At 32.3% G+C, this 69938-nt stretch overlaps 7 protein-coding genes, 2 long non-coding RNA genes and 5 pseudogenes across 12 annotated transcripts in view; 6 read left to right on the top strand and 8 right to left on the bottom strand.

Annotated features, from left to right (window-relative positions):
* Positions 1–9209: 9209 nt before the first annotated feature.
* On the top strand, positions 9210–11654 carry LOC126716910 (60S ribosomal protein L18-3). The gene is made up of 5 exons (XM_050417954.1): positions 9210–9391; positions 9492–9581; positions 10710–10838; positions 10934–11116; positions 11267–11654. The coding sequence occupies exons 1-5, from the start codon at positions 9389–9391 to the stop codon at positions 11423–11425; spliced, it is 564 nt and encodes a 187-aa protein (XP_050273911.1). The 5' UTR covers positions 9210–9388; the 3' UTR covers positions 11426–11654.
* Positions 11655–18023: 6369 nt separating this feature from the next.
* On the bottom strand, positions 18024–20170 carry LOC126716909 (uncharacterized; annotated as a pseudogene).
* A 1729-nt stretch (positions 20171–21899) lies between these two features.
* LOC126719178 (pectinesterase inhibitor 4-like) lies at positions 21900–22412 on the top strand. The gene has a single exon (XM_050421759.1). It carries the CDS (start codon positions 21900–21902, stop codon positions 22410–22412), a length of 513 nt encoding a protein of 170 aa, XP_050277716.1.
* Positions 22413–24229: 1817 nt separating this feature from the next.
* On the bottom strand, positions 24230–25942 carry LOC126719177 (uncharacterized; annotated as a pseudogene).
* Positions 25943–28163: 2221 nt separating this feature from the next.
* LOC126719176 (uncharacterized) lies at positions 28164–30311 on the bottom strand (annotated as a pseudogene).
* A 468-nt stretch (positions 30312–30779) lies between these two features.
* Positions 30780–31295, top strand: LOC126719175 (uncharacterized). Its single transcript, XM_050421758.1, has one exon. It carries the CDS (start codon positions 30780–30782, stop codon positions 31293–31295), a length of 516 nt encoding a protein of 171 aa, XP_050277715.1.
* Positions 31296–31707: 412 nt separating this feature from the next.
* On the top strand, positions 31708–33924 carry LOC126716908 (uncharacterized). 3 transcript variants are annotated; one of them, XR_007652337.1, is made up of 3 exons: positions 31734–33256; positions 33434–33535; positions 33659–33924. It is a non-coding gene; the product is annotated as an uncharacterized LOC126716908 (long non-coding RNA). The 3 variants fall into 3 exon arrangements; XR_007652335.1 differs by having other exon boundaries at positions 31708–33535; XR_007652336.1 differs by having other exon boundaries at positions 31708–33535; positions 33614–33924.
* Positions 33925–34562: 638 nt separating this feature from the next.
* LOC126716907 (DEAD-box ATP-dependent RNA helicase 15-like) lies at positions 34563–37261 on the bottom strand. Its single transcript, XM_050417953.1, has 5 exons — positions 36703–37261; positions 36087–36178; positions 35528–35646; positions 35002–35058; positions 34563–34883 (listed from the first exon to the last, which is right to left on the bottom strand). The coding sequence occupies exons 1-5, from the start codon at positions 36753–36755 to the stop codon at positions 34731–34733; spliced, it is 474 nt and encodes a 157-aa protein (XP_050273910.1). The 5' UTR covers positions 36756–37261; the 3' UTR covers positions 34563–34730.
* A 1555-nt stretch (positions 37262–38816) lies between these two features.
* Positions 38817–40553, bottom strand: LOC126719174 (uncharacterized; annotated as a pseudogene).
* Positions 40554–43098: 2545 nt separating this feature from the next.
* Positions 43099–43620, top strand: LOC126719173 (uncharacterized). Its single transcript, XM_050421757.1, has one exon. The coding sequence runs from the start codon at positions 43099–43101 to the stop codon at positions 43618–43620; it is 522 nt and encodes a 173-aa protein (XP_050277714.1).
* A 1673-nt stretch (positions 43621–45293) lies between these two features.
* LOC126716906 (uncharacterized) lies at positions 45294–47173 on the bottom strand (annotated as a pseudogene).
* Positions 47174–50309: 3136 nt separating this feature from the next.
* On the top strand, positions 50310–50822 carry LOC126719172 (pectinesterase inhibitor-like). Its single transcript, XM_050421756.1, has one exon. It carries the CDS (start codon positions 50310–50312, stop codon positions 50820–50822), a length of 513 nt encoding a protein of 170 aa, XP_050277713.1.
* Positions 50823–65421: 14599 nt separating this feature from the next.
* On the bottom strand, positions 65422–67272 carry LOC126720032 (uncharacterized). The gene is made up of 3 exons (XR_007653209.1): positions 67244–67272; positions 66087–66186; positions 65422–66000 (listed from the first exon to the last, which is right to left on the bottom strand). It is a non-coding gene; the product is annotated as an uncharacterized LOC126720032 (long non-coding RNA).
* A 2166-nt stretch (positions 67273–69438) lies between these two features.
* The window catches only part of LOC126716905 (uncharacterized), a 4164-nt gene continuing 3664 nt past the window's right edge, over positions 69439–69938 (bottom strand). For both annotated transcript variants that reach the window (XM_050417952.1, XM_050417951.1), the window contains exon 6: positions 69439–69931. In XM_050417952.1, the coding sequence (XP_050273909.1) occupies positions 69839–69931 (93 nt within the window). In that variant the 3' untranslated portion in view covers positions 69439–69838. The remainder of the gene's footprint in view (positions 69932–69938) is intronic.

Raw genomic sequence — 69938 nt, 5'->3', positions numbered from 1 at the left:
ATCATATTGTCCGGGCCCTTTACACACGAGCCCAACGTCATCCTTGGGTCGTTAAAAATCGTGTCCCTACAGTTACTATTTATCTTATACCTCATTACTCATATCTCTAACAATTATATTTATTTTCAAAACCCATGGTGATTATTCGTCCTACAAGCCCATTATGATTATCTATATAAAAACCCATGGGAATATCACATTATTTCATCATAGTGGTTGTTTACCGTTTCTTATTTGAAACCTATGGATATTGCCCCTATTAATAGTTTAAACCCATGGTAAATATTATTCACAAAAAACCATGGAAGTCATTATTTAAAAGCCCTGTAGAAAACATTATTTACAAAATAATCTATTGCAAATGTTATTTAAGCTTATTAAATATTATGAGAAACTATACAAAATTATTTAAAGCCCATGGAAATTAATATCCAAAACCTATTCATTGAAGCCCAAAAACATATTCAATTTTTACTAACAACTAAAGCACATGTGGAATAAAAACTCATGGCAATATATAGTAAATTTGTCCATTTTGTAGGGCTCAAAAGGTGAAAGCAAAGGGGTAGGCTCAAGTGGAGAGAACCACCAAGTCAGAATCCCACCGAAATGCTCAATCCTCATGGCCAAGCCCAACCTAAAATCTCAGCCAAAACAACCTAAAGTAAGCAACCAACCTAGCTGGACAACCCCTTCTTCAGTTTAAACCTAACCAAGCTCCAACAAAACAATCCCTCAAGAAGCAACCAAGCCCCAAGCTAAGTTGAGGAGCTAGCCACTTGTCCCATTAACCCATCAACCACTGTCATTTTTTATGTGAATAGTACCCAGTGGGTTGGCACCTAAAAGCTGATGGGCAGTAAATGTACATCTTCCTCCCCAAGTTTCGGTTACAACTGAAGGAAGCCATAACAAAATCATCCAAGCTTCAACAAATTGGCTTGTAAAGTGCTAAAAATGCCTAAAACTAATTCATGAACCAAGCCCTTGAATTCCAAAAGGGGAAATTTAAGGTTCATTTGGTTTGGTGGATTTTAGGGAAGATGGTTAAAAAGATAGAGAGAGAGAGAGAGAGAGGAAATGGGGAGGGAAAGAAATTTATTGGGGTGTTTGGTTAGGTGGGTTTGTAGAATGAAAACTAGTAGGGTCTAGATATTTTCTCCTAGAGTCCACTAAAATGTTTTCTCTCCAAATTGAGGAGAAAACTAAAGACAAAACATGGATGATAGTCAAAGACCAAATTTGCCCCATCACTGTGCCAGTGTGTTGAGTTAAGTTTTCCTTGATTATTTTTTTTAAAAACATCTTTGAGTTACATTTACATTTCTTTTCTTTTCTTTTTTCCAATGTTTCAGCTGCTTTTGCTTTTTCTTTTTTTCTTTTTTAATCAATGATGTTCTTGGTGTCTTTCACTTTTTTTTAGAAGGCGCCTCTAATTGTTATACATATATATATATATATATATGTATATATAAAGTAATATTATAATATTAATGATGTGTTAAGTTTTATAAGATGTTATTCTTCTAATTTTAATTGATAATAAGTGTTTTTTTTTAATGATTGTAAGGAAATTATTTCTTAATTATGCAATAGGGGCATGTGAATAATTTTATACAAACTATACTTTCTATCCCCTCACTTTTCTTCTAAACCAAAGAAATGAGTTTTCCACCCCTCCAACAAAACACAAATGAGGAAAACTAAAAATTTTTCTATCTTTTCCTAATTTTCTATCCTCCCATTTTTCCATCTCTCCAACCAAATGTACCCTTAGGGAAATGTGGTTTGGAGGGCATAAAGAGATTTTCAACAAAGCTCCCTAAAGTAGGCTCAAAGCTTGACACCTAACTTGGGATGACAACCCCTACTCTTTGAAGCTCAAATCTTAGTTGCAGTAGCCAATGATCTAGGCCTAACACTTGCCTTAATCTCAGTAGTTGTAATCGAACCCCAAATCCTAGGATTTAATGCTAAGATTAGCCAAATCTCAACTCCATCTGACATTACCCAAAAGAGCAAAGCATCCCAAAAGGAATTCACACCATTTTGGCCAAATCCTAGGTTGAATACTCTAACACTCTTCTTGCTGGTCAAACCTAATGTTTTTGGCCTTTGCTAATTGCTCCCTAAACTTCACTAGAAAAAGAAACCACCATCAACTCATCCAACACACACCACCTCCTCTTAAATTTTCAATCAATCTTGCTATTTTCAACCTTTAGTTTAGAAAAAAAATTCATTTTTAGTTCATAGATCAACTCTTTTGGTCCATAAATAGCTTCTTTTAGTCCATAAATGCCCATATTCATTTACCCACAAACATTCATTATATTTTCTAACAAATCCTAGCACCATTAATGTTCTCTAGTTAGCCATATGCAGCCTTCTCTCCACCATGGCCAAAAATAGCCAAGTTTTTGTACCATTTTCTTCCCATATTATTCCATATGTACTCACCTACTCACACAAAAGTAGTTTCCATCACTTATTGTGCATCTTTCCACATATTCCATCATGGGTATAAAACCCTTGGTTAAATATTTGTTGCATTAAGCTACTCTCTCTCTCTCCCCCCCCATTCCATACTAAAATTTTCCTTTCTTGGCAAGTATGCAACCTCTAATTGTTGTTTACTGTTTTATTAATGAAGGATATAATGTATTTCTCAATTTACTTAATAATTGACCACTAGAGATCTATCATATTTTATTTCACTGCTACAAGTCTTATTTTGTCTTATTTCATTGTTGGATCACTTTCCCTTTGTGTACTTATTAAAATGCGCCTACTTTTATATTTTGGGTTTTGTTTTTGTTCTTACTCAAATGCAACCTATATCTCAAGCTAAGGATGAAACCATGCCATCACATGATACCGAAAGCCTTTTGGGCCATGTCTTAAAGCCCAAAGTTGAGTCTTAGTTTTGGCCTCTCTAAATAGTTTATTAAGTGGATAATAATAATGGAGGAAATACATGATTTTTAAAATGTGAATTCATTTATTAATTTGTCAATGGTCTAATCATTGGACGTTTCTCTTATATACTATTGGAGTCCTGTACTATTATTTAAACACTTATTGTGGTGGGTCATCTTTTATGCTAACTTATCTTTGCCAAAGATATTTTTGGAGCCTTGTTATAATCTTTATTGGATGTAATCAGGACATTGAGCAAAAATGAGGTTTTTCACATTTTACTGATAGCTTTTGGGCCATATCATAAGCCCAAAATGGAGTCTCAGTTTTGGCTTCCCAAATATTATGTTCACAATGAAAAAATGCCACTCAATGCCTTGAATAAACTTAAAACTTAAAAACTGAAATGAACGAAAGTAAAGTTAAAGGACTGAAATGAACTTTAGAGAAACTTAAAGGGTGGATTTTGCATTTTAGCCTAAAAATAAATAATAATGTGTTATTACATTACATTGATTCTGGTAATGCCATTAAAAATATCCTGGTAATGTTATCAAGGATATATTAATTATTGAAGAATTACAATCTGTGGTATTTATAATTTGTTATAGGGACCAAGTTACCAATGTCAAGATTTGAGGAAGTTATGGATTTTGAGCATAACAAATATATAAGAAGTAGTGGAAAACTCAACAACAAAAATATAATCCCAATTGACAAAGACTGTAAAATGGGTATTCAATTTAATCAAACAAAAGCGTTGGAGAAAACAAATTAATACTTCATACTCCTTATAAAAAAAAATGACGACACTGGCCACAATTATGTCCCTTGCTGATTTGAATATATTCATCTCTCTCTCTCTCTCTCTCTCTCTCGCCACATTTAAATCCTATATCCATTTTATCTAGTTTTTTTTTTTTTTTTTTTTTTTTTTTTTTTTTTTTTTTGAGAAAACATTTTATCTAGTTGATAATTGACACCATACTTCATCAGTTTTTTTGGTTTGTCAAAGATTCGTTGTACAAGTTCTTTTAAAAAAAAAAAAAAAAAAAACTATTATAAAGTATAAAAGATAATATAAAAAAAAATGTCTGAAAATCCAACCCAATGTTTTACACCCATAAAAATTTAAAAAGTTGGGCAGAAAATCAGCACTCAATATTCTTCTCCAACAACATCAAACGGGCTCCTTCTCAAAAAGAAATAAAAATAAAGAAAATAAGCTAGTGTACTATTTTAATCATAGTTGTTTTAGAATACGGAGAAAGGAACTTTCCAGAGAGGGGTTTCTTGGATTTGATTAGCAAATCAAAGATATTAACAAAACAATAGATATCTGAAACACTCTCAGATTAAAATTCAACTACCTAAAATTTTAAGAAATTTAAAAACAATTTTATTATTCAATATTCATTATTTTAGTCATATATAATGAATTAATTATAACATTGGTTTTTATATAATCTCTCTCTTGCATTTGCATTATATAGCCCAAATTTTTTTCCTAAACATAAACTTATACTTAAATGTAAACATTTTTTTTTAATAACAATTGTTACAACCATGGGTTGGGAGGATTTGAACCCTAGTCATTTTTGCAGAAAACAAAAGGAGTTGTCAATCGAGGTACAAGGTTGTTGACAATTCTAAACATAAATTTTAAACATGTTAAAAAGATAATTAATTTTTACATTCACTTCACATTTATAATAAATATTTTTTGTTTTTCAAATTTGTATTGACGAATGATAGAGTATTTTATATTAAATATTTGATAGGAATACAATTGAGGAATCTAGTGTATAAAAGCTCTTTATACTTATTGAGTTTAAAAGTGTTTTATATCTTTTTTTCTTATTTTAATCCTTATTTGTGGATAATATTTATTAAAAAAATGTTAGGTAAAAAACAAGGCACTAAATAATACGTCAAGTTTTAAAGAATATTTTTCACTTGAAAGTAAGAGATATGCAACACTTATCGTGCAATTGCCTTGATAATATAATTTGAAACCATTTAAATTTATTATAATTCAATTTATTTCAAAGGTTCCCTAAGGAGAAATAACTAAACATTCTCTTTCTAGGGCTGCTGTGTAAGAAAGAAGAACAATAAAGGTAACATGAATTACATATTTTGTATTTTTAAGTGGTGCTGGAATGTAAATGGTAGAGACAACCTGCATAGGCAAAAAAGTATTACTTTGACAAGAGTTAAATGTTATGATGTTATTAATACAAATAAATAAAAATGACAAATACATATGTAGTGAAACTTAATATATATATTAAATAGAGGTCGCAGATATGCATCATTACTACAGCACAATGAATTTTTGTACTCTAGTCATGTTGGCATGATTGTTGGATATTCTAGAATTTTTTTTTTTTTTTTTTTTCAAGAATAAGGAAATGGAAAGTGTCATTAGTTGGATAGAGTTCACCATAGTTAAGAAAAAACTAAATTTGAGTAGAATTTTTCTTTAAAAATAATATTCCATTAAAGAAGCCACCTTGTGCAAATCTAAAACTTTTTTAGCAATATTTATTACACGCTTGTTATTTACACATGATTTCAAGTGTATAACCTAAACCCTTTTTTTAAAACCTTTTATATGGTTCAATATGGTGAAAATGAAAGATATACATAGCATATTAAAAATAAATACACATGTGGAATTAATCTAAAAATTATTAATTTCTTTCACATGTTTAAAACCAATTATATGTTTACGTATATAAGTATGTTTAAAAAGGCCTGTTATTGACAAATATCAAGTTCAAGTTAATAGTTTAAGATCTATGTTGCGCAAAAAAGTTTAAATGCTTTACAGTATAAGATTAAATTTAGAGGGGATATATTGGTGATAGTTTGTGTGTATTCTGTATGAGATGCATTAAAAGTATACACTTATTATTACTCTTTGAGTGTTCTCTTGTCAAAAGAATTGGGGATATTGTTATAGGACTATCTTGTGAGGTGTAAGAGTAACTAGCAAGATACTATTATGAAAGGGAAATAACCAAAAACCTCCATTTGCAAAAGCTTGCTTTGTGGGCTACTATAAACTATATTTAATTACAAGAAATGCTATAGTTCATGAATTAGTGTAATCTGGTCAGAGGGGCAAATCCTAAGAAGTATTAAGAAGAATATTAGAGGTCGTTTAGGAGTCAAAACCAAATTTCACAACTAAGTTTTTAATTAGATTCTTTATCATAATTAATTGGGGGATGAATTCTACAATCCTGACTCTCTTAAGAAAATATCTTTTTCTTGTTTCTTTAAAATGTTTTTGGTACATTTATTGTGTTTGATAAAAATGGGAAGGAGGAAACATCATTACATGGAAGGTCAATGGCTAATATTTGAAATATATGAAAGAGAGCATCCTTTCCCTTGTGTTAGAACATTAGGGAATTATACTACTGCACACCCTTGATGCGATAGTCACTTCATAAGTATAAGTGTTTGTGGGGTATAGAGGGGTTCAAGTCTCCAAGAGGGAGTTTCACACACATATATACTTATATTAAGTTAGAGTAGAATTTTTATTTTGTATTAAAAAAAAGAAAAAAAGAAAAAAGAAAAAAAGAGAACACTGGGGAACTATGGCTAAAAAAGTGATCATCAAATTGTTTTTCATGGTCGGCCTAGCAAAGGTTTGCTCAAACTTCACCTGGGTAGAGAGTAGACATATTGCTTATAGTCAACATAGCAGGACTTCTAGCATTAAAGCAAGAGATTGTACAAGTCTATGAGGCAGTTTTCCAATAAATTTGATTATTGTTATTGTGAACACACCCTTACTGGTTATTCACTACATCTTTTGGTTTATTTGGTTAAATTTATGAGATGTTACAGTTAATTTAGGGGTTTAAGGCAAAAATTTTAAATGAGACTTTTTATTTTATTTTTTATATTTAAATATTAAATAATATTTATTTAATTAAGACTATTTACATTATTATCAATGAGTTTCTAGTTTTTTTGAAAGCAAATCGAATTATCATTTATAAAGGCAAATGAGCCAAATTAGAATATAGAACCTCCATAGCAGGCGGAGGAGAGTCCTCTAACCAAAATACATTAGAAGGGATACGTCTAGCATAACGGGCCAAAACATGAGTCACGAAATTAGCATCTTGGTGAACACTACAAACTGAGAACCACCATAGACGAGTTAGGAGAGCTTGGATATCAGGCAACACATGACCAGGCCAAGACCACTGAAGTCCAATAGACAAAATAGAACCCATAACATTTGTATTGTCACATTCGATTTCTTGTTCATTTGTTATATTTTCCCCTAAATTTTTTTGTTTTGTTTTGTTTAATATTAATAACAAATTTATCTATAAATATATTTTGAGATTCAATTTATTTTTCTAGTTTTCTCTTCTTCTTTTTTTATTTATTTATTTCATGTCTAGATGGATATTTTCTAGTAGACATTTATAATTTTTTTTAATTATAAATAAATGAAGCATGATTTATAATAGAAAATAATAATTTAACTAAAATTAAATTTTGAATATAGAATACTAGACCTAATTTATCAAAATTAAGATCGCAACTTTACTAAATGATGTAGTCACTTTACACTCTAAACTTGTACAAATAAAAATTTATTCATCATATAATTGAATAAATTGGTACTAGTCCAAAAAGTAGATTATTCTTAAAAAATAACTAATGAAAATATACTTAAAAGATACAAATTAAATGAATTACTTCAATTTTTTTTTTAAATAGGTACAATAGAAATGGGAAAAATCACACTAATTAAAAACAAAATTAAATAAAGTAACAAATGAGTTGATGTAGCAATTTTTAGCTGAATGTGGGTTGATGTGTAGTTGATGTGATGCATCAATCCATGTGATAATGACTAGAATTTATAGACTCTTTTTTTATTGTTTAAAAAAAAAAAAATTACAAACTAGTTGTCAATGACTTGAATTATAGTAGGGCATTTTTAATATACAATGCATTCTATTAGCTAATAAAAGGACCTTAAATATTTTTTTATTTAATATAGGTAAAAGGATAAATAAGTCTTAATTGAAATATAATATAAATATATTATATTATATGAATTAAAAGAGTGGCCTTTTTTTAGGGGGGCCTTAGACGACTACCTTGGTCGCCTATATGCTAGAGTTGGCCCTAAACAAGACAACAAAAGTCATGAATTGGATTCTTTAGTATATGGGACGTTAAAACATTTGATTCTTTTGTATGTGTCCACACTCATGTAATCAATTTGAGAGAGAGAGAGAGAGAGAGAGAGAATTGTGTCATGTATTTTTTTTCCCTTACAAAATTGTGAAGGGTATATGAACTCAAGTTTAGGTTTTTCTTGTGGAAGAGTTCAAGGTATCAAACAATATCGTCAAGCTACAACACCATTAGCAATTGTGTTACATGTATTTTGTGAACCGTGTCATCTCATTAGCAATTGTGTTACATGTATTTTGTGTACCATGTCATCTTTTAAGGACATGTGTATTGTCTTAAAAATATCAAAATAAATCAAATTAACCCAACCTAATGTCATGAGTATTGGGTTACATGAGTTGAAATTTAACCAACCTAACCCAATCCTAATGTCATGTTTCTTTTGTACATCATGTCATCTTTTAGAGACAAATGATTCTCTCTAAGTCATGTAGACAATGAACACAAGCTAAACCACACAAAATTGAGAAAACAATGCTAAGTAGAAACAAAATAAATAATTGAACATATCAATGAATGGTGTCATGTACTACATTCATATCTAAATTACTCTTAACAAATATATTTTAATTATAATGAATATTTTCATACCCGTTAAAGAAATAGTTGATTTAAAACTAATAAAATTCTTAGTTAAGTGAGGTTCTAGTTGACAACTATTGAAGTGCACCCATAAAAGTGAAATAACAATGCAGTCGAGCCACTTTATAAAAGGAATTGAGTTACTTTTAGCCTAAAATCCATATATTTATTTATTTATTTATTAACTTTAGATGAGGTCGTTTCAAAAGCCTCCTTAATGAATGCACTTGGACACCTATTAACAAAAGTCACTAATTAATTAATTTTTTTTTTTTTTTTTTGAGTAACAACAAAAAGCCATTAATTAATATTACAAAGTAGTCCTATCAAAACATTATTAAAAAAAGAAAAAGAAAAAGTTATTATTGAGGTGACTAAGACATTCCCATTCCCATGTAGTATTATTGGGCGAAGTGGCCCAACAACCAACATGAACAGCCTTTTTTTTTTTTCAGTTTAGCCCATAGACAACTAGAGCCCAAGAAACGAAGCCCAAGAAAACCAGTACACCCTAATGCCACGCCACATAAAAAGGCTGAAACTCTCACAAAAGCAAAACCCTAGCTAGTTTGTTCCTCACAGCAGTCGGCGTATCCACCTCAACAACGCAGAGAGAGCTCTTCTAGCAAACCCTTTAGCTCCAATGGTATCTCTCTCTCTTTCTCTCTATCTTTGTCTGTATGTCCGTTTATTATGTTTGTGATTGTAAATCTGAATCAGTGTTAATGTTTCGTGTGTTTCATCAGGGGATTGATTTAGTGGCAGGAGGCAAGGTCAAGAAGAGCAAGCGTACGGCTCCAAAGTCCAATGATATATACCTTAAACTACTCGTCAAGGTTTCTCCCCAAAAACCCACTTTTTATTTTTGTATATTTACGCATGTTTGTATCTATGTATGTGTGATTTTATATTTATGATTTGGTTTTTAATCTTTGGGTAACATTGGAAAAGACCCATTTTTTAGCTTCTCCTTTTGTTGGTGGGTAGGATTTGGACTTGACAATCTTTCTCGGTTGTTGTTGAAATGTAAAAAATTTGGAGGAAATGTTGTATTTTGAGTGCTTGTGTAATGTGTTTGTGATTTGGTTTTGGGGTCTTGGGGGGAAATATTGAAGATGACCCACTTTTGTTTATGGGCAGGATTTGGATTTAGACGTAGAAAATTTTGAAACCTAGCCACTTTATAAGTTTGTGAACTCTAAAAAAAAAATGATAAAAAGAGTGAAAGATATTGATTTGAGGAAATGTTGTTAATTTAGTGTTTATGTGTTTTTAATGTTTCTGACATATGCCTGATGTTCAAGATGTGGTTTTGGTGTCTTACGTTCTGAGGAAAACCTTGGAGACTCACTATTGTTTTTGTGTTTACTATAAAAACCCAACCATAGTTTAATACCTAAGGTTTTTTTAGTGTCCTTGAAAGGTAAGAAGTGAAATTAGAGACCAAAAAAAAAAAGATTTGTGTATCCTAGTTTGAGCCCAGGACACACACCACCGGTGTGGGGGTGTTCTTTGCTTAACATATTACTTATAATGTAATTTTAAAAATATTATATAAACTTACATAATAAATAAAGTGAGTTATCACAGTTGTCGTGAATTTATAGATCTCTGCTGACCCTATAAGCCCCATCACATTTTCAAAAAAAATGCTATTCTGCTCTTGCTCTGTATATTTTTTTTTTCCTTAGTTTGTACTATGCTAAAGCTTATCCCTGTTTGATTTTTCATTCATATCAAGTAATTTGAGGTAAAAGCACTCTGTTATGTGATTATGTTTTCTTCTTAAAATCGTTATTTATAAGTTTGGTTGTATTTCAATAATGTTCATTGTGTTCTTTATCTTCAAAGCGAAAAATAATGTTTGTAGTTAATGGATTGATAATGGTTCTTGTTTCCATATGTTTGTGTACATGTGTATGTTTGTCAATTGTATCGAACCTGACTTGATGCTACTTGATTAGCTTTACCGGTTCCTTGTTCGGAGAACTGGCAGCAATTTCAATGCGGTGATTCTCAAGCGCTTGTTCATGAGCAAAGTAAACAAGCCTCCACTTTCATTGTCTAAGTTGATCCGATATATGGAAGGAAAGGTTTGTATTTTTCTTTGTCTACTTAATTCCTGGAAACTAAGCTGTAAATCTTATTGGTCTTTTTAATCTTATTGCATTTGTGGTTGGCCTTGTAGGATGGTAAGATTGCTGTGGTTGTGGGGACTGTGACTGATGATATTCGGGTTTATGAAGTTCCTGCTTTGAAGGTTACAGCACTTAGGTTTACTGAGACTGCAAGGGCCAGGATTGAGAAGGCAGGCGGTGAGTGCTTGACGTTTGATCAGCTGGCGCTAAGGGCTCCATTGGGACAGAACACGGTATTGACTTTGATGCCACTATGAATGTTTCATGTTTTTGTATAGTTCTCTGTTAGTAATTGTTCTATAGTGGTGATTGTCGTAATTGCTGACTATTGAATCACTTGAGAGGTCCAAAATTTAAATTAGTAAACATTATCTTGGATGCAGATTCTTCTTAGAGGTCCAAAGAAGGGTCGTGAAGCAGTGAAACATTTTGGTCCCGCTCCGGGTGTGCCACACAGCCACACCAAGCCCTATGTGCGAGCAAAGGGAAGGAAGTTTGAGAGGGCTAGAGGAAAGAGGAACAGCAGGGGATTTAGAGTTTAAGTTGATTTTAGTAATTGTTGTGCAAGAAGTGTCATTTCTGACTTTGTCAATCCAAAGTTTTGCTAGACTATTAGGTACTTGAGGTTATTTGTCATTCTTATTTTGATATGCACTCTGGGCAATGATCATTTAATGTTTGTTACTTAAGAGACTTGTTTTTACTTTTGTTACAAACCGGTTTGTTTAAAAGTGTATCTGGGTTCATCTATGATATTCAAGTTTTGTTAAACGGATCTAGTGAATGATTATTGTTTATAGCTCCAGTCCTCAGGAGCAGAAGTCTCAGACTCGTGCACTGATGATATTCTAGATGCTGCTTATCATGCCCACTGCATATATGGGTGTAAATAGCAGGTCTCAAATTTGGTTTACAAACTTGTTGGATCAAATGGCTTTGAAATGTTGGCTAATGTTTCTTGCTAGGTTTACCAAAGGATAGAATGATCAGGAAGCTTTACAATCAAATGCCTCCGTAAATGGCTTACCCCTACATTCTAGTTCTCACTTCTCACAACCGTTGCATGCATTCCTTGTTGATCCCTAAGGGGCGTAAACAAATCAACTATTTTTTGGTAGAGGAACCCTAATTGAAGTGTGGAGTAGCTTGAGTTTGACCTTGACTAATTTTTTCTTCTTATGGGAAGGGATTAATGATAAATCTTAAAAATGGTGGGACGTAGCCAGTTTAGGTGAAGGTGTCAAGCTGATGTCTGTGAAGTGTGTGCTAAACGACTAAACTTGTGCTTGTGAAGTGTGCTAAACGACTAGACCTGTTGCCTGTGTTGCCCCATAGAGCATTCATATCAAGCATTCACATAAGAAAAAGTTGTCAAATTTACACAGTTTTCTTCAAAAACACCCTACTATATATGCAAGGTTAGTGTAGCATTGTATTATAATTTTTTTTTTTTTTTTAATTTATCATTATTTCAACTCTCTTTCTCTGTTCTTCTTTTCACCCCCTCTCTCATATAAACCCAGCCATCACCACCACCACCACCACAAGTCACAAACTAGATCATTCTATCATACCTGATTGACCCACCAATTGGAATCCCAAACCAAATCCAATGGCTTAAACCCATTAACCCAAACCCAAAATAAAATCCATTACAGTACAAATGAAGCAGCAGCAGCAGCAGCGGCGGCAAAGAACCCAAATCAAACACAATGGAGATCCAAAATCAAAAACACCTACCACCATAATCCAGCACTACAAGTGGAGAGAGAGAGAGAGAGAGAGAGAGAGAGAGCAGCTTTGAGAAGGAAGAGAGTTTTGATGAGGGTAGGAGAAGAAGATGCAGCGAAGAGAGGATACACTTTTTGTTTGTGAGATAGTATTTTGATTAGGGTAGGACTTAGGAGATATAATTAAAAAATATATATATATAAGTATTTTATGAAAATAGAATGTATAATAGATAATCTGATGTGAGTATTTTTTTAAAGTAGTTGTGTAAAAAAAAAAAAAAAAAAAAAAAAAGAGTAAGTTCTTATGCTAAAATAGATAGAAAATTTAGGCAAATTAATGTGAATGCTCTTACGTTGGTAGATAGTTGAAAGTAGCTAAAGGTAAAAATAACATAATTGTGAGTTCATATTCCATCTCAGCTAAGTATTACACTCACATACTAACACTCAATAATGATGGGTAATATTATTTAAAAAAAAAAAAAAAAAAAAAAAAAGAAAAAACAATGGTGGGTAATAAATTATGAGAAAAGTTAACGAGTGGATAACTAAAAGTCCATTTGGTGGAGCATTTTAAACATATGTTTTCAGTTTTTAAACAATATTATACGTATTTTTACACACTTTTTTACCTACACGTATTTTAAAAAAATACAAACAACATTACTCAAACTATTCTACCAAACGAGTCTCAAATTTTTAGAAATATTTTTATAAAATTTTTATAATTTCTTTTTTTATAAAAAAAAGAAAGGTAACTAAAATTTTTGATAACTTTTTATACTTTACATGAAAGGGGTATTAAAACCATAGTCAAAATGGATCAAATAGACCAAATTAGGACAAATGGACCAAAGTGGTTCAAAATAGATTAAAATGAACTGATACTGATATGACTTAATAGACATAACAATAGTAAACGTAAATATGATAATAAATATTAACAATAATGTGAAAAACCCTAAAGCACCCCAAGTACAACCTTAAAATACCATGATACTTGAATGAATCACATCCAACATTGACATCAACAGGTTAGACTTTAGCACACACTCCCAGTAGAAATGACTCCTTTCACATCCATAACATCATCTTTATTGAGCATTGCAGCGTTGACAACTTCAGCCTTGGGAGTGACATTTGATTAGGTGGAATTAGTGGTATTCGTATTGCACCTGGTGGAATCCCATTGCACCGGATTCAAATCCTTGAAACACAACTCTTTCCTGAGCTACTGATCTTTCTCTCCATTTTTGCCTCTTATTAAATTCGTTCCAAGAAATATTGCAATGTGAGAACGGCGCAGTGTGGCATAAGATGAAGAACTTGAAGTATTTTAGAAGATTAATGAGGCTAATGGCATTCTAATTCATTTATGTTATATAATCTTGTCCTAAATAAGTGTCATATACAAAATGAGTGCAATGCATCTTGTGAGTGTAGAATTTTCACAATTTTTTTTTTTTTGAGAAAGTTTTAACTTATGGCGTCCGTTTCTGATGATAGCTCTTTATCATCAGACTAAGACACCAATCAGTTTTTAGTGTAGGCGAGAATTGAATCTCAGATCTCTTATACAACCATCATAAATTTTACCAATTGAGTTAACTGGAATCCATAAATTTCTGATTTTATGGGGGTATGGCTTACTTCTAATATTTTTTGAGAGAGTTTTAACCTATGGCGTCCGCTCCTGATAATAGCTCTTTATTATCAGACCAAGACACCAATCAGTTTTTGGTGTAGGCGGGGATTGAACCCCAGATCTCTTATACAACCATCAGAGACTGTACCAGTTGAGTTAACTGGAACCCACGGCTTACTTCTAATATTATTTTAACTGGATATGTCCTTTTTTTTTTTTTAATATATAATAACAAGTGGTAATGGGTTTTAATCCCTATTTTTAATTTAATTAGTGGGTGATGTGGCAGTCTTTCATTTATATATATATATATATATATCTAAAAGCTGAAGCGTAGTAATTATTGTTGCTATAATTCTGTTGAGCCACCTCATCCACCAAATCATTAGTCTTTTTTATATTTATTTTTTAAATTTAATTTTTTTTACAATATTAACTATATAAATATATTGACTTTACAAATTCATTTTAGACGGTTTTAGTTTTACAAATTCATTTAGGTGGTTTTAACTTTAGATATTCATTTACTTTAATTTTGATGTTATAACTAAATAATAAATTAATGGAAAATCAAAACAAAAGTGTTATCTACATATATTCCTCTTAGGTGGTTTTAAAATTAAATATTATTTTACCCTTTTATCTTCTTTATTTTGGCTCTTCTTATTCTCATTATCTTATTATAAATTTGCCACTTGATCTCTTATTATAAATTTGGCTCTCTCTCTCTCTCTCTCTCTCTCTCTCTCAATTTTTTTTTTTCATTTTTTGTTGGATTATTATTATTATTTTTCTTGCCTTTCTACCTTAGATTGATGAATGTTTGTGTTTTTTAGAATTCTACTTTTGATTGCTTATAACTGAAAAATAAAATCAATGAAGAATAAAAAATATTTTTAAAAAATTGTCTATAAAAATGTATTCACAGGTCTTGCTTAATCATTGATGGTAGAAAAGATAGAATTTGATAGTTGCCCATAGGAGGATCTCCAACTAGAGGTTTGTACCCTCATTGTCCTGTTTTGACTAATTCATATGTGTTTCTTAATGCAAATATTTTTTTATCATTTTATTTACAACACTAAATACTTTTAATGAATGGTGTTTGTTGTTGATCTAATTTGGAAAAAAATTCATATTATAATATATTATATTTTGTGTTGTTGTCAGGTTTTAACTTATTTGGAAAACTACAAGATAGTTTGAACAAGCTGATGAGGAACAGTTAGTTCAATTGAAGACAATGGTCTTTGTGCAATTTCCTTTCACTATTTAAAAATATTTTGTTTAACAAATTATTAGTAAATTGTTATGTATTTTTATATGATGTTCTTAGATGCTTGGATAATTGTTTTAAGTGTTTACAAATATTTTTTGTTATTCTTCATCTTCCCTATCTTATTAGTGTATTCTTTGAGATTTTTAAGAAAACAAATTCAATTTTATGTTTAAAATTATTTATTTATCTATTTATTTTTCACATATTGGATTAGAAGTTAGATTAGATTATGACAACATTAATACTGTAAGGACGCTTTTTGGATCCCAAGTCCAAATGATAAAAGAAGTTAGGCTCAAAGAGCCCAATACAATGAATTTGTAGAGAGTTGGTTGGAAAACTAGATTTTAATGAGTTGTATAACAGTTAGAATGGATCTAGAAGACAACAAAGTAAAAGTAGACTGGATTTATCTAAAAAAAATTCGTCCTTGGCACAGTCTGAGAAGATCAGTTCTTGTATATATTACTTGAAATTGGTTACAAATATAGTTTTGATTGCTACAGTATTTCTCTCTCAATTTTCCAATCCCTTTCTCTTAGGGTATCTCTCCTATTTTATACTATCTCCCCCTTCCATCTCTACCCTCCATGTGCAGATTAGATTGCTGGTGTTGGTTCTTGTCCCATCAGCACTTTCCTGAAGTTTTTGGGTAGTAGCTGGAAGGTTGAAAACTACTATTCGTGTATCACTTCCTTATTAATGCAACCAAAGAGACAGCTGCAGATCAGTCAATGCGGTGGTAGCAGCTTTTCCTTAGATATTTCATAGCTTTCTTCTGTCCTGTTCCTTCCTGATACTTATCCTTATCCATGGAATGGTCTAGAATGTTGCTCTTGATGGTAGACCACATCTTTCGACCTCGGCTTTGCTCAATCGAGGTGACATTCCTCCTCAGACCACTTCTTGGGCGATCATGACTAGACCTTATCCTTGTACCTAGTAACACAGATCCTTATGATAGTGCTTGTTTGTCCTTAGACTAATTAATGTCCTCAGATTTAGCCCCTAGCCCAATGCATACGTAGATACGTACTCCTGGGCCTTTCACCCCTACAAATACAATACTTCTTCTTTTTTCAAAAAAATTTCTCTACTTTTTTCCCCTTTGGAAATGTATTCTTTGTTTTTTTTTTTTTTAAAGGAAAAATAGTTACAATATTTTATTTTTCCCTTTATTTTTTATTTTAAATTGTAGTTTTAATGAGTTTTATTATTTTTTTTAGTTACATTTCTTCGCATTTTTGATTGTATGGTAGAAAAAATTGGGTTTGAGAAAGTTTATTTAAAACTAAAATAATAATTTCCAAATTTTATATACTTTTTGATGATACACAAATAATATAAAGAAATTTTATTAAAAAATTAATATATTCACTAGCTTACTTTTTGAATTCTTGAGAAAAATTGTATTGTTTTGATTTTGGTACGACAGAAATTATATATATTACATTTGTGATTGTCACTATAATAAATGAAATTATGATTGTGAATTACATTATTATTTATTAAATTAGTTCAAATTGAAATATATATATATATATATTTATATATATGTATAAGACCACTCAAAAAATATTATCATGCGCAATGCGCAGGGTCCGTGACTAGTTAAAATAAAAGGATATTCATTTTAAAAAAGTACTGGAGATAAGCCAAACACATTCCATAGAGTCTAAAAAATTAATATGGCTTAATCTATACTACTATGTAAGAGGCTTCCCCTATTTGGATTTAAAAAAAAAAAATTAAATTAAAAATGCCTCTACACCTCTATATTTAAGTAGAGACAAAATTAAAGAATAATTCAGAAAAAACACAAATCTAACTCTCACTAAAAAATTGCTTAAAAATAGGGTCACTCTCCTGTTGATTTTCAAATTGCCTTATGTACTTATAAATTTGATTTTCAAAATAAAAATTATATATATAAAAATAAAAATACGTTTTTTTTTTTTTTTGGCTACAAAATAGGACCATTAAGATTCATGATATTTCTAGTTGTATTAGTAGTTCTAAATGCATAGTATTAATGAGAAAACGTGTAAACCTCAAATTGAAATGAAAGAAAAATTATAACCAAAAAAAAAATAAAAAGCCTCATTACACGCATGTGTGATGAGTCTAGTTGGTGTTTAATGCATTTAGACATCCATCATATTTACTTAGGCTTTTGCACTTAAATCCAACAATAAGTGGGACATGACAAGCAAGAAATCTCTATTTTGCCATTCTTTGATTCTTGCATAGTCTTTTGGTTATGTTATTTTATTTTTTTATTTTAGGAAAGTCTTTTGGCTTCTTTCAAAAGCTGCTATCTACTTCCATTCAACTTCCACTTCTACAAAAAAAAACTATATAATTCTTTTCACTAGTAATTTACACACACACTCAGTGAGTCTTAAAACAACAATTTAAATTTAAATTTTAACCATCCATGAATAACTGGGATTTGGGGAATCCATGTACCAATATGTGCTTCTCATTCATAATGAAATAACTGTAAAGAAATAGATATTCAAGCCGAAATTCATACTTCATAAAGCAGTCTTGTAGATCATATGACAAGGTCTATTCAACTACTAAGCTCAGTGCCACTAGAGATGACAGTTTGAAATCCTAATGAACCCATAGAAACAGTGCACAAATTACTAACAGAATTTATTTGAACTTCTTAATGAAGTCATAGATGTGAGAGCAGATTTCCTCAGCTTTTTCTTGGTTGATGAAGTGACCCACCCCTTCCATCACAACAACTTCCTCCAAAAACGGCACATCTTTCTTGAAACCACCATTGTGTATGTATTCCTTTGTCCCCAGGGTGGTGTACACCATGTCCAAATCCCCCACTATGAACTTCACAGGTACCTTCACTTGCACTCCGGTCCATTTTTCTGTGACCGGCCTCCCAGTTTCTGCAATAATCAGAAACAATTATCAAACTTTTGTTTTATGAATATCAAATTACTGGGACATTTAATGTTAAGGAAGGCCAAGATTTAAGTTTTCATGCTTATATTTGATGTGAGCCCAAGATTTTGGTTCTTTTGTTGATTAAAAACGAGCTAGGTGAGCGTCTTGGAAGAGGATCAACTCCATTTGAAATGAATCAATCTCATGTTTCATATTAAATATTACAAATCTAAGATAGAGTTATTTTAAAAAACATGATTCTCTATACATAGTTGGATTTAAGAATTAAAACCTTAAACGTGAAATGGGCACCTAGAATTTGTTAAATATCAAGTCTTAAGCATAAGAAATGTTCTGATATTTAGATTTGGAAACATTTTCAATAAAGTTTGTAACATACTGGTCAATTGCTCGGTAGTAGTTCAATCCTCCAATGAAGCCTTTCAGGTCAAATTTTGTGACATAATAAGTAAGCTCATCTTCTGAAAGCCAAGAGGACAAGGAAATTGAAGCATTGGTACGGATTCCAAATGCATTTCCTTTAGGGAAGCAGGATGGACCTGGTTTTCGAATTGAGAAAATGGTCTTGACTCTAGTACATTTGCTGTACCTAATTCGGCAATCTCAGATTCAATTGCTCCTGGTGCCTGCAACACATATGGAAATATCAAAGTAAAATTGGGTGGTGATATAAGATATTAGTTACCAAGTTTTGGTTTTCAATTTTCAGAGTCCAAGATTAGCCTCTTATAACTTGGAATGTGACGTGTACTAAAGTCTAAGCCCAAAAATCTTGAGCAAGAATCATAGCAAAGCAAATAATGTGACTTAGAGAGCCTTTGCTCAAATCAAACAAACATGCTTACCTAACTATTTCAGCTATTTCATAGAAACTAGGTACCAAAGAGGTAAATGGGATTAAACAAATAAGATTTTATACTAAAACATGATCATTTTTTTTTTGGTAAACACTAAAACATGATTATTTAATCATACAAGAACCAAATCTGGTTATGTTAACAAAACAAAAACCTGAAATCTGCATATATAGTAGGAATCTCCAAAGAAACCTCGCATTCTATCCATTGGCTTCGTCTGTGGACTCCTTGGCGTGAATGGAACACTAAGGCACACAAATGCCTTCACTCTTTCAGGCTTAAACAAGCACAAGTACCAACCCATGATGGCTCACCAATCATGTGCTACAAGAAACACTTGCTCCACATCCAGAGAGTCTATGAGAGCAACAAGCTCATTGACAATGTGATCGCAGGTGTAGCTCGTGATGGAAGTTGGTGCTTCAGTGTCACCGAAGGCCCGGAGATCTGGTGCTACAACATGGTATCCAAGTGAGCTCAAAGCATGAATTTGTTGGCGCCAGGAGTACCAAAGCTCAGGGAAGCCATGGAGGAATAGTACTACCGGGCCTTGTCCTTTTTCTGCTATGTGCATTTTGATGCCATTGACAGTCACAATCCTCTGATCTATCCCCTCCTCCATGCTTGTCTCTCTGTGTAAAAACTCTTTTTTTCTCTTTGCTCTTTCTCATTAAGCTTCTTGCCCTTGGGGTGGTGGAAGTAGCTAGCTAGTGGATTTAAAGAGAGGTGTTATGACCAGTACAGGAATTAATGCAGAGCACAGAAAAGTTGAGTCTTTAATTAAATAACTTTGCTACTGCTTTTGGGAAGGGCTAGCTTCGCTTTTCAAGGCAAAGGACTGTTGGGGAAGAACACAGTAACATAACATAAATGCTGGAGCACATGTGAGATTGGTTTAACAAGGAACTTCTCCGAGAAAGTATGTCCATATCAGGATTACATGTAAACATACATGATAGCATTTTTTTAACTTTAAACTCGTGTACATTCATTCACCCAAAAAAAACTTTGAGAGCGTAAGTCTATGCCAATTCTGTGAAGACATTATTAAAACCTTCTATAGCTTATAGCTAATGGGATGGGCCAGAGTACAATGATGACTCAATGTGTGACTTTTCCCATTTCAGTTTTAAACTATGGTGATATTCATAAAATTAGAAATTTCAACCAAGGGATTTTTTCCTCTTAATAACTCTGCTATTGACACAAATTTCACACTCTTTAATTTCTATTTTTGCAATTTGTTGTTCCTCTTGTCAACTCTACTATTGACACAAAATTTCACTCTCTTTAATTTTTATTTTTGCAATTTGTTTTTGGCCAGTTGTAATTGGTTGAAATTATTTTTACATAAGCCTACCATTAAAGGCATATTTAGTATGGCATATTTAGTATACTGAATGAAGATTACGACAAGAATTGTAATATTTATTATTGAGAATAGAATGTGTTGTAATAGAATAACTAAATCTGTTCATAAGTTTGGTTATGAGCTGTAACATTATAATATAACTTAAAATTTATTTTATGAAATATCTTACTCAAACAATTATATTTCTTTAAAAATAATATTTTTTAAAAAAAAATTGAGAGAGAAATGAGTTTTTTTTTTTAATGATTTTTTATTTTTATAATCGTTACTTGTATATGACAAGTTTTTTTATTTGAATATATATTAATTTTAGAAATTATTGCACTTGCTAAAGAATAGCTACTACAAATTATTTAAAGAACAATAACTATTCTTCATTTTGAAAAATAACTATTCATAAGGAATGACTATTTCATGTAGTGTAAAAATAACTAACTAAAGAATAGCTAAACCATATGAATAGCTATTACATTACAATGTCTATTACAGTATACTAAATATTTACCACCATTCACAATTTATCACTTTAGCAAATTATGGAAAAAAAAAGTTGTTATTAAACCTATTCTTAATTTATATGTGCAATTCTGGTTATCTTATCCCTATTTCTAAGGGGTAGAACCCATCAATTTTCCCCCCACCTATATTTCTATTTAGGAAGGAAAGTAAAATCAAGCCCCTTCATTCTTAATAATTGTCATGACCATGGAACCAATAATTTATAGGTTAATATTGGATCCAAACAAGTCCGAATCTTCTATTAGATGATTAAATGAAATAGAGAAGAACATTCTTATACAACAAGACTTAATCCCGATCAAATAATAATTACTTGTGTCAACTAAAAATAAAGGGAAGATGGAAAAGTTTTGCTAGAAACTTGGGAGTGGATGATTCTAAATACAAACTCCTCGTAATAACCACTGCAAGGTCAAAGGGACCGGTTGAACAGTGTGGTTGTGTGGTCATATGTAATTCAATCCTGCACTAAAATATTTCATTTACTTTTTATAGATCAACTTTCAAAATAGGTAGTTGAACTTAGAACCAATCACATCCCAACACTTCACTATATAACCATAGTCCAATAGCTACATTGTTTCTCAAAAACACAAAAAAGAAGCCCAATAGCTAGATTGACCACACCTATTCAAAAACATAAAATTTATCTGAAAAGAAAACATTATAGTGAAAACATGAATCCCATTTCAAGCCTCGTCTTTGTGCTTCTTTTGACTGTCTTTCCAACCCTAATTCTTTGCCAAACCCCCTTGATTGAACAAGCTTGTAATTACACCACTTACAAGATTCTGTGCCATCAAACTCTTGGACCGGACTCTGAGGCCCTTTCAGCTACAGATCTCAAGACTTTAGCCAAAGTTTCATTAAAACATACAGAGAATCAAGCTACCGATATAGATAACAAAATCATCCAACTGATAAATTCAGCAACGGGGGATTTGAAGTCAGTCCTAAGCAATTGCTCGGATAAATATTTAACTGTAGTTGAGAAAATTCAGGCCGCGGAAACTTCCTTCGCATATGGCGACGTTGGTGGTGCTACAACCTGGCTGAAAGATGCCACGAGCAATAGAAACATGTGTGACGAAGGTTTCAAGGGTAAACCCTTCAAGTCTCCAATATCTGACTTGACTAACAAACTTGGCATGATGCAAAACAATGCGGAATCCATTATCGCTCACATCTAAGCCTTGATTCCACGTTGACATGAATAAAATTTCCAACAATCAAGTTGGTGCTCATCTATATCCGTGTTGCCCAATTTTTTGTTACCAAAAAGGTTAAATAGAAGTCCCATATTCTATAAAGTATCAATAACATCTACTAGTTTGTACTAGCTAATGGTTTATAATTAATACAATTCAATACATCTTATTATTATCTTATTTCATGTTTTTTTTTTAATAGGCTCATAGCACAAGCAACGCATGCTTCATAAGGCCCTAACACAACCAATATTAGCTGCAATAGAATGCCTGTTATTTCTTATGTCTAATGCAACGTACCTCTAGCTTAGACATTATAGAATTGAAAAAACACAAAAAGGAGAATTTAATGCAGTCTCAATTAAAAAAAAAAATCAGCCCAAAAGGTTGTTGCACTTGTGACTAGCCACTAGTAACAATTATATGAAGGAATTGATTCTTGTAGTTAATATTATGATACTTGAATGAATCACATCCAACATTGACTTCAACAGGTCAGACTTTACCACACACACCCAGTAGAAATGATTCATTTCACATCCATAACATCTTCTTTATTGGGCATTGCAGCGTTGACAATTTCCAATCTTGAGAGTGACATTTAATTTTTTTTTTTTTGGGCATGCGTGGATGTGCATAGTGTTGAAACACAATTTGAGATTGAATGAATTTAAAAAAAAAAAAAATTAAAGTATTAAAGTTAAAGTTTAAAAATAAGATTGTAAAAATTAATGTGAGATGAATTAGTAGTATTGCACCCGGTGCAAATCCTTGAAACACAACTCCTTCCTGAGCTATTGATCATTCTCTCCATTTTTGCCTCTTCTTAAAATTCATTCAGAAAAATATTGCAATGTGAGAACGGTGTAGTGTGATTTATGATGAACTTGAAGTATTTTAGAAGATTAATGAGGCTGATGGCATTCTAATTCATTTAGGTTATATAATCTTGTCCTAAATAAGTGTGTCACATACAAAATTAGTACAATGCACCTTGTGAGCGTAGAATTTCCACAAATTTCTGATTCCATTGGGGGTTTGGCTTAGCTCAAAAGTATTTTTTTAATTGAACATGTTCTTTTATTTTAAAAAAAAAAAAAAATTGATAGTGGGTTTAATTTTTCACATTTTATTTCGTTAATGGGTGATATTACAATTTTTTATTAAAATAAAAGGAGATTTAAAAAAAAAAAAAAAAAAGAACCGGAGATAAGCCAAATCTATTTTATAGAGTCTAAAATATTAATGCAGCTTAATTGGTGTTTAATAAATTTAGACGCCCATCATATTTACTTAGGCTTTTGCACTTAAATCCAACAATAATTGGGACGTGACAAGCAAGAAATCTCTATTTTGCCATTCTTTGATTCTTGCATATAGCCTTTTGGTTATGTTATTTTATTTTTTAATTTATGAAAGTCTTTTTGGCTTCTTTCAAAAGCTCCTATCTACTTCCATTAAACTTCCACTTCTACAAAAATAACTATATAATTCTTTTTACTAGTAATTTACACACACACCCTCAGTGAGTCTTAAACAACAATTTAAATTCAAATTTTAACTAGCCATGAATAACTGGGATTTGGGGAATCCATGTACCAATATGTGCTTCTCAATAATAATGAAATAACTGTAAAGAAATAGATATTCAAGAAGAAATTCATACTTAATAAAGCAGCCTTGTTGATCATATGACAATGTCTATTCAACCACCAAGCTTAGTGCCACAAGAGTGACAGATTGAATTCCTAATGAACCCATAGAAACAGTGCACAATTTACAGTATTTACTAACAGAATTTATTTGAACTTCTTAATGAAGTCATAGATGTGAGAACCGATTTCCTCTGCTCTTTCTTGGTTGATGAAGTGACCCACCCCTTCCATCACAACAGCTTCCTCCAAAAATGGCACATCTTTCTTGAAATCACCATTGTGTATGTATTCCTTTGTCCCCAGGGTGGTGTACACCATGTCCAAATCCCCCACTATGAACTTCACAGGTACCTTCACTTGCACTCTGATCCATTTTTCTGTGACCTCCCAGCTTCTGCAATAATCAGAAACTAATTCTCAAACGTTTGTTTTATGAATACCAAAGTACTGGGACATTTAACGTTAAGGAAGGCCAAGATTTAAGTTTCATGCTTATATTTTATGTGAACCCAAGATTTTGGTTCTTTTGTTGATTAAAAACGTGCCAGGTGAACGTGCCAGGTGAGCGTCATGGAAGAGGATCATCTCCATCTTAAATGAATCAATCTACTGTTTCATATTAAATATTACAAATCTAAGATATAGTCATTTTAAATAACATGACTCTATAAACATTTAGATTTAAGAATTAAAACCTTAAACGTGAAATGGGCACCTAGAATTTGTTACATATCAAGTCTTTAGCATAAGAAATGTTTTGACATTTAGATTTTGAAACATTTTCATTGAAGTTTGTAACATACTGGTCAATTGCTAGATAGTAGTTCAATCCTCTAGTGAAGCCTTTTTGGTCAAATTTTGTGACATAATAAGTAAGATCTTCTTTTGAAAGCCAAGAGGGCAAGGAAATTGAAGTATTGGTACGGATTCCAAATGCATTTCCTTTAGGGAAGCAGGGTGGACCTGGTTTTCGAATTGATAAAATGGTCTTGAGTACATTTGCTATACCTATTTCAGCAATCTCAGCTTCAATTTCTCCTGGTGCTTGCAACACATATAGAAATATCAAAGTAAAATTGGGTGGCAATATAAGATATTAGTTACCAAGTTTTGGTTTTCAATTTTCAAAGTCCAAGATTAGCCTTTTATAACTTGGAATGTAACGTGTACTAAAGTCTAAGCCTAAAAATCTTGAGCAAGAATCATAACAAAGCAAATAATGTGAATTTTGCTCAAATCAAACAAGCATGCTTACCTAACTGTTTTAGCTGTTTCATAGAAACTAGGCACCAAAGAGGTAAATGGGATTAAACAAATTAGATTTTATACTAAAACATGATCATTTAAGCATACAAGAAGCCAAATCTCGTTATGTTAGCTAAACAAGAACCTGAATCTGCATATATAGTAGTCATCTCCAAAGAAACCTCGCATTCTATCCATTGGCTTCATCTGTGGACTCCTTGGCGTGAATGGAACTATAAGGCACACAAATGCCTTCACTCTTTCAGGCTTAAACAGGCACAAGTACCAACCTATGATGGCTCCCCAATCATGTGCCACAAGAAACAATTGCTCCACACCCAGAGATTCTATGAGAGCAACAAGGTCATTGACAATGTGATCGTAGGTGTAGCTGGTGATGGAAGTTGGTGCTTCAGTGTCACCGAAGCCTCGAAGATCTGGTGCTATAGCATGGTATCCAAGTGAGCTCAAAGCATGAATTTGGTGGCACCAGGAGTACCAAAGCTCAGGGAAGCCATGGAGGAATAGTACCAATGGGCCTTGTCCTTATTCTGCTATGTGCATTTTGATGCCATTGACACTCACAATCCTATGATCTATCCCCTCCTCCATGCTTGTCTCTTTGTGTAAAAACTCTTCTTTTCTCTTTGCTCTTTCTCATGAGCTTAAGAGCATTCTCATTAAGGCTCCTATATGCTAAAATCCTTATTTTTTAACAGCTGAACCCCAAAACGTACCCTCCATCAAAACTGTTATGTTGTATAAAATTTACAATCTTGCTATGGTGCTCTCCCGTTTTTGAGAGCGCACTGTAGCTGTATTGTAAAATAAAAAATTGTTTTTTATTCACCAACGGTTCTCTCATTTCTCATTTTCTTTCCTCTCTCACTTCTCATCTCTGTTCTCTCTTTTCTCTCCATGGTTCATGGTCTGTTGTGCTCGTCGCCGATCTCTACTCGTTGTCGATCTCTCTGCTATCAGTCACTCAATCTCTCTACTCCGTCTGTAATGTCGCTAGCTCGTTGCCAATCTCTCTACTCTTTGGCCGCTGCCTCCAATTTGCTCTCCCACTCGCCCTCACTGGTTCAGATCTATGATTATCTCTCTCTCACACCTTGGGTTCCGATTTATAGGTTGTGGGTTTGTACAGGGGTTCTGATTTGGGCATATTTTGGTAGGTTTGTGATTTGGTTTTGGGTGGTGGGTTTGTGATTTGGTTTTGGGTGGTGGGTTTGTGATTTGGTTTTGGATGGGTATGATTTGTGGTGGGTCGGTGGTGGTGGGTTTGCTGGTGGCAGCGATGGTGGAGGGTTTTTTTTTTTTTTTTTTTTTTTTTTTTTTTTTTTTTTAATTTTACAGTGGTTGGTTGTGTTGAGTGGATGTGTTGGTTGTGGGTGGACGTGGATGTGGAGGTTTCTTTCTACTCTGATATTTTTTTTTTCTTTTTTTGTTAAAGGAAAAATGGTTACAATATTTTATTTTTCCCTTTATTTTTTATTTTAAATTGTAGTTTTAATGAGTTTTATTATTTTTTTTTAGTTACATTTATTGGCATTTTTGATTGTATGGTAGAAAAATTGGGTTTGAGAAAGTTTATTTAAAACTAAAATAATAATTTCCAAATTTTATATACTTTTTGATGATACACAAATAATATAAAGAAATTTTATTAAAAAATTAATATTTTCACTAGCTTACTTTTTGAATTCTTGAGAAAAATTGTATCGTTTTGATTTTGGTATGACAAAAATTATATATATTACATTTGTGATTGTCACTATAATAAATGAAATTATGATTATGAATTACATTATTATTTATTAAATTAGTTCAAATTGAAATATATATATATATATATATTTATATATATTTATAAGACCACTCTAAAAATATTATCATGCGCAACGCGCGGGGTCTGCGACTAGTTAAAATAAAAGGAGATTCATTTTAAAAAAGTACTAGAGATAAGCCAAACACATTCCATAGAGTCTAAAAAATTAATATGGCTTAATCTATACTACTATGTAAGAGGCTTCTCCTATTTGGATTTAAAAAAAAAAAAAAAATTAAAAATGCCCTAACACCTCTATATTTAAGTAGAGACAAAATTAAAGAATAATTCGGAAAAAATACAAATCTAATTCTCACTAAAACATTGCTTAAAAATAGGGTCACTCTCCTGTTGATTTTCAAATTGCTTTATTTAACTATAAATTTTATTTTCAAAATAAAAATTATATATATAAAAATAAAAATACGTTTTTTTTTTTTTTTTTGCTACAAAATAGGTCCATTAAGGCTCATGATATTTCTAGTTGTATTAGTAGTTCTAAATGCATAATATTAATGAGAAAACGTGTAAACCTCAAATTGAAATGAAAGAAAAATTATAACACAAAAAAAAAAAAAAAGCCCTCATTACACACACGTGTGATGAGTCTAGTTGGTGTTTAATGCATTTAGACCCCCATCATATTTACTTAGGCTTTTGCATTTAAATCCAACAAGAAGTGGGACATGACAAGCAAGAAATCTCTATTTTGCCATTCTTTGATTCTTGCATAGCCTTTTGGTTATGTTATTTTATTTTTTATTTTATGAAAGTCTTTTGGCTTCTTTCAAAAGCTCCTATCTACTTCCATTCAACTTCCACTTCCACAAAAAAAACTATATAATTCTTTTTACTAGTAATTTACACACACACACTCAGTGAGTCTTAAAACAACAATTTAAATTTAAATTTTAACCATCCATGAATAACTGGGATTTGGGGAATCGATGTACCAATATGTGCTTCTCATTCATAATGAAATAACTGTAAAGAAATACTTAATAAAGCAGTCTTGTAGATCATATGACAAGGTCTATTCAACTACTAAGCTTAGTGCCACTAGAGGTGACAGTTTGAAATCCTAATGAACCCATAGAAACAGTGCACAAATTACTAACAGAATTTATTTGAACTTCTTAATGAAGTCATAGATGTGAGAGCCGATTTCCTCAGCTTTTTCTTGGTTGATGAAGTGACCCACCCCTTCCATCACAACAGCTTCCTCCAAAAACGACACATCTTTCTTGAAACCACCATTGTGTATGTATTCCTTTGTCCCTAGGGTGGTCTACACCATGTCCAAATCCCCCACTATGAACTTCACAGGTACCTTCACTTGCACTCCGGTCCATTTTTCTGTGACCGGCCTCCCAGTTTCTGCAATAATCAGAAACAATTATCAAACGTTTGTTTTGTGAATATCAAATTACTGGGACATTTAATGTTAAGGAAGGCCAAGATTTAAGTTTTCATGCTTATATTTGATGTGAGCCCAAGATTTTGGTTCTTTTGTTGATTAAAAACGAGCTAGGTGAGTGTCCTGGAAGAGGATCAACTCCATTTGAAATGAATCAATCTCATGTTTCATATTAAATATTACAAATCTAAGATATAGTTATTTTAAAAAACATGATTCTCTATACATAGTTGGATTTAAGAATTAAAACCTTAAACGTGAAATGGGCACCTAGAATTTGTTAAATATCAAGTCTTAAGCATAAGAAATGTTCTGATATTTAGATTTTGAAACATTTTCATTAAAGTTTGTAACATACTGGTCAATTGCTCGGTAGTAGTTCAATCGTCCAGTGAAACCTTTCAGGTCAAATTTTGTGACATAATAAGTAAGCTCATCTTCTGAAAGCCAAGAGGACGAGGAAGTTGAAGCATTGGTACGGATTCCAAATGCATTTCCTTTAGGGAAGCAGGATGGACCTAGTTTTCGAATTGAGAAAATGGTCTTGACTCTAGTACATTTGCTGTACCTAATTCGGCAATCTCAGATTCAATTGCTCCTGGTGCCTGCAACACATATGGAAATATCAAAGTAAAATTGGGTGGCAATATAAGATATTAGTTACCAAGTTTTGGTTTTCAATTTTCAGAGTCCAAGATTAGCCTCTTATAACTTGGAATGTAATGTGTACTAAAGTCTACGCCCAAAAATCTTGAGCAAGAATCATAGCAAAGCAAATAATGTGACTTAGAGAGCTTTGCTCAAATCAAACAAGCATGCTTACCTAACTGTTTCAGCTGTTTCAAAGAAACTAGGTACCAAAGAGGTAAATGGGATTAAACAAATAAGATTTTATACTAAAACATGATAATTTTTTTTTGGTAAACACTAAAACATGATCATTTAATCATACAAGAACCAAATCTGGTTATGTTAACAAAACAAGAACCTGAAATCTGCATATATAGTAGTAATCTCAAAAGAAACCTCGCATTCTATCCATTTGAATATATATTAATTTTAGAAATTATTGCACTTGTTAAAGAATAGCTACTACAAATTATTTAAAGAACAATAACTATTCTTCATTTTGAAAAATAGCTATTCATAAGGAATGACTATTTCATGTAGTGTAAAAATAACTAACTAAAGAATAGCTAAATCATATGAATAGCTATTACATTACAATGTCTGTTACAGTCTACTAAATATTTACCACCATTCACAATTTATCACTTTAGCAAATTATGGAAAAAAAAAAAAATTGTTATAAAACCTATTCTTAATTTATATGTGCAATTCTGGTTATCTTATCCCTATTTCTAAGGGGTAGAACCCATCAATTTTCCCCCCACCTGTATTTCTATTTAGGAAGGAAAGTAAAATCAAGCCCCTTCATTCTTAATAATGGTCATGACCATGGAACCAATAATTTATAGGTTAATATTGAATCCAAACAAGTACCGCATCTTCTATTAGATTTTTTTTTTGAGAATGAGAATGAAAAAGGGTGGCTCACGTGTGTTATCACAGCCGACCACACCCCACAGATACATCGCCTGTGGGTACCACCAGCACATAATGGTGCCCGCGACTTGGACTCCACCCTTGTGCTTTGTTTTTTTTTAGAAACCAAAGTCCAAACCCCACACCTGTGGGGTATGAGGACTCGAACCCGCACCTGGCACAGCCATCAAGAAGGGGGCAACCACTAAGCCACACTAGCTGGTGGTTAAATGAAATAGAGAAGAACATTCTTATACAACAAGACTTAATCCCGATCAAATAATAATTACTTATGTCAACTAAAAATAAAGGGAAGATGGAAAAGTTTTGCTAGAAACTTGGGAGTGGATGATTCCAAGTACAAACACCTCGTAATAAGCACTGTAAGGTCAAAGGAACCGGTTGAACAGCGTGGTTGTGTGGTCATATGTAATTTAATCCTGCACTAAAATATTTCATTTACTTTTTATAGATCAACTTTCAAAATAGGTAGTTGAACTTAGAACCGATCACATCCCAACTCTTCTCTATATAACCATAGTCCAATAGCTACAAGTTTCTCAAAAATACAAAAAAGAAGAAGCCCAATAGCTAGATTGACCACACCTATTCAAAAACATAAAATTTATCTGAAAAGAAAACATTATAGTGAAAACATGAATCCCATTTCAAGCCTCGTCTTTGTGCTTCTTTTGACTGTCTTCCCAACCCAAATTCTTTGCCAGACCGCCTTGATTGAACAAGCTTGTGGTTACACCATTTACAAGGTTCTGTGCCTAGAAACTCTTGTACCGGACTCTGTGGCCCATTCAGCTAGATATCTCAAGACTTTAGCCGTAGTTTCATTAAATCATACAAGGAATTTCGCTGATGAGGTAGATTACAAAATTGACGAACTGAGAGATTCAGCAGCGGAAGGGCCCGTGAAGCAAGCCCTAATCAATTGCTCTAAAAGATATTTTACTGTAGTTGAGAAACTTCAGGCCGCGGTAACTTCCACCGCACAGGGCAACGTTGTTGCTGCTAAATCCCGGCTGACAGAGGCCACGGTCAATAGACAAACGTGTGACAAATATTTCCAGGGTAAACCCTACGTGTCTCCAATATCTGACTTGGCTACCAAACTTAGCCAGATGCAAAACAATGCAGAAGCCATTGTCGCTCACGTCTAAGCCTTGATTCCGCGTTGACATGACTAAAATTTCCAACAATCAAGTTGGTGCTCATCTATATTCGTGTTGCCCAATTTTTTGTTACCAAAAAAATTATATTAAATTCCCATATTCTATAAAGTATCAATAACATCTACTAGTTTGTACTAGTTAATGGTTTATAATTAATACAATTCAATACATCTTATTATTATCTTATTTCATGTCTTTTTTTTTTTTTCATAGGCTCATAGCACAAGCAACGCATGCTTCATAATTAAGGCTCTAACACAACCAATATTAGCTGCAATAGAATACCTATTATTTCTTAGGTCTAAATGCAGCGTACCCCTAGCTTAGACATTATAGAATTGAAAAAACACAAAAAGGAGAATTTAATGCAGTCTCTATTAAAAAAAAAAAAACAGCCCGAAAGGTTGTTGCACTTGTGACTGGATTCACATCCAGTGCAATACCTCAAAACCCAGCCATTAAAATATTTCACAGCCCACCCACTGTTTTGAGCCTGCCCAATGTTCTGGTAAAAGTCTTGAGTAACCAAACAGAAAATCAAATTTTTTTTTTTCTCTCTCTCTCCCCTGCGCAGCTACCGTCTCTGCCTCTCTTTCAACCCATTCTCTGCCTTTCCTTCAATCCATTGTCACAGCAGCCCCAGCTCATACCCAAACACTGAAACTTAGCATTTGAAACCAAACCCCCCAAACACTCACACTCCCTCTTTCTCGTGTGTGAAGCTATCCCAAGTCCCAACTCTCATGGAGTGAAGGTCTCTCTGAAGCCAAACGCCTTTGTGTTAGTCACCGCGGGTCCATCCCCAACACAGAAGAAGATCGAGCAAGACAAGAACAGAACACAGAAAGACAGAAGTCAGAAGAACAACCTCAAACTCCTCTGCTTCTTTCCACCATGCACGCTTCAATCTCGATCTAGGACTCGCCCTTTCCACTCGGTGAGTTCATCAACTCAAATACCAGGTTTTGTTTTCTTCTTCTTCTTTGAATGGCATACTCTTTATTCTTTTCCTTAATGAGCTGACTTTCTAATCTTGCCCAATATATGTATTAGTTATTTCTTATACCCAAAAGAAAATCACCATATATTTTTTTTTTTTGGGGCTAAATCTCCCTATCCTTTGGAATATTTAGGCAAAACATAATTTGAGTTGAAAAAAGTTACTTTTTGATACCAGGGTTTATTGTAACTATCTACCATAAACTATAGGATTGTTTGTAATGTCCATCCTAAACTATAAATTTTTGTGATCAATATATATTCAATACTCAGATTGGAGATCAGTTTACCAGTCAAAATTAGTGTTGAATTTACCAAATTAGTGGGCTGGTTTATGTGGTAGTGTGCTCTAATGTATCAAAATTAATTTGTAATGTTAACTCCATCATTGTCTCAAGTATCAAATGATGCAGTTGTTTGTCAGGTAAAACGTAAACGTTGCTTTTAAGTGACTATCTTCCCTCAGTTGAGCTCTGCCAATATTCCCTACTTTTTTTTTTCCCATGAACTTGTTAGATTTGAAGTTTGTTTTTCTGATTGGTTTGTATTATGAAGTTTCTGTTGAAGTAGTTTCTGTTGAAGTGGCTTTATGTGTTTAAGTGGGTCTTGGCTGTCAGTCAGGTAGTTGATGGGTTGGGATATTGTTATGGTTTGGCTGTGTGTTGTCTTGATGACTAGTGATTTGGGTTGGCTCTTTGATGGTTGATAGCGATGGATGATTTGGGTGTGGCTGGCTATTGATCGGCTCTTGGCTATGCATACCTGGCAATGGGTGATTTGGGTTTTGGCTTGGCCTGTGGTGAGTGACTTACCTTTTGTGTGAGTGGCTTGGCCTGTGGTGAGTAACTCCATCATTCTTGACTGACATTTTGTGAGTGGCTTGGCCTGTGGTGAGTAACTCCATCGTTCCTGACTGACCTTTTTGTGTGAGTTCCACCTATAACAATTTGGTGAGTGACTTATATTTTTGGTTGAGGCAAGTTTGGTTTTGGTCCCTCAAATTTAAAATATTTAGTTTTAATTCTTACTCACCAAATGAATATTGGTCAAGTAAAAAATAAATCCATGTGTTTGTATCCTCTCTACTTACCAAATGAATAAACTTATTTGTTTATATATATACACAGGGAAATGAAGTTAGGTCAATTATGGACTAACTTATGTGTTGAAAATACAAATGCTTGCCTGGAAACACAACACTTTTTTGGTATGTAAAAAACTAATAAATGGTAAGTTCAATTATAGTGAAATTTTCTTATGTTTGTTTAAGTTTAAAATGTAACTTGATTTTTTTGACATATTTTCAGGCTAATATTGATTTTGCAATATGATGGATAACATTTTTTGGACAGTTTGTTCGATAGTATATTGCACAGTGGACATGGTAGCAAATTGCGCAGCGGATAGCATTTTTGGACAACTTTGCCTTGGACAGTTTCTTGGACAGCAAATCTGACTTATTTAGACAACTAATTGCACATGTAGCAAATTTTTTGGATAATTTTTGTAACTAAAGAAGTTAGTCAAACATGTTAAATATGTTAGATTGTACAAGTGCATATTTGAGTAACTTCTAGTTAAACATTAATTATATTTGCAAGAGATTAATATTTTTAAATGCAATGTCTCTTCATACCCTAAATTTTGTTCCCTAAATTTGTTAGTACATGCTAGAATGAGAATGAGAGATTTCCAATTTCATATTAGATTTGGTGCTATTGAGTGTCTAATTCTGTCGTATGTAAAAGAAAAAAAAAAATGAAAGAGATAAAGACAAAGAGGAAAAGTACAGGAAGAGAATGAGGAATTGTGGAGCTTGGCGCACGTTCAGGTGGTCTAAATACTTCTTGGAATTGTGGAATTTTGGAGAATGGTTTACCATCCCAACTCCTTGTTAGCTAAATACTTCCCTGAAAATCCTCTCCATGACTGCAAACCCTACCCTCACCAATCTTGGACTTGGAAGAATATCATTTACAACAATCCATTAATACATCAAGGTTGGTGGATGATAGGAACAGGTTTGAACATTACCTTACCACCCAGCTTGGTTCCCTAGCACTTCTAAATATCAGGGAGTAGTTGGCTCAAATTTGAAAACTGTGGCTGACTTTGTTGAATCGTTCACTAATAACTGGAATCCCATCATTGTTAGAAATCTATACCACCCCTCCTTGTTTTTTTAAGGAGGACAAGATGTTTTGGAGACATTCAAGTACTGGTATGTACCAAATTAAGGTCTGTAAGGAACAAATGGAAAGTAAAATGCATGTTTATATCACCTTTGTGTGGAAAATATTACACGATTGTTTCTGTTAATCTTAACTTGACAGAGCAAAAAACTCAGCCATCTAAGTGTTTTTCCCATACAATAAAAATATGAAAAATAAAAGTAAAATTCATGAACAAAGTAACTTGTTCAACTCAGCAGCTCTGGTCACACTCGGTAAGTAACTTGTTCAGCTCAGCAGCTCTGGTCACACTCTTGACAAAAATGACAACCTGATTGAAGTCCAATGCATCAAGAAGGTCATTCAATTTGCGATTTTTCTCTGCCTCCTTCAATAAAATGTAGTGCTGCACAGAGAGATAATGAAAATGTGCATTAGTTGAATGAGCAAGAGACAATCAACTGATGAAACAAAAATATTGCAAAAATTTAAAAAAAAAAAAAAAAAAAAAGCATCGAAGATACCTGTACAAGACCGTGAAGAGTCAACTTGGTCTCATCATCAACATAAATTTCCATTGGCTGAAAAAAACGAGTGTCAATATAAAGTGCATCAAAATACCATCTTCTACAGCATCCAAAACTCAACAAGAATAGATAAACAAATAACTGGCAATCCAAAAAGTCAATCCTTCTGAACTACGATGTATTGATTGAACTTACTCATCTCTCAAATACTAGAAACATCCAGCTACTACCCAAGAAATAAGAAGTGGAACCAATATCCTCACTAAGGCCCCACAAACACAGTCAATCAACCACATAACCAAAAGGATCAAGAGAAGTGGTTACGCCCAAGGAAAAGTTCAGACTAGAAGTAGGAAAAACTAAAAATATTGCAAGTACTACAACTACAAATTCATTCCCTTGCCAATGACAAGGCAAATTGAAACCTAAGCCACAAAACCGCACAGTTGACACAACCAACAAGGCAATGACATGACATTTATAAATACAAAGAATATCATAACTTTATGATGCCTTATCATACCTCTTGCATAAATTTTTTGCAAACAGGGCGGATCTCTTTGCTGAGAGTTGCTGAAAACATCATAACTTGCTTGTCATGAGGAGTCATCTTGAAGATCTCCTGCACATCTTTCCTCATGTCTGTAAAACAAACAAGAATATGGACAACAGAAGGCTTAAAATAAGAAAATTATTGTCGCAAACAATGCAATACACTGTAAAGAGAACAAGAGAATTGCAAAGTATCAGATTTCAGAACTAATTCACATAAACAAGTGGATAAAAGGCAGAAGATTAAGGGTCCGTTTGGATTGAGCTTATTTTTGCTGAAACTGAAAACACTGTAGCAAAATAATTTTTAAATATGTGAATAGTATCGTGGGACCCATTTTTAATGAAAAAGTTGTTGAAAAGTGGAATTTGTGAGTCCGTGAACAGTGCACGAATGCACTGTTCACAGTTGATTTAGTCAAAATATGCGGCTAAAGTAAAAAAAAAAAAAAAAAAAAAAAAAAATCAGAAAACGCAGCTTGGATTCAGCGGAAAACGCTGAATCCAAACGGCCTCTAAGAAGACCATACCCAGTGATTCTAGCATCTTATCACACTCATCAACAATAAAATGCCTCACATTCTTCAATCCAAGATCTTTATCCCTTGCCAAAGCCAATATTCTTCCAGGTGTTCCAACAACAACAACAACAACAACAACAACAACAACCACAATAACAATAATAACAAAATTAAGACTTGATTTCAATTCCTAAGCTAAAGACCCAAAAAAGAGAAAATAGAATTAAATTCAGCCCCAATGAGAGAAAGAGTTTTGACCTTTGAATATTTTCAATATCCATGGCAGTTTTCATCAAGCATAATAAAGCTATGTAAAATCTACACTAAATTCCTCCAGAGTCCTTAAGTTAAGCAGCCACAATCACTATTTTTGGAAGATGTACAGTTCTAATATACTGTTTTTGTATCACGTTGGTAGATTTTTAATGCCAGAGAAAGCATTTTCAATTCCACAATCACTAATTTTGTATTAAGCATTTTTAAACAATTGACAAAAATGCAAGCAATATAAGACTTGATTTCAATTCCTAAGCTAAAAACCAAAAAAACAGAAAATAGAATCAAAAAATAGAGATAAAAGAAAATAGAGTTTATTAAAAATAATAGATATAAAAGAAAACCCTACCGAGTGGAGGTCTCTCTCTGAAACAAGCCCAAATCGGCAAGGATAATTTTCATCACAACCACGACCTCCGATGGTGGCTTCTTCTCTCCTTCGACCAAACTCTCTTTCTTTCTCTCTCAATCTCATATCCCTCCATAGATCAAACCTGAAAAAGCATCAAACCCTAACCCGATTCTCTCCAAACCCTAACCTTTACTTTCTCTGATCTGGGTCTGAAAAGCATCAATTTCTCACTTAAACACCCGATTCTCTCCAAACCCCAACCCTTACTCTCTCTCTGATCTGGGTCAAAAAGGGTGCGACTGTTTGGGGGTCGAGATCTCAGATGGCGTCGTTTTTTCTTTGTTTTTGGTTATTCGTCTGAGTTGGGTATGCGGGAAACGGTGCCGATGGGGTTGAGGGAGAGGCAGAGAGCAAGCGTGGATGTTGAGAGAATGGTGGAGGCGCAGTCGGGGTTGAGAGAGTGGTGGAGGCGCAGTCGAGGTTGAGAGAGTGGAGTGTTAGGGAGAGTGACAGAGAGAGCTAGGTTGAAATGAGAGAGAGAGGAGAGAGTTTTTAGTGAAATTCAAAAAAGGGAAGCTGAAATGAAATCTTGAGTGAGCCAGCGTGTACTGGTGAGGTGTCAAAATAAGACTCATTGGATTAAATGGATGGCTGGGATTTGAGGTATTGCACGCTAAGTATTGAATTGATTCTTGTAGTTCACATTATGATACTTGAATGAATCACATCCAACATTGACTTCAACAAGTCAGACTTTACCACACACACCCAGTAGAAATGATTCCTTACACATCCATAACATCTTCTTTATTGGGCATTGCAGCATTGACAACTTCAATCTTGAGAGTGACATTTGATTTAGATCAAAAAAGAGAGTGACATTTGATTTTTTTTTTTTTTTTTTTTTGGGTGCGGATGGATGTGCATAGTGTTGAAACACAAATTGAGATTGAATGAATTAAATAAAAATAAAATTAAAGTATTAAAGTTAAAGTTTAAAAATAAGATTGTAAAAATCAATGTGAGATGAATTAGTAGTATTGCACCCGGTGTAATACTAACTGGATCCAAATCCTTAAAACACAACTCCTTCTTGAGCTATTGATCTTTCTCTCCATTTTTGCCTCTTTTTAAAATTCATTCCGGAAAATATTGCAAAGTGAGAACGGTGTAGTGTGATATACGATGAAGAACTTGAAGTATTTTAGAAGATTAATGAGACTAATGGCATTCTAATTCATTTAGGTTATATAATCTTGTCCCAAATAAGTGTGTCACATACAAAATTAGTGCAATGCACCTTGTAAGCGCAGAATTTCCACAAATTTTTGATTCCATTGGGGGTTTGGCTTAGCTCAAGTATTTTTTTTAATTGAAAATGTTCTTTTATTTTAAATATACAATAACAAATGATAATGGATTTAAATCTTCACATTTTACTTCGTTAATGGGTGATATGACAATTTTTTATTAAAACAAAAGGAGTTTTTTTTTTTTTTTTTTTTTTTTTTTTTTTTTTAAAGTACTAGAGATAAGCCAAATCTATTTTATGGAGTCTAAAATATTAATACAGCTTAATTAGTGTTTAATACATTTAGACGCCCATCATATTTTCTTAGGCTTTTGCACTTAAATCCAACAATAATCGAGACGTGACAAGCAAGAAATCTCTATTTTGCCATTCTTTGATTCTTGCATATAGCCTTTTGGTTATGTTATTTTATTTTTTAATTTATGAAAGTATTTTTGGCTTCTTTCAAAAGCTCCTATCTACTTCCATTAAACTTCCACTTCTACAAAAATAACTATATAATTCTTTTTATTAGTAATTTACACACACACACACTCAGTGAGTCTTAAAACTACAATTTAAATTCAAATTTTAACCAGCCATGAATAACTAGGATTTGGGGAATCCATGTACCAATATGTGCTTCTCAATAATAATGAAATAACTGTAAAGAAATAGATATTCAAGCAGAAATTCATACTTAATAAAGCAGCCTTGTAGATCATATGACAATGTCTATTCAACCACCAAGCTTAGTGCCACAAGAGTGACAGATTGAATTCCTAATGAACCCATAGAAACAGTGCACAATTTACAGTATTTATTTGAACTTCTTAATGAAGTCATAGACGTGAGAACCGATTTCTTTTGCTCTTTCTTGATTGATGAAGTGACCCACCCCTTCCATTACAACAGCTTCCTCCAAAAATGGCACATCTTTCTTGAAATCACCATTGTGTATGTATTCCTTTGTCCCTAGGGTGGTGTACACCATGTCCAAATCCCCCACTATGAACTTCACAGGTACCGTCACTTGCACTCCGGTCCATTTTTCTATGACCTCCCAGTTTCTGCAATAATCAGAAACTAATTCTCAAACGTTTGTTTTATGAATACCAAAGTGCTGGGACATTTAATGTTAAGGAAGGCCTAGATTTAAGTTTCATGCTTCTATTTTATGTGAACCCAAAATTTTGGTTCTTTTGTTGATTAAAAATGTGCCAGGTGAGCGTCTTGGAAGAGGATCATCTCCATCTGAAATGAATCAATCTCATGTTTCATATTAAATATTACAAATCTAAGATATAGTCATTTTAAAAAACATGACTCTATACACAGTTAGATTTAAGAATTAAAACCTTAAATGTGAAATGGGCACCTAGAATTTGTTACATATCAAGTCTTAGGCACAAGAAATGTTTTGACATTTAGATGTTGAAACATTTTCATTGAAGTTTGTAACATACTGGTCAATTGCTCGATAGTAGTTCAATCCTCCAGTGAAGCCTTTCTGGTCAAATTTTGTGACATAATAAGTAAGCTCTTCTTCTGAAAGCAAAGAGGGCAAGGAAATTGAAGCATTGGTACGGATTCCAAATGCATTTCCTTTAGGGAAGCAAGGTGGACCTGGTTTTCAAATTGATAAAATGGTCTTGAGTACATTTGCTGTACCTATTTCAGCAATCTCAGCTTCAATTTCTCCTGGTGCCTGCAACACATATGGAAATATCAAAGTAAAATTGGGTGGCGATATAAGATATTAGTTACCAAGTTTTGGTTTTCAATTTTCAGAGTTTAAGATTAGCCTCTTATAACTTGGAATGTAACGTGTACTAAAGTCTAAGCCTAAAAATCTTGAGCAAGAATCATAACAAAGCAAATAATGTGACTTAAAGAGCCTTTGCTCAAATCAAACAAGCATGCTTACCTAACTGTTTCAACTGTTTCATAGAAACTAGGCACTAAAGACATAAATGGGATTAAACAAATAAGATTTTATACTAAAACATGATCATTTAAGCATACAAGAAGCCAAATCTGGTTACGTTAGCTAAACAAGAACCTGAAATTTGCATATATAGTAGTCATCTCCAAAGAAACCTCGCATTCTATCCATTGGCTTCATCTGTAGATTCCTTGGCGTGAATGGAACACTAAGGCACACAAATGCCTTCACTCTTTCAGGCTTAAACAGGCACAAGTACCAACCTATGATGGCTCCCCAATCATGTGCCACAAGAAACAATTGCTCCACACCCAGAGATTCTATGAGAGCAACAAGGTCATTGACAATGTGATCGCATGTGTAGCTGGTGATGGAAGTTGGTGCTTCAGTGTCACCGAAGCCCCGCAGATCTGGTGCTACAGCATGGTATCCAAGTAAGCTCAAAGCATGAATTTGGTGGCCCCAGGAGTACCAAAGCTCAGGGAAGCCATGGAGGAATAGTACTACTGGGCCTTGTCCTTTTTCTGCTATGTGCATTTTGATGCCATTGACACTCACAATCCTATGATCTATCCCCTCCTCCATGCTTGTCTCTCTGTGTAAAAACTCTTTTTTTCTCTTTGCTCTTTCTCATGAGCTTAAGAGCATTCTCATTAAGGCTCCTATATGCTAAAAATCTTATTTTTTAATAGCTTAACCCCAAAACATACCCTCCATCAAAACTGTTACGTTGTATAAAATTTATAATCTTGCTACAGTGCACTCCCATTTTTGAGAGCGCACTATAGCTATATTGTAAAATAAAAAATTGTTTTTTATTCACCAATGGCTCTCTCATTTCTCATTTTCTTTCCTCTCTCACTTCTCATCTCTATTCTCTCTTCTCTCTCCGTGGTTCATGGTCTGTTGTGCTCGTCACCGATCTCTACTCATCACCAATCTCTCTACTATTAGTCACTCGATCTCTCTACTCGGTCTGCAACATCAGTAGCTTATCGCCGATCTCTCTACTCTTTGATCGCTGCCTCCGATTTGTTTTCCCACTCACCCTCATTGGTTCAGATCTATGATTATCTCTCTCTCACACCTTGGGTTCCGATTTGTAGGTTGTGGGTTTGTACAGGGGTTTCGATTTGTAGGTTGTGGGTTTGTACAGGGGTTTCGATTTGGGAATATTTTGGTAGGTTTGTGATTTGGTTTTGGGTGGTGGGTTTGTGATTTGGTTTTGGATGGGTATGATTTGTGGTGGGTAGGTGGTGGTGGGTTTGCTGGTGGCGGCGATGGTGAAGGGTTTTTTTTTTTTTTTTGCTGGTGGTTTTGAGTGGATGTGGTGGTTGTGGGTGGACGTGGATGTGGAGGTTTCTTTCTACTCTAATTTTTTTTTTCTTTTTTTGTTAGTGGTGGTTGTGGTATGGGTGGTGGGTTTTTGGTGGGTGGTTGGTAATGTGGTGCCGGCGGTGTTGTGAGAAAGAAAGAGACAAAGGAGAGAGAAGAAAATAAAAAATTATTTAAAAATAATAAAGAAACATTATTTGAATGAAATGGTAAAAAAAAAAAAATAGAAGTTTTAATATAGGTTGTATTGTAAAATGATGTGTTATATCTTATAAAAATAGGTTTTAAAAGGATAAATACTAAATTTTTTACAAGTCCCGATAAGAATGCTCTAACTGCTTAAGCTTCTTGGGGTGGTGGAAGTAGCTAGCTAGTAGCTAGTGGATTTAAAGAGAGGTGTTATGACAAGTACAAGAGTCAATGCAAAGCACAAATAAGTTGAGTCTCCAATTAAATAACTTTGCTATTGCTTTTGGGAAGGGCTAGCTTCGCTTTTCAAGGCAAAGGACTGTCGGGGAAGAACACAATAACATAACATAAATGCTGGAGCACATGTGAGACTGGTTTAACAAGGAACTTCTCCAAGAAAGTATGTCCATATCAGGATTACATGTAATCATACATGATAGCATTTTTTAAACTTTAAACTCGCGTACATTCATTCACCAAAAAAAACTTTGAAGGCATAATTAAGTCTATGCCAATTCTGTGAAGACATTATTAAAACCTTCTATAGCTTATAGCTAATGGGATGGGCCAGAATACAATGATGACTCAATGTGTGACTTTTCCCATTTCAGTTTTAAACTATGGTGATATTCATAAAATTAGAAATTTCAACCATGGGATTTGTTCCTCTTAATAACTCTGCTATTGACACAAATTTCACACTCTTTAATTTTTATTTTTGCAATTTGTTGTTCCTCTAGTCAACTCTACTATTGACACAAAATTTTACTCTCTTTAATTTTTACTTTTGCAATTTGTTTTTGGGAAGTTGTAATTGGTTGACAATTATTTTTACATAAGCCTACCATTAAAGGCATATTTAGTATACTAATATACTAAATATGCCTTTAATAGCTATTATATTACAATATCTGTTACAGTTTACTAAATATTTACCACCATTCACTATTTATCACTTTAACAAATTATGAAAAAAAAAAAAAGTTGTTATTAAACCTATTCTTAATTTATATGTGCAATTCTGGTTATCTTATCTCTATTTCTAAGGGGTAGAACCCATCAATTTCCCCCCCACCCATATTTCTATTTAGGAAGGAAAGTAAAATCAAGCCCCTTCATTATTAATAATGGTCATGACCATGGAACCAATAATTTATAGGTTAATATTGAATCCAAACAAGTACCGAATCTTCTATTAGATGATTAAATGAAATAGAGAAGAACATTCTTATACAACAAGACTTAATCCCGATCAAATAATAATTACTTATGTCCACTAAAAATAAAGGAAAGATGGAAAAGTTTTGCTAGAAACTTGGGAGTGGATGACTCCAAGTATAAACTCCTCGTAATAACCACTGTAAGGTCAAAGGGACTGGTTGAACAGCGTGGTTGTGTGGTCATATGTAATTCAATCTTGCACTAAAATATTTCATTTACTTTTTATAGATCAACTTTCAAAATAGGTAGTTGAACTTAGAACCGATCACATCCCAACTCTTCTCTATATAACCATAGTCCAATACCTACAAGTTTCTCAAAAACACAAAAAAGAAGAAGCCCAATAGCTAGATTGACCACACCTATTCAAAAACATAACATTTATCTGAAAAGAAAACGTTATGGTGTAAACATGAATCCCATTTCAAGCCTCGTCTTTGTGCTTCTTTTGACTGTCTTTCCAACCCAAATTCTCTGCCAGACCGCCTTGATTGAAGAAGCTTGTGGTTACACCATTTATAAGGTTCTGTGCCTAGAAACTCTTGTACCGGACTCTGAGGCCCATTCAGCTAAAGAGCTCAAGACTTTAGCCCAAGTTTCATTAAAACATACAGAGTATGAAGCTAACATTGTAGATTCCAATATCGAAGGACTGAAAGAATCATCAGGGCGAGGGCCCGTGAGGCATGCCCTAGTCAATTGCTCTAACAAATTTATCGTTGTAATTGAGAAAATTCAGGCCGCGGAAACTTCCTTCTCACAGGGCAACGTTACTGCTGCTAAAGCCCGGCTGACAGAGGCCACGGTCAATAGACAATTGTGTGACAAAGGTTTCGAGGGTAAACGCTCCAAGTCTCCAATATCTGACTGGACTACCAAACTTAGCCAGATGCAAAACAATGCGGAATCCATTATCTATCACATTCAGCCTTGATTCCACGTTGACATGAATAAGATTTCCAACAATCAAGTTGGTGCTCATTTATATCCGTGTTGCCCAATCAAGTTGGTGCTCATCTAAAAGTATCCCATATTCTAATGGTTTATAATTAATACAATTCAATAAATCTTATTATTATCTTATTTCATGTTTTTTTTTTTTCATAGGCTCATAGCACAAGCAACGCATGCTTCATAATTAAGGCCCTAACACAACCAATATTAGCTGCAATAGAATGCCTGTTATTTCTTAGGTCTAATGCAACGTATCTCTAGCTTAGACATTATAGAAATGAAAAAACACAAAAAGGAGAATTTAATGCAGTCTCAATTAAAAAAAAAAAAAGAGCCCGAAAGGTTGTTGCACTTGTGACTAGCCACTAGTAACAATTATATGAAGGAATTGATTCTTGTATTTGACATTATGATACTTGAATCAATCACATCCAACATTGATTTCAACAGGTCAGACTTTACCACACACACCCAGTAGAAATGATTCCTTTCACATCCATAACATCTTCTTTATTGGGCATTGCAGCGTTGACAACTTCAATCTTGAGAGTGACATTTGAATTTTTTTTTTTTTTTTTTTTTTGGGTGCGCGTGGATGTGCATATTGTTGAAACACAAATTGAGATTGAATGAATTAAAAAAAAAATTAAAAAGTATTAAAGTTAAAGTTTAAAAATAAGATGGTAAAAATTAATGTGAGATGAATTAGTAGTATTGCACCCAGTGCAATACTTATTGGATCCAAATCCTTGAAACACAACTCCTTCTTGAGCTATTGATCTTTCTCTCCATTTTTGCCTCTTCTTAAAATTCATTCCGAAAAATATTGCAATGTGAGAACGGTGTAGTGTGGTATAAGATGAAGAACTTGAAGTATTTTGGAAGATTAATGAGTGTGGCATTCTAATTCATTTAGGTTATTTAATCTTGTCCCAAATGATTGTGTCACATACAAAACGAGTGCAATGCACCTTGTGAGCACAGAATTTTCACAAATTTCTAATTCCATGGGGGGTTTGGGTTAGCTTAAGTATTTTTTTTAATTGAACATGTTCTTTTATTTTAAATATACAATAACAAATGATAGTGAATTTAAATCTTCACATTTTATTTAGTTAATGAGTGATATGACAGTTTTTTATTAAAACAAAAATAAATTTTTTTTTTTTAAAGTACTGGAGATAAGTCAAACCTATTTTATGGAGTCTAAAATATTAATACGGCTTAATTGGTGTTTAATACATTTAGACGCCCATCATATTTACGTGGGCTTTTGCACTTAAATCCAACAATAATTGGGACATGACGAGCAAGAAATCTCTATTTTGCCATTCTTTGATTCTTGCATAGCCTTTTGGTTATGTTATTTTATTTTTTAATTTATGAAAGTCTTTTTGGCTTCTTTTAGAAGCTCCTATCTACTTCCATTAAACTTCCACTTCTACAAAAATAACTATATAATTCTTTTTACTAGTAATTTACACACACACACACTCAGTGAGTCTTAACACAACAATTTAAATTCAAATTTTAACCAGCCATGAATAACTGGGATTTGGGGAATCCATGTACCAATATGTGCTTCTCAATAATAATGAAATAACTGTAAAGAAATAGATATTCAAACAGAAATTCATACTTAATAAAGCAGCCTTGTAGATCATATGACAAGGTCTATTCAACCACCAAGCTTAGTGCCACAAGAGGTGACAGATTGAATTCCTAATGAAGCCATAGAAACAGTGCACAATTTACAGTATTTACTAACAGAATTTATTTGAACTACTTCTTAATGAAGTCATAGATGTGAGAACTGATTTCCTCTGCTCTTTCTTGGTTGATGAAGTGACCTACCCCTTCCATCACAATAGCTTCCTCCAAAAATGGCACATCTTTCTTGAAATCACCATTGTGTATGTATTCCTTTGTCCCCAGGGTGGTGTACACCATGTCCAAATCCCCCACTATGAACTTCACAGGTACCTTCACTTGCACTCCGGTCCATTTTTTTGTGACCTCCCAGTTTCTGCAATAATCAGAAACTAATTCTCAAACGTTTGTTTTATGAATACCAAAGTACTGGGATATTTAATGTTAAGGAAGGCCAAGATTTAAGTTTCATGCTTATATTTTATGTGAACCCAAGATTTTGGTTCTTTTGTTGATTAAAAACGTGCCGGGTGAGCGTTTTGGAAGAGGATCATCTCCATCTGAAATGAATCAATCTCATGTTTCATATTAAATATTACAAATCTAAGTTATAGTCATTTTAAAAAACATGACTCTATACATAGTAAGATTTAAGAATTAAAACCTTAAACATGAAAGGGGCACCTAGAATTTGTTACATATCAAGTCTTAAGCATAAGAAATGTTTTGACATTTAGATTTTGAAATATTTTCATTGAAGTTTGTAACATACTGGTCAATTGCTCGGTAGTAGTTCAATCCTCCAGTGAAGCCTTTCTGGTCAAATTTTGTGACATAATAAGTAAGCTCTTCTTCTGAAAGCAAAGAGGGCAAGGAAATTGAAGCATTGGTACGGATTCCAAAAAATGCATTTCCTTTAGGGAAGCAGGGTGGACCTGGTTTTCGAATTGATAAAATGGTCTTGAGTACATTTGCTGTACCTATTTCAGCAATCTCAGCTTCAATTTCTCCTGGTGCCTGCAACACATATGGAAATATCAAAGTAAAATTGGGTGGCGATATAAGATATTAGTTACCATGTTTTGGTTTTCAATTTTCAGAGTCCAAGATTAGCCTCTTATAACTTGGAATGTAACGTGTACTAAAGTCTAAGCCTAAAAATCTTGAGCAAGAATCATAACAAAGCAAATAATGTGACTTAGAGAGCCTTTGCTCAAATCAAACAATCTTGCTTACCTAACTGTTTCAGCTGTTTCATAGAAACTAGGCACCAAAGAGGTAAATGGGATTAAACAAATAAGATTTTATACTAAAACATGATCATTTAAGCATACAAGAAACCAAATCTGGTTATGTTAGCTAAACAAGAACCTGAAATCTGCATATATAGTAGTCATCTGTGGGCTCCTTGGCGTGAATGGAACACTAAGGCACACAAATGCCTTCACTCTTTCAGGCTTAAACAAGCACAAGTACCAACCCATGATGGCTCCCCAATCATGTGCCACAAGAAACACTTGGTCCACACCCAGAGAGTCAATGAGAGCAACAAGGTCATTGACAATGTGATCGCAGGTGTAGTTGGTGATGGAAGTTGGTGCTTCAGTGTCACCGAAGCCCCAGAGATCTGGTGCTACAGCATGGTATCCAATTGAGCTCAAAGCATGAATCTGGTGGCGCCAGGAGTACCAAAGCTCAGGGAAGCCATGGACGAATAGTACTGCTAGGCCTTGTCCTTTTTCTGCTATGTGCATTTTGATGCCATTGACACTCACAATCCTATCATCTATCCCCTCCATGCCTGTCTCTCTGTCTAAGAAGTAAAAACTCTTTTTTTTTTTTTTTTTTCTCTTGCTCTTTCTCATGAGCTTAAGCTTCATAGGGTGGTGAAAGTAGCTAGCTAGTGGATTTAAAGAGAGGTGTTATGAACAGTACAGGAGTTAATGCAGGGCACAGAAAAGTTGAGTCTCTAATTAAATAACTTGCTTCTGCTTTTGGGAAGGTCTAGCGTGGCTTTTCAAGGCAAAGGACTGTCGGGGAAGAACACAGTAACAGAACATTAATGCTGGAGCTCATGTCAGGATTACATGTAATCATACATGATAGCATTTGTTTACCAAAAAATACATGATAGTATTTTATAAATAAAACTTTGAAAGCGTAAGTCTATGCCAATTTTGTGAAGATATTATTAAAACCATCTATAGCTTATAGCTAATGGGAGGGACCAGAATACAATGATGACTCAATGTGGGTCTTTTCCCATTTCAGTTTTAAACTTTGGTGCTATTCATAAAATTAGAAATTTCAACAATGGGATTTGTTCCTCTTAACAACCCTGCTATTGAAACGAATTTCACTCTCTTTAATTTTTATTTTTACAATTTGTTGTTCCTCTTATCAACTCTGCCATTGACACAAAATTTCACTCTCTTTAATTTTTATTTTTGCAACGTGTTGGTGGCAAGTTGTTAGTGGTTGACAATTATTTTTACATGAGCCTACTGTTAAAGGCATGTTTAGTACACTGAATGAGAATTACGACAAAAATTGTAATATTTATTATTGAGAATAAAATGTGTTGTAATAGAATAATTAAACCTATTCATAAGTTTGGTTGTGAGTTGTAACATTAGAATATAACTTAAAATTTATTTTATGAAATATTTTACTCATACAATTTTTTTAAAATAATATTTTTTTAAAAAAAATTGAGAGAGAAATGAGTTATTTTTTAATGATTTTTTATTTTTATAATTGTTACTTGTATATGAAAAGTTCGTTTATTTGAATATATATTAATTTTAGAGATTATTGCACTTACTAAAAAAAGCTATTACAAATTTTTTAATGGGGAATAGTTATTCCTCATTTTGAAAAATAGCTATTCATAAGGAATTATTATTCTATGTAGTGTAAAAATAACTAACTAAAAAATAGCTAAACCATATGAATAGCCATCACATTACAATGTCTATTACAGTCTATCAAATATGTACTAACACTACTTATATTGTCCATCATTCACAATTAGTTACTTTAGCAAATTATGAAAAAAGTTGTCATTAAACCTATTCTTAATTTTTATGTGCAATTCTGGTTATCTTATCCCTATTTCTAAGGGGTAGAACCCATCAATTTTCCCTCACCTATATTTCTATTTGGGAAGGAAAGTAAAATCAAGCCCCTTCATTCTTAACAATGGTCATGACTATGGAACCAATACTTTATAGATTAATATTGGATCCAAACAAGTACCCAAACTTCTATTAGGAAAATAGATAATTAAATGAAATAGAGAAGAACATTCTTATACAACAAGACTTAACCCAGGGCTGGGCCTATCTAGCACATCCTTTTGACCAAAAAACAAAATTTCTATTATATCCAGATAAACATTGGTAGCACAAATTTTTTTTTTTGGTCTAAACAAAATCAATTGTCCCAAAAATAACATCATTATCCTTTAGACAAACTAAAATTCAACAAGATAAACTACAAATCCGGTCTAAGAAATTAACCACAAAACAATCACAAATAAAAAACCTCAAATCCCTAAAATTTTTACCATTTCTCTTTCTCATTCTTGCTCAGCTTCTTTCTCTCAGCTCTTGCTCTCTGCCTATCTCATTCTTTCTCTCCACTATTGCTAGTTGCCTGGCTCAAGCTTCGTCCAATCTAAATCATTTGATCACATCTAATCTAAAAACTCTAAATTGATTGAGGAGTGAGGACTGTCGACTGCCTTTTTTTTTTCTTTTTTCTTTTTTTTTTTCTTTTTTCTCACTACTGCGTTTTGATTCTATAGATGGATGAGTTTTGACTTTTGAGGTATATGGCTTGGATTTCTCTACCTTTTATTTGTTAAGACTGGCCTGTTTATATTGAGTTATGGTTGGACATTTGGGCCTTCAAGGCTTCTTTTTTTTGGTTGTTGTTGTTGGTGTAATAGGATTTGTTTTGTGTTTTTTGTGGGTGGGTCTTATTAATAAGACTTGTGTGGCCATCTTGGCATCTTCTTGGCTGGGTTGGGTTTGTACTTTTGTTATGGCTATACTTATTTTTTTTTTTCTTTAATTTTAATCTTGTGTATATATATATATATATATATATATATATTAGTTATTGGTAATATAATGAATAAATCTTTATTTATGCAGGTTGAGATTGCTAAAAACTTGTTATTGTTCAATGAAACTACAACAATATTTTTTATATAAATCAGGTGCTATTTCTCATTTGCTCTATACTTGAAAGTTATTTTTTATTTTAGTCTTTATAAATATATTGTTTGATTAGAAATGTTTACTAGAAAATATGCATTTGGATATGAAAAACTTAAAAAAAAGAGAAAAAGAAGAAAAACTAATTGAGTCTCAAAAAGGATCAATGGATAAATTTGTTATTAGTAATAAACAAAATATAACACAAAATTTAGATGAACATATCACTAATTAGCAAGAAATTCACCAAAAAATAAATTTTAAATGAAATATATCATAATATAAATATATTAAATAAATATTAATTTAATTAATACATAAGTATAAAAAATGCCCAATTTTAGTTCTCGCCTTAGGCTCCAAAATGTCTAGGGCCGGCCCTTACTTAACCCCAAAAAGATAATAATCACTTATGTCAATTAAAAATAAAGGTAAGATGGAAAAGTTTTCCTGGAAACTTGGGAGTGGATGGTTCTAAATACAAACTCTATATTCAACCAACTCATAATAACCACTATAAGATCAAAGGGACTGGTTAAACAGTGTGGTTGTGTGGTCATATGTAATTCAATCCTGCACTAAAATATTCCATTTACTTTTTATAGATCATCTTTCAAAATAGGTAATTGAACTTAGAACCGATCACATTCCAACTCTTCTCTATATAACCATAGTCCAATAGCTACAAGTTTCTCAAAAACACCCAAAAAAGAAAAAGAAAAGTCCAATAGCTAGATTGACCACACCTATTTAAAAACATAAAATTTATCTGAAAAGAAAACATTATAGTGAAAACATGAATCCCATTTCAAGCCTCGTCTTTGTGCTTCTTTTGGCTGTCTTTCCAACCCAAATTTTTTGCCAGAACTTGATTGATCGAGCTTGTGGTTATACTTCGTACAAGTCACTGTGCCTAAGCACTCTTCAATTGGACTCTGAGGCCAAATCAGCAAAAGATCTCCTGACTATAGCCAAAGTTGCACTAAAACATACAGGGAAGAAAGCTGGCGAAATAAATGCCGAAATCACCAAACTGCAAGGTTCAGCGAAGGACGAGGGCTTGAAGCAAGCCCTAACCGATTGCGCTGAGAACTATGGAGATGCAATTGATCAAATTCAGGACTCGACCGTTGCCTTGGGAAATAAGAAATATAATGATGTTAATACATGGGTTTCAGCTGCCATGAACGATGCAGACTCGTGTGAGCAAGGTTTCCAAGATCAGTCCATCAAGTCTCCAATGTCTGCTTCGAATACCAAATTTACCCAGCTAAGCAGCAATGTGTTAGCCATTACCAATCAGCTCTAAGCCTTGATTCCATGTTGACATGAATAAGATTTCCAACAATCAAGTTGGTGCTCATTTATCTCCGTGTTGCCCTAGTTTTTAGTTACCAAAAAAATTGAATAAATATTCCATATTCTATGAAGTATCAATGACATCTACTATAGTTTGTACTAGCTAATGGTTTATAATTGATACAATTCAATACATCTTATTATTATCTTATTTCATGTTTTGTTTTTTTTCATAGGCTCATAGCACAAGCAATGCATGCTTCTTAAGGCCCTAACACAACCAATATTAGCTGCAATAGAATGCATGTTAATTCTTAGGTCTAATGCAACGTACCTCTAGCTTAGACATTATAGAATTGAAAAAAAGAAAAAGAAAAGAGAATTTAATTCAGACTCTCAATAAAAGAAAGGAGCCCAAAAGATTGGTGCACTAGTGACTAGCCACCAGTAACAATTATATAAAGGAATTGATTCTTGTAGTTGACATTATGATAGGCATACAGATTCGATTTTGGTCTTTAGTCAATGCATTGAAATTAATGACTCTGCTCTCTTCTCTCTCCTTAATTGGTTATAGTTGTCATAGTAATTGTCTTCAACCACCTTGAATGAATGGTATGAAAATAAGCTTAAGCCAGAATGATATGGATCTGATTTGCGGTCTAAAACCTTTACTTCACTTTTTTTTTTTTTTTTTTTTTTTTTTTTTTCATTTATACCAAAATATTTGAAATTGTATTATATGCTGATTAGGTAATTGCTCTTACAATTAGGTCAACATATTAATAGATTTCTTTATGGTTTTGACAAGATTCCATCTTAGATCTTTTATTTAATATAAGAGCAATTTACCAATTGCACTAATTTAAACCCACACTATGCATGATCCACTTTAATTGTAAGGACAGTGGTACCAAGTATAAGCTACAAAATCATGTGAATCCTATTTTTTTTTCGTTTATTTTTCTTTGCTTTGGAAAGGACGGACTCAGAACATTGTTTCACATTGATGGGTAATGCTAACTAACTACCACCTCTCAGGTAATAAATTCATAGGAGGGCAAAAATTTAAAAGGATAAATGACATATTTGGTCCCTAACCTTTTAAATACGTCAATTTGGTCCTCAACTTTTTGATATTGTGTTAAAATAGTCCTTGCTGTTAAGTATTAAATAGAAAATGTTGAGATGACTAACAATGATATTAAAATATTAATCTAAGTTACCACATGAGATGCCATGCAGCCTTAATTTAAAAAAAAAAAAAAAAAAAAAAAAAAATCAGCCAAATTGAATTCGTTTGAGCTAATCAAATATATTAATTAGCAAAACTGGTAGATCTGAAAAATCAAATTGAACAACAACAAAACACGACATAACCTAACCGAAGTCCCTACCCTAGGAACGTTGAGGAGAAGAAGAGAAAGGACATGAGGGAGAGAGATCAAACTATGTAGGACATGGGGATCATTGGAGTTCCTCGGATCTGGAGGTTCTAGATTTTTCTCAAAGGGTGATGTGGCAAGAAACCATTGCTGTCTCGTTGGGTACCTTCACAACAAGAGTTCTTCAAAACAAATGCATGGCTGTGTAATAATGGACAAGCTATTGCTTTGAAGAACTCTTGTGTGGGTATAACAGCTCGTCTCTAATGTGGGTATTGTGATTGAAATGCTATTGTGGTACTTGAAGTGATTATTTATGGGTACGTGAACTGCTGCTGCTGTACTTGAAGGAATGGTGATTATTTGTGGTCGCACATAAGGTGTTTGTGGAAAGTTCCAACACAGGGCTCATACAACTGCTTAACTCCAGTAACAAAGTTCAAGTATAGATAAGCTATATGCTAGATGAGTTTCAATGGACGCTGCATTCAAATTTATTTTTCATTTATTCTGAGAACTCATGAAGCCTTTAGGTGGGATTTAGTAGTTGATTTTGATCTTCCATTAGCTGCAAAATATGATAGGCAAATTAAATGAAAAGAGCTTACGAAGGAAGCACTACAAAAAAAACGCAGTTACAGGTTAGACTTTGAGTTGCGTTTATGAAAAATGCGGCTATAGGCCTAAATAGTCGTGGTTAAAAAACACGGCTATAGGTCAAACCTTTAGCCGCAATTACAAAAACGCGGCTATAGGCCTATTGCTACGCTTGTTTAAGCCACGTTTTTGAAACGCAGTTATAGACCGCTTTTTTTGAAGTGAAGCTGCCAAAAAAAAAAAAAAAAAAAAAAATCCAATTGAAGAGTTCCATTAGCTCCAAAGATGTTAAGATTAAATCTAAAGAATTTTTCTTCTGTTCAAATTTTAAATCCTAAATATGTTTGTGATTTTAATTTTCGTAAAGTTTTTTCTTTATATATATATTTATAAAATCCCATGTGGCAACTTGAGTGGCATAAAAATTATATTTTAATTCCACCGTTAACTATGTCAAAATTTTCCATCAAACATTTAACGGTAAGAATCATTTTGACACAATATTAAAAGGTTAAGAACCAAATTGACATATTTAAAATGTCAGTGACCAAATTGACAAATAACTTTAACGATAGGGACCAAATATGTCATTTACCCAATTAAAAAAAAAAAAAAAAAGGTTTGAAATAAAAATCAGACATGAAATAGAGAATGCATAAGTGCTGCAATTAAATTTCACTGTGGAAATGGATTTGAGACTAGTGGCCAAAGAGCTATTTAACAAGTCATCAAATTCTATTGAATTGTGAATTTTTTTGGTTTGATAGTTTTTCTTAATTTAAAGAATTTGGTCTATATTTGATGCTTTTCATTCAAAAAAGCATATAAAAAACAATATAAAAATTGATTTCAACCTAGCTATAGACAAACTACATAATAAACTAAATTTAATCCAAATTAGATCAATTTCGCTTCAAGTTTAATTCATGACCATATATATATATATATGTAACTTTTTTTTTGAGAAACATATATATATATATATATATACATATATATATATATATATATATATATAAAACACTTAAAAGTTAGTATTTATCCTTTTTACTTTTTTATTAAGCCACACTAGTGTTTAACCCGCGCAATATGCGGGATCATTTGAAATCTCATAAGTAGAAGAGAAATTATTATCACTATACATTCTAAAGACTCTCAGTCATCACAACCTAGGAGAAAAAAAATGAAAAAAATGAAAAATGAAAAATTGTAACATTCAATTTCAATTTTGCTAGCAGCAAAACTGTGCCTACTCACCAAAAATGACTCTACATAGCATTATTTACATATACAATAATCTAATGAGCTTATGTAGATAGCCGAACACACATAACTTAAAATAACGGTCAGCTTAGCAAGTAAATCTACTTTGTATTCAAATCTCAACACATCATACTTCTCACTCTATTTATTTTAATCATTTGATCATGCTGTTAAAAATGACAGCAAATCGAGTGTTAAAGTGAAAATATAATAAAATTGTACAATAGAAATACAACTTCACATTTTGAACCTTGGTGGTATTTACATAGGAGCCTGACAAATTACATTGAAATAAAACAGACATGCCTTTTCACTATATAACTAACCCAACCCAAAAGCTTAAATCAAAACTAACTTAAATTCTTAGTTCATAACCAAATCAAAGGGGAAAAAAAAAAAATCTGTAACATTCAATTTCAACTGAAGTAAATGCTGCTTGTGGAGGTAATATACTCCCTTGAGATTCTAAAATGGTAGATTTTAATTGAATCAGCGCAGGTGAAACAAACTGGGCACCATCAACTGGTGTTGAAAACCCGGATGGATGCATTTTGTTAGCAGCAAAACTGTACCTATTCACATTTTGTCAGCATCATTTACATACACTTTCTTAATGTTTTCCTTTATTTTAACTCAATAAGAAACTTTGGAAGTGTACTACCTTACATATGCCTAAGGCAAATTTGAGAAAAGCCAAGCTGGATGGATATTCTGTAAATCTCTAAAGCTTCTATCTTTCAAATTGAAAACATGAGATTCATTTTGATCATTGAAGAAAATGCAATTACTTTTATACTTAGTAAACTTTTCAGCAGAAATCAATAAACAACAATCACTACCCTCCTCCTTTCTTTATTAAAGTATCTATCTACAGCATAGGTCAATATACAGTGTTGTTAAAAGCGAGGGGCGCACTTAAGCGCAAAGGGCTCTTGGAGCCTAGGTGCAAAGTGCAAAGCGCAAGCGCGTGCCAGATTGAAGTGAAGCGCACATTTTTAAAAAATAATTTTAAAAATTTAAAAATTATTATTAATGAGAAATGCAACAATCAAATGATCATATAAATTGAAAGAAAAATTTTTATATAATTCATATAACATTTAGATATGCCCTACTTTTGCAATTTTAACACAAAAATTGCTAGTCAAGTCATTTTATTTTTTTGGATAAGCTAGATATCAGTACTTCCATGTAATATCTTTTCTTAAATCTCCTATATTTATAATGCCCCTATGACTAATTAGTAATATTAGTTAATAATTTAATCACTTAATGACTATAACTCTGGAAGAATTAGTTTGCTATGTTCAAAATCAACCACTAAAGTAATTAAACAATTACCACATATATTATATCATACGTTTTTTTTTTTTTTTTTTTCCATGAATGAGCTAAGAATATGAGGACATTGCAACATGGTAATTGGTACCAAGGATCTAGTTGGGTTACCGTTTCAAGGAGAAAAAATAAAAATAAAGAAGATCTGGGAGGTTGTGGGTTGGGTTTTAGGACAAGTTATACTCAAAATATTTTTTTTTTTTGATAAGTAATTTACACTAAAAATATACAAAATCAATGGTTTATATCAATAATGTCAAGATCTTATAGCTTTAATTTAGTTTTGGTTTTTCTTTTTTGAAAAATATAAAAAAGCTCTAAAAAGCGCACTTTGAGCTTTTTGAAAAAGCGCAAAAAAGCGCGCCTAAAGCGCGCTTCTTTGAATGAGCTTAGCTTTTGAGGCAAAAAGCGCTGGAGCCTTGGGGCTTCGAGCTTTGAGCTTAAGTGCGCTTAAAGCACGCTTTTAACAACACTGTCAATAAAGCTGGTGCTTTTCTTCATTCACCTTTCTTAATCTATGATCAATATATAGCAGGAGCTTTAACATAAATATACACTTACATATCAGAAGCTTGTGTTTGAACCAAAAGAAAATACTTAAAAAGCACTAATACATATTAATATGAAAAAGAAAATTCTCCATCTTTTCATTGTGATCACTAACACCTATCAGCTTTTAAATATGGTTCAATGTTCTTTGATAAGTATCTATTTCGATTTTTCTTTCACCATTGGAGGCAAAAATGGAGCCAACTTCAATGACGAATTGAATAAATTTTATCATATTAACATGGAATTGAAAAGAGTAGGAGCCAAAAGGATAAGAATGATAGTAAGGCTGCCCTAACTTGTTAGTTTTATCTAGCAATGTTTCTTGAGAACACTTGGTGAATGTTACAAATCTGAATTTTATCGAAATAACAGGATAAGAAATTTTGTTAAAATTGCCAATTTTTCAAATTTTAAACAGTTTAAAACTAAATCATATGTATATTGGAGATTTAATATGATAATTCGTAAAGGAAATATGGTAGTCATAGTAACTTAACAGCACATTCAGTTTACTCTTCTAAAGAAACTAAAAAAAATTTAACAATATAATGTAATACATAAAGACTCATAGAGTAAGGTAGTATATACATTAGAGTTTATATATTTTTTTTCTTTGATGCATTTTGCTTAGTACCCTTTTGACGTTTTTGAAGCAAATTTTAGATTATACACACATCCAAGTTATGGAATTCATGAATCTTTTCACCCATTATTATGCAATCTTCTATTCATACAATAAATGAATAAAATTAAAGCATCTATAAGCACTCAATCCAAAACACAAAGACATACACAATAAAAACAAATAAATTAAGAAAATAAACAAATCTAACCACAACAACATTTAAGAAAACCTGCCAATAAATTAAGTTTATCAGCCTGAGAAAATTAAAAGAAACAAAGTCTAATAGAACAATTTTGAAATATATGAGAAATTATTATTAAAGCAAAAGGAAAGCGTAAGATGCTCCAAAAAAAATAAAACAAAAACAAAATAATAAGCATTCTAGTAAATCAGAGATATATACCAATAAAAAAATAATAGTTAAATTAAATATCAAGAAGAAAAACAACAAAGGCAAAGCTTCATCTATTGTTACCTCCAAATCATGTCACTCCCAAAAAAAAAAAAAAAAAAAAAAAAAAAAAAAAAAAAAAAAAAAAACTTTGATTTAGTAATCCTTTAGCATGCAGCCATCGACAGAACATAATCAATTCAAGAAACTAAACAAAACAAAGCTCAAGAAATTGGGAAAAAAAAGAAGGAAATTAGGGAAAAAGGTAGTCAAACCTTAAATCTTGATTCAGTAATGCAGCAAAACAGTATTTACTCATCAATATAAAATCAGCCCACTACCTTCTTTTTATCTTTTCATTGAGTTGCAAAGCAAAATTTTAAATAAAAACTCAAAAACTAACACCAAAGGCTGGATGCACGCACATATGAAAAATTATGTGAACATGAAATACTTTATGAATCATATACTTATTCAGAGCAACCCAAACAACAAAACCTACAAACATTGAAAAAAATTAAATGCTTAGAAATCAACCATTATTGAACGAAGAACATATTTTTTCCGACACATATTCAAGGACTAAACCCCATGATGCCACTCCCAAAAAAAAAAAAAGGATTACAATAAATCAAAAAGAAAGCATCAAAATAAAGTGTATAACACATCAAGTAACAAAATGCTGACCTTGGATATAGGTGCTGCAGAAAAGAAGCGAAACAGAATGGGTGTCAAATTAACAATTGGAAGGAGGGAGAGGTTTTATTTGGCCCTTTTTTTCTTTTACCAACTACCTATCCCTATGAATGCAGAACAAATAATGACTTAGATTGTCTCTGATGTCATTGTGCAACTTTGTTTAGTATTACCTATAATTTTCAATTTCAAAGAAGGTAGTAAATAATCAAAGAATATAATAATTCCAATTTGGAAAAGATTATAATATTAATAAAGTAGGAAAAACTAAAATTATAATCTGAGGCCAAAACATTGAAAGAGACAGAATAAACATCCGGATTTTAATTCAAATTCGAATAACAAAAAGCAGCAATAAAGATGTAAACTAAGTAGAAGAGAGAATTGGCTAAAGAAATCAATTTGTAAAGATAGAAGCTGGCTAAAACATGTAAATCAAAGCCAATTGAAACAGGAATAAAGTAAATGAACAAAATGATTTATAATTGTATTTGAAATTTTAGAAATCAAAGAAGGAATGGGTTTTTCATTTTTTGGTAGAGAAATAGTAAAAAAGAAATGGGTTTTTCATTTTCTGGTAGAGAAAACAGTAAAAAGAGAGGAGAGGCAGCAATTCAAAGAGCTTGAAAAGTCATTAATTAAACAAACGAACATTCAAAAGCACAAAGATTAAAAAAGTGATAGGGATCTATATAGGATGCATTTGTGATTTGGTTCTGCCAAGTTTGAAAAGCTTTCACTATTATGCATTTCTGAATGCAAATCATGCCGTAAGAATTAATATTCACAACAAAACATCTAAAGAAAGAGAATTTTCTGAATGCAGATCATGCCGTAAGAATTAATATTCACAACAAAACATCTAAAGAAAGAGAATGAACATCCGAATTTAAGTTCATATCCGAACACAGAAAACTGATACGTACCTTTAGTTGGTCTGTTGTTAGTTCCGATTATGTTAGTCATGGAGTTGCGCCGAATTCTATCTCTGTATCTCAAATCCCTAAATTGACAGCAAACCTAAAGAAGACAATAGAGTAAGAGATTAAACCAATTCTAACCCGTCTATTTACATAAATTAAACAAAACTACTCCTAACCAAAAAACCTAAATCATAACCAATCTAACCAAAATACCTTAATCATAAATAATGCCCAAATGGATCTCTCAAAAACAAAAACCCCACTGTCTAAAATTAAAAACAGAACACATGGGCTTTGTGTGTGTGTATATATATATATTAATTTTTTTATTAAAAATGGTTTAAGCAAAATAAACAAAAGGTTTGCAACTAAAAAAACCTACCGATACAGAGAGGGAAGGAGAAAGTGCCCGATCGAAAGTTCAGATTCACCCATAGTTCCACCTCTCCGGTGCAAATCCATATACACACAGATCAGAATAGCGTGTTTCAAACCAACAAACATACGAAGAAAGAAAATCCAAAAGGAAACGGAAAAAAGAAAGAAGAGAAACCTTTAATCGCACGATTCTCTGCTGGATTGCAGTTTCTAATTTTTTTTCTTCTTCTGTTTCTCTGCATCACAATATGGCTTCATTGTCTAAGTCTGGCATGGGATGGCGATGGCCAACCGTACGAATCTTCACTGGATCGCAAGTTTTTCCCTTCCTCTATGCCGCAGTATCGGTAGGCGTTTTCTTTTAGAGAGAGAAAATATCCAATGGAGTCTAATGACAAAAGATGGCTAGGGTTTTTTTAATTGCAACATGTTTTTTATTTTATTTTGGGGTTTTTTTTTTAATATACCAAAAAAACAGTCGAACGGTGTTGTAGCTTTTAAAACAATATAATGTATCGCTTTTTAAATTGAAACGTGTCTGGATTTTAGATAGACAGTTATCCTATTTGTCAGCACAGCCTTAATTGTAGGAATCCACTTTCTCTCAGTTTCTGCTATTATATATAGTATATGATTAGCAGCCATTTACAACATTTTCTCTCTCCTTTTTAACTATTTTTCACCTTATTAAATTCTCACATTACAATTACACTTCCTTCAACATTCCCCCCCTCCTCCCTTTTACCTTTTTATCTTCCCATTATTCTATTCCTTAGAGCATTCTCATCAAAAGTTTTAAAAATTTAAGCATTTAGTACCTAAAAAACCAACTTTATAGCATTTAACACATCACCTTACAATACACCTAACATCAAAACTTCTATATTTTTTTTTCCCACTTCATTAAAATATTATTTATTATTTATTTATCATTATTTATTCTTTTTGAGAGAGAGCAAAGAGTGAGATATGAGGGGACAGAGAGAGAAGGGGAATAAAAAATGAGTAGCAACTTGCTTCAATAGGGTGTTAATAATAACATCTTATTGTAACAAGGTGCTAAAAAATTTAAAATTTAGCACCATTGATGTAGGGTTTTTTTAGTGGTTTTGTTGCTAAAAATAGCTTTTAGCATTTATCCCACCTTTGATGAGAATGCTTTAACATTACAAATTTACAATTCTTTCATCCATTTATCTTTCTTTTCTTTTTACTCTTCTTTCCCCATAATGATGCCATAAATATCACTAGTGAGCTACACGATCCTTGCACGCTCATAACAATACCTGCACAAAAAAGAGAGAAGACCTAACAGAGAGCACCGGTGTGGTGCCGGCCAAATACCCTCCAAAAGTTAAGTTAGAACTATTCTCACAACTCTAGAGTGCTAGAGAATGGTGAATTATGTGTACCTTGGTTTATGAGGGTATTGGGGTTTTTATAATAGAAGAAGTTTGGCATCTCTTCCTTGGCGTAGAAGTCTTTTCCCTATAGGAATCCTCTTGAATAGTCCCAAACGTGATGGACAAGACATTTCCTTGTAAAGAAGATCTTCATTTACGCGCGTATCTTTCAGAATCCTCTTCATGCTAGGATTCTATAGTGATTAGGAGTGTGTCGCAAGTATTTTCCATCTGGGGTTCCTGTTGTATCTATCCATAACAGGCCTTTGCACAAGTTGAGCTTGCCTTCTATTGGCCCACAGACATGGATACGTAAGGCCCATTTGATGGAAGTCTGTCAGGCTATATTTTTACCCTCTTCATCCCATTTTATTTACGATAAACTTTTATTATTCTCTTCCATTCAATCCATATTTTACCCACACAAAAAGACGAATACTCTCTCTCTCTCTCTGTGGAATTTTTTTAATTCTTTATTGTATCACTAATTTTGGTTGATGAATTTTTGTGTTGAACTCTACTTTGAATTACAATTTGGTTGTGTTTTAATTTGTAATATTTTTTCTTTTTATTTCTTTGATTGTTAGATGTTATCCTATGACATTATATAATGTTATTCTATTACATAGCATGATTTGGATAATTTGGTGTTTACAAATTACAACTATACCTTTTCTTTTATCTTCTTTTTTATAAATTTGCTATATTTCTCACATTCTCTCCTTAAAAAGGTGACTACTCTCTCTCTCTTATTTATTCTTTCTTGTAAATCTACTTTAGATTGATGAATTTTTGTGTTTTTTGTATCTCTACACTAGGTTGATCATTTTGGTGGTGTGCTTTTGAGTTTTCCATCACAGGTACTATCTCTCCCTATTAATATTTTACTTTGAGTTAATTCTTAGATATTTTGGAAGTAAGAATTTGAGTTCATATCAAAATACAATTTACATGTTTATGTATTTAAATGTGCCTATCAATTATTTCAGTAATAGCAATTATTATAAATTTGCGATAAGATTTGATTATCATAATAATAATATTCTTAAGAGAATGAGAAATTTGAATAATTAATTTGAAACTTTTAAAAGTTTTTATTTTATTTATTTTTAGAATTGAAACTTTAATAAGTCTAATTTTATAATAAAACATAAAGAAAAATATAACAAATTATAACAAAAGTTTAAAGAATATAGATCACTTCAAAAAAGAATAATAACAGTCAAACACGCCCAAGTTTATAAAAAAAATAATAATATAATGAAAATGTTTGACTATTTGTAGAGATTAAGAGATGGAAAATACTTTTAGAAATAGTTTAATTCTTAAGGAAAACAAATTATCTTACATAAATTTTAGAAAATAAATTATATTTTATATCACATTACAAAATAAAATATATTCTCATATATCGCATGGGTTTGTGATTATTTTAATCTAATTTGTCAAACACTTTCATAGTTTTTTACAAATCAAACTTCATTATGCACAAAACTCATGTTCAATATCTAATGTTTGCTACTAAATTTTTTTTTTTTTTTTTTTAAATTCTAACATTTGCATAACATTATAAATTGTGGAGTTAATCACTAACTTGAAAATGAAGAACCCGTGTTCATTATCTAAAATTTGCTTAACATTATACACTGTGGAGTTAATCACTAACTTGAAAATGAATAATACAACATCCCGCAATTATTATTTATTTTTATTTTAAAATAATTTGATAATTGAAGATAAGAGATTACCTTTAATGTTGCAATTATAAAATTAGAAATATTAAAATATGCCAACCAATTTTTATTTTTTTTTTTTTTTAACTTGCTAATTGGAGATAAGGGATTTCAACCATTGATAGATCCATTAGAAGAATTAACAGATGCTGACCAGTAGTACAAGGCACTTGGCATTCCTCAATCTAAAGAACATATTGGCCAAAAACTAGTTCCCCAATAAATCAATCATTTTGAAAAACAATTGGGTATTGTTCTTTTTTGGTAGCTAACTGGTATTATATTTCATGGTATCTTGTATATAAAATGTTTTATTTGGGTTTTCAGATATATGTACATGTTAGAGAATCATAACTAACACTTCTATAAAACATAATTTCTTATAAATACATATCTGTATTCTAAATATCCTTATGATTTTCTAATTGGCAAGAATGTCTTATACCATGAAACAAACACCCATTAAATGTTATATAACATAAAGCCAATTCCTAAATGGGTTTGAAAGGAAAATGTAATCCAATAACATTAATATCTCCATGGACATTGAGAAGGAGAAAGCTTAAGCAGAGAGGATTTCTTTAAATTCAATATACTCACAAATAAAATCCTTGAAACCATTTCCTTGGAAAAGGGGTTGCCAAGAAGAACTATGTGCGAGAAATTTAAACCCCAAAAAGAGAAAAAACTCAAAATAAGGATACCCAAATGAAAATAAAGAACATAGAAGGTAAAAACCATGGAATATTGGCATGGTGGCTCATAGACAATAGAGAGCAAAGAGGCAGAACAAAGTGCTAAAACCCTAATCTCGAAAAGTCCTATAGAAGAAGAGATGTATCAAAATGACAATTGTGTCCTCGGAATTGTCCTCTTAATTCCTTTTAAAACCAAAATTAACAATCCAAAAAACCATTTTATACTTACTTACATTTTACAGAAGGATTCTAAAGAAAACATATATATAAAAGGTTGGAGTATTTTAGAAAGTTTAAGAATTTATGTGAGAATATTTTAGTACACAAAATGATGAAACCTAAACAAAGAATCATGTTATTAGTATAATATATATATATATATATATATATATGTATGAATGAAGTGAGGGTAAAAAGAAAGGCCACCCCTAATTTGGGTTTGGCCCATCCGAATCCAGCTGGTTGTATTGTCTTCCACTTTAGCACTTTTTGGTTTATTTAATTTGAAGGATTATAACCTTTCAATAGACACTTTTTGATATATATATATATATATATATATATTACAACATATCTTGTATATACTTATACATACCTATACATACGACAAAAACTAAACTAGAGACGCAACATTCTATCTCTTATTCTTCTAAAAAAAAAAAAAAAACTAATAAATAAAACAATATTGCTTTCTTCTACTTAGCTAATAAAATTTTGTACTATTTCTATCAAAATCACTTTTTTTAGGGCAAATTAAAACTTACCCACCTGTAGTTTTGTCAAAATTTAAGATGCCTATATGTGGTTTAAAAGTTGGCACTTTGTCCACTTAAGGTTCATTCTATTAGACTTCCGTAACCCGCCACCATTAAAAATTGTTTTTTTGGGGTTTCATTGGTGTTAGGCTTTGATTTTAGTGAGATGGTGGTGGCTAGTCCTTTTTTTGCTAATAGAAAGATGGCTTCAAATATTTCTTCTCATGGGTGGAAGGATAATTTAGTGTTGGAGAAAAATGTCGTTTTTTAGTCTTTTGGTGTCATGATTTCAATAGGACTATTCATAGTGTTAGCAGCATCTTAAGGAATTGATGCAACAGGAACGAGATTATGCTATGTACAGCTTCAACTTTAAAAATGTTGTTAATAGACAAATGGAAAATCATATATTTAATTAAATTGTGTTATCCATAAAGATTATCCAATTTATCTTACCTGGAGATGTAAATTTTGAAGTGTATTACAAGCAGGTTTATACAAAATTCTTAGCAAATGATTAATGACAAGAAAGAGCAATGTTCCCCATTGTATTCCTTACAATCTGGTGAAAAAAACTCTTTGCATTGTAAGTACTTCTATGTTTTGCAGTGATTCTTTGTGGTAAGTAGTGTGTTGACATTGGTTTCAAGAAAGTCATATTTGGTAAGAGTGTTCTTAAACCAAAGTTTTACCATTTTTAGAAATATGCTTTTAGATATTGTTTTTTTAATGTTTTTATTATATTTTTTGTGTTTATAATAGTGAAAGTACAGAGGTGGGTTATGAAAGCTTAACGGAATGAATCTTAGATTGGTCAAATGCCAACTTTTAAACCACATGTAAGCAATTTAAATTTTGACCAAACCACATGTGGGTAATTTGTAATTTGCCAATTTTTTTATATTATAATTTCATGCATTTTTCTTACTACTCAAACTAAAAAAAAAAAAAAAAAAATTCCCTGAAACTCATCCAGTAACTATTCCCGTGTATCACACGCGTTAGCAATTAGTAATAGTGTAAAAGCAAAATGTTTAACTTTTTGTTGTTTGTTGACCACTTCTTATTACGCCATGTGGCTATATATTTATGCCACAAATACATTTAAAAACACCGAAAAGTTATCTCTTTTCATTTTACCTGTTAAATTTCAGTATCTACTCACTATTTCACATAAGATGTATATATTAAAACAAAAAACTATCATTGAGAAAAAGCATTGGTAAGGCTAGGAAAAGAGAATGAAAAATCTGAAAAGAAAAGCATTTGTAAAGCGTTTAAAGAAATTTTTCAGTATTATTGTTCCTACAATTGGTGTGGCTTGATTCTTGGACATTTTCACTATTTAACCCCAAACGGTTGGGGTTGGGAATTTAAAGTAATATAATGAAATCACTACAAAACACAAGAGCTATAGTGGCATTTTATGTAAGTCATAAAAACACTGCTATAGGTCAATTTGGGCTATAGTTGCATTTTCTACTTTTCTATAGTGGCACCACAAAACATTACTATTGTATCGTGACTATAGATCTATAGCGTCATTTTACAAAAACACCACTATAGGTTCATACCCTATAATGGCGTTTTTAAAACCGTAGGTGAATATATATTTTTTAAAATTGGCAATAACAACGTTTCAAAACACCACTATAGCCAACAACCACCAACCAAAAAAAAAAAATGGTAAATTACAAAAGTGTTATGTAATTTTCATAATTTCATATAAATTAAATAGATTTTAAAATTTATGAAACATAACATTAAATGCTCTAAAATTTTAAAAATTCCATAAATAAAAAAGAATAAAAATAAAACAACAATAGATATAAATAGACAAAAATTTGAAGAACCAAACAAATCAAACACAAATACAATGAACAACCTAGAAAAATCAATCACGATAAGCAACCTAGAAAAATCAAACTTGGTTCTCAAATGAACACAATACAAAATGTAGAAGCAAATTCAAACCCAAATAAATCAAACACATAAATTTTTGAACCAGGAAAGACAAACATAAAAACAAGCACAAACCTATAAAATTCAATAGCACAAACCCATTAGCATTAGAGTCTTAGCCACCACCGATCCAGCCACCCGTTATCATTAAAAAAAAGTATATATATACCTTTTTTTTTGGGCTAGACCTATGATGGCGCTTTCCAAATGCCAATATAGGTTCTTATAATACTTAGAACTATGGTGGCATTTAAAAAACACCACTATTGGTTCATCTGAAGAAGAACAAGTTTAATCCCTAGCCTAACCAGATAAGTGAGAGACTGAGAGGGAGAAGAAGAGCGAGAGATTTCTTGGTACATCTTGAACAATGAATTCACAATTGGAATCGGCTAATTGGATGAAGCCAGTGTCGACAGGTTGACCCCCACGTTGTGATTGAAAGATCTTAGACTCTAGTATCAAAGGGTGTCAACCGTCTTCTTCGCCCTTCAATTTTTTTATTTTATAAATTGTTTAAATTTTCTTTTAAGGCTGTGTTTGGGAAGCTATGAAAAAAAAAAGTGATGACTGACCTTGATGTAGGAGAGGAGTGTAGCGTTAAAATGAAGTTTCAACTTGTCCTCATAGTAATCCAGCTTCGTCATACTCACATCCATGGCTGAGAGTTCAAAACTGCTTTTTCGAACAAAACAAAACAGAGAGATCAAGAGAGAGAACTAGGAAATTAATTTCTGGGTTTTTTCTTAATTAAGGTTTTTTTAATTAAGAAATAAATAATAAAATAAAAATTAAACATTAAATTATGGCCAAAATGATGTTGTTTTGGGCATGTTAAGAGCAAATATGGATGGACTGAATTAAGAAAATTTACGACTTAGAGAATTAAAATAATAAAACCTAAACTTAGGTGACTAAAATGAAAGGTTGTAAAACTTAGAAGATGAGTTTTACATTTTAGTTAAAAAATTTTAAACAAAAACTAAACAGGTACGAGACTTTAATAAAATGGTGGACAAGTGCAAGTTTTGATCTTATTTAATAGATCCAATTGAATAAAAGAGAGATGCTTGAACAAGGCTCTATGCATTCCTCAAATCTAAAGATCATCATATTGGCCAAAAACTGGTTCCCCAATAAATCAATCATTCTGAAAAATAACTGGAATTGTTTTTTTTTTTTTGGGCAAGTAACTGGTATTATATTTCATGATGTCTATCTTGTATATGCAATGTCCCTCTTTTATATAGGTTCTTAGATATGTATACATGTTAGAGAATCATAACTTACTCTTCCATATAAGATAATTTCTTATAAATACATATCCACTTATACCAAAAATCCTTACGATTTTCTAATTGCCAAGAATGTCTTATACCAAGAAACAATCATTCCCATTAAATGTTATACAACATAAAGCCAATTCCTTTATGGGTTTGAAAGAAAAATGTAATCCAATAACATTGGAGCACATCTCCATGGACATTGAGAAGGAGAAAGCTCAAGCAGAGAGGATTTCTTTAAATTCAATATACGCACAGATAAAATCCTGGAAACCATTTCCTTAGAAAAGGGGTTGCCAAGAAGAACTACGTGCGAGAAATTTAAACCCAAGAAAGAGAAAAAGACTCAAAATAAGGAATACCCAAATGAAAATAAAGAATAGAGAAAGCAAAACCATGAGATAAAGAACAGAGAAGCTAAATCATGAAATATTGGTAAGGTGGCTCACAGAAAGCAGAGAAGCAAAGAGGCGCGAAGGCAGAACAGAGTGCTAAAACCCTAACCTTGAAAGGTCCTTTTATAGAAGAAGAGAGGCTTATTAGCTAAATGACAATTTTGTCCTCGGAACTGTACTTTTAATTCCTTTTAAAACCAAAATTAACAATCTAACTTATTTACATTTTACACTTTACCACCTTAAATTATACCTTATATTACATTTTACACCCTAAACTTTTTGAATACATTTTTTGCACCCTAAACTATGACCTTTATTACACTTTGCACCCCGACGTTAAGTTTGCTGTTAACTTAGATGAAAAAATATGACACTACGTGAAAATAAAGAATTGCCTCTCTTTTCAATGTTTTAAAAACAAAAGATAAATTACATTTTACCACCCTAAAATATACTTCGTATTATACTTTACATCTTAAACTTTGAATTTTCATTCAAGTTAACAGCAAACTTAACGGCAAAGTGCAAAGTGTAATAGGTATCATAGTTTAAGGTGTAAAACGTGCATTCGAAAAGTTTAAGGTGCAAAATGTAACATGAGGTATAGTTTAAAGTAGTAAAGTGTAATTTCCAACAACAAAATATATATATATATATATATATATTCACTGAAGATTTATTCATAAAAAATAATAATAATAATAATAATAATCATGTTTGGGTTGGCCTTTCTTTCTTTTTATGAAAAAACAATTATTTTAAAATTTAAAATTTGAAAATACGATTTAAAAAAAACACACACACAATTAAGGCGCTTGGTAAATTTTGCAATAAATGTTTATTGTTGTGAAAATCTGTGATGCAAAAACACAACTTTGCTTTACAGAATGTTTTTGAGCTCATAAACTACAATTTAAAAACATGTTGTATGCTTGATTTTAAACCTCTTTCTTTTTGGTTTTTTTTTTTTTAAAAAAAAAAAAAAAAAAAAAAACTCTTTTCTTTTTTAAATGCAAAATGTCAAATTTTCTACTATTTCTTTTAATGAGAATAAAATGGGTTTCACTTGCATTAGCAAAAATTGCATAATAAAAAGTTGAACTTTTTGAGTGAAAATAACTCAATTGCCAAGAAAAAAAAAATGATAAAATGCATTGAAAAACCTACCTTAACGATTACCCTTAGGACACTAGGACCCTTCATTTAACATCATTGATTTCTTTTTTTTGGTCAAAACATCATTGATTTCTCATCTGAAATTATATAGCAAACAAATGAGCTTAATATCCTTTTTCAAGACTCAAACACTAGCCTACTGTATGGTTAAGGCGAAAGGCGCTGGTCAAGCATAGACCATTGGCAATTCACTTTGGGCGTAGTTATTATAATGTGGAAAAAAAATATATTCAAAAGTAAGTCTATTATGGCCCGTTTGGATTGAGGGGGAAGAAAGGAGAGTAGAATAAAGTAGTGTAAAATTGACTCAAAATTAATCTATTTTTAACCAATTCTACTTTACTCCCCTCCACTCTCACTCGGTCCTCCCTCAATCCAAATAGTCCCTTAAGCATAACCCAATGCTTAAGAGCATAATACCGATACTCTTAACCGTAAAAGTAGATCTTTGGACTTGTATAATACGTGGTGTATACTAATTAAATCAACTCAACAAAATAAGTGATCCTAGAAATAGATATGTTCTTTCCCAAAAACTTGCACCATTCTAAAATGAAAATTATGCTGTGATTAACAACCATCCATGCCAATGAAACAATCAAGAAAGTCTATTTCGGTAAACATCTCAAGTTCTGGTAGCTTGTAAGCTTTGATCAAAGTTTCTACACTAAACAACAAAACAAAAACAAAAACAAATAAACAAACTTAAGTTGAAATGGGTGGCCATTAACCAAACTCAACCTTATGAAACGCCCTACTAGCTTTATACGTTCAAGCACCAACCAACAGAACATATTAAGGCAAGAAGAGTGACTGGATCAAGCTATTCTTAGAGACTACATAATGTGAGGTTTTCCATCATTTGTCTTCTGGCCTTTAACAGAAATCAAGAATGGTACAAAGGAATTTTGGATTCAAAGCCCAGCTAAACAGGTCCAGGTCCAGAAGAATTCCATACGAGAAAACACCATTAACAAAACGAAAACCCACCCACTTACATTTCTACTATCTGTCTATCTATACATATTTTTATAAAGCAGTCCATGCCATCATATATGTATAAAAGACCATTGCATCAAAATCAGTTCATCACGATCTATAACCATTACGCCCATAAGGCCTTTTCTCCAGTTGAAAACTTTAAGGGGGAGAGGGAGGGGGATTGTTACAATTTCTTGAGCAAATAATAGTCAATAACATGAAGGAAGCACCAATTTGATACAATACAACACCAAAGTCAAATATATACCCAGCTTCTCACCATAACTTGAATGAATAAAAGCTCAAACTCCAATTTACCAATGGTTTATGTATCTCATGAGTAACAAAAACATGACTTGTAAAATATGACCCAAAGCTAGGCACCTCGGTTTTCAAGAAAGATATTTAAGCTTGCAAGAAGTTGCTAATTCAATTGCTTCACTCTGTCTAGATTCTATTCCATTGACTTTGACTCCAGGCTCCACAAGATCAATCAAAACTAGCATTTAGAAATTTCAACAATTCATTTCTTTTGTTCTCCGCCAACTTATCCTCCTTTGTTTTCTCAACTTTCAACCGAATCTACATA

The sequence above is a fragment of the Quercus robur genome, chromosome 3, assembly GCF_932294415.1.
Source record: "Quercus robur chromosome 3, dhQueRobu3.1, whole genome shotgun sequence".
NCBI classification, from domain to species: domain Eukaryota; kingdom Viridiplantae; phylum Streptophyta; class Magnoliopsida; order Fagales; family Fagaceae; genus Quercus; species Quercus robur.
The sequence above is the reverse complement of the archived record's forward strand: the minus strand, read 5'-3'. Positions and strand labels throughout refer to the sequence as shown.

What these genes read in the sequence shown, in the direction of transcription:
- LOC126716910 (XM_050417954.1), top strand. An exon ending in ACCTTAAACTACTCGTCAAG is followed by an intron (nt 9,582 to 10,709) that starts GTTTCTCCCCAA and finishes CTACTTGATTAG; the next exon opens with CTTTACCGGTTCCTTGTTCG. An exon ending in TCCGATATATGGAAGGAAAG is followed by an intron (nt 10,839 to 10,933) that starts GTTTGTATTTTT and finishes TTGGCCTTGTAG; the next exon opens with GATGGTAAGATTGCTGTGGT.
- LOC126719178 (XM_050421759.1), top strand. Translation starts at nt 21,900, where the DNA reads ATGAATCCCATTTCAAGCCTCGTCTTTGTGCTTCTTTTGACTGTCTTT.
- LOC126719175 (XM_050421758.1), top strand. Translation starts at nt 30,780, where the DNA reads ATGAATCCCATTTCAAGCCTCGTCTTTGTGCTTCTTTTGACTGTCTTC.
- LOC126716907 (XM_050417953.1), bottom strand. Translation starts at nt 36,755, where the DNA reads ATGAAAATTATCCTTGCCGATTTGGGCTTGTTTCAGAGAGAGACCTCC. An exon ending in CAGAGAGAGACCTCCACTCG is followed by an intron (nt 36,179 to 36,702) that starts GTAGGGTTTTCT and finishes AACACCTGGAAG; the next exon opens with AATATTGGCTTTGGCAAGGG. An exon ending in GCAAAAAATTTATGCAAGAG is followed by an intron (nt 35,059 to 35,527) that starts GTATGATAAGGC and finishes CGTTTTTTTCAG; the next exon opens with CCAATGGAAATTTATGTTGA.
- LOC126719173 (XM_050421757.1), top strand. Translation starts at nt 43,099, where the DNA reads ATGAATCCCATTTCAAGCCTCGTCTTTGTGCTTCTTTTGACTGTCTTT.
- LOC126719172 (XM_050421756.1), top strand. Translation starts at nt 50,310, where the DNA reads ATGAATCCCATTTCAAGCCTCGTCTTTGTGCTTCTTTTGGCTGTCTTT.